General features: G+C 32.0%; 3 protein-coding genes across 3 annotated transcripts; 1 reads left to right on the top strand and 2 right to left on the bottom strand.

The window, feature by feature from the left end:
- Positions 1-21,831: 21,831 nt before the first annotated feature.
- Positions 21,832-23,095, top strand: LOC120090823 (F-box/kelch-repeat protein At2g44130-like). Its single transcript, XM_039048531.2, has one exon. The coding sequence runs from the start codon at positions 21,949-21,951 to the stop codon at positions 22,960-22,962; it is 1,014 nt and encodes a 337-aa protein (XP_038904459.1). The 5' UTR covers positions 21,832-21,948; the 3' UTR covers positions 22,963-23,095.
- Positions 23,096-32,302: 9,207 nt separating this feature from the next.
- Positions 32,303-36,825, bottom strand: LOC120091568 (serine/arginine-rich SC35-like splicing factor SCL30A). The gene is made up of 6 exons (XM_039049664.2): positions 36,693-36,825; positions 35,797-35,952; positions 35,497-35,574; positions 34,676-34,840; positions 32,786-32,911; positions 32,303-32,675 (listed from the first exon to the last, which is right to left on the bottom strand). Exons 2-6 carry the CDS (start codon positions 35,940-35,942, stop codon positions 32,591-32,593), a joined length of 600 nt encoding a protein of 199 aa, XP_038905592.1. The 5' UTR covers positions 35,943-35,952; positions 36,693-36,825; the 3' UTR covers positions 32,303-32,590.
- A 27,102-nt stretch (positions 36,826-63,927) lies between these two features.
- On the bottom strand, positions 63,928-65,972 carry LOC120091354 (strigolactone esterase D14-like). The gene is made up of 2 exons (XM_039049352.2): positions 65,473-65,972; positions 63,928-64,695 (listed from the first exon to the last, which is right to left on the bottom strand). The coding sequence occupies exons 1-2, from the start codon at positions 65,865-65,867 to the stop codon at positions 64,227-64,229; spliced, it is 864 nt and encodes a 287-aa protein (XP_038905280.1). The 5' UTR covers positions 65,868-65,972; the 3' UTR covers positions 63,928-64,226.
- Positions 65,973-72,089: the final 6,117 nt, after the last annotated feature.

Below are 72,089 nucleotides of genomic sequence, written 5' to 3'. Positions count from 1 at the left end.
AGGGATAGATCATATAAAAATCTTCTCATCTGTGGTGAAACCCGCTTCTATCCAATTACTCCTAGCTATTGTTGCTACTAAAGGTCTAGAACTTGAACATATGGATGTGAAAAAAAAAACTTTTCTACATGAAAAACTAGAGGAAGATATCTATATAAAGCATTCTGAAGGAAATGAAAAGTCTATGAATAAGGATCTTGTTTGTAAACTAAATAAATCCCTATATGGGCTTAAGCAATCTCCTAGGTATTGTTATAGGAGGTTTGATGAGTTCATCACTAGAATTAATTAAGAGAAGCAAATTTGATTCATGTGTCTACCTAAAGGAGACCTCAAATCAAGAAAAGATCTATCTCTTTCTGTATGTAGATGATATATCGTTAGCTGGAAAAGATGAAAGAGGGTCAAACAAGGTCAAGAAACTACTGTCTAAAGAATTTGAGAATGAAAAACCTAGGAGCAGCAAGTAAAATCCTAGGAATGGAGATTACTAGAAATAGAACTGTAGGAGAACTATATATTCATCAAAGTGAATATGCAAAGAAAATACTAAAGAAGTTTAATATGTTTGAAGTTAAAGTACTCTCCTAGCCCAACATTTTAAACTTTTAGTTTTGGATTCTCCTAAAAATAATGAAGAGGCCAAGAGAATGGAAAAAGTGTCATACTCTAATGCCACAAGGAGTCTCATGTATCTAATGGTGCGTACAATACCTGATCTTGCACACTGCTCTAGTCTAATTAATAGATGTATGTGAAGGAACTAGTATGAGGAGAACCTTGAGCGGAAGCAGATCGACCAAATTCCATTAATTATCGAATACAATATTTACAGTAAACATACAAACAGATATGCATTTAAATTAAATTACAACATGTTATTCAAGAAAAAAAAGAGTAGGTTTTCAAGAATTTCACCTTTGAAGACTTTTTTCTTCACGAATCCTCCCTCGAACGGTCACGAACAACTTGAAGACCTTCTTTAAGAATTTCTCAAACCAAAACCCAGACACAACCACAATGTTACCTTGGTATTCTCGGGGTGAGAACCCAGGAGTGGTGGGCTCTGACTATTTTGGTTAGAAGGGAAAAGTCTTAAGGTGGAGGAAGAAAATTGAGAGCTTTCTCATAAGACAAACTCACAGAACTTTTCTGTAACAACAGTCTCAATCGTTCAATAGCAATCGTATAGTAGAAGAGAAAGAAAAACTATTTTTCTTTTTATTCCTCTTGCCATAAAAAATATAACCACTCACTAAAGTGGGTGGAGAGAAAAGATGGAAAAGGGAGTTGTAACTCTCTTCCTTATTATTCAAATAATAATAATATAATATAAATAAATATGATAACTAACTTATCATATTATATTTATATTAAATTATATGTTATATCAAATATAACATACAATCTATAGCTTTAATATTGTATCACATACAATATAAACTATAGATTTTTTTTCTATTATATGGCATTTAATATAAATCATATTTATATTAAATTTAACAATTATGAATCACATTCATAGAATATATATCTGAATTTCATTCAAATATTTATTTCCTCCCATTAAGATACAATGTATCAAATGCATTATGACAATCATATCACATATAATTGAAACAATTTAATTATATCATATATAATTAAATTCCTCTATTAATTTGAACAATTCAAATTAATCTAAAAACTGATTCTTAACTAAATCCTTTTGAGCTACCAAGGGGACCTCATGGACCTATAGCTAGAAGCTCAAACAGTACATGAATAATTAATTAAACTCTTTAATTACATTATCTACCATCCGTTAACTCTCGGACACTTTACTAAAGACCGACAGCTACATTTTTCGTACTACAGATATATTTCTTTTTCCATTGGATATAACCAATCAACAATACGATGACCCTTCACAAGTTGCTCGTAAGTACAGCTAGACCAAATTACCGTTTTGTTCCTATAGTTACATTTAACTTCTTAAGTACCACTGATCCCTCTAATGAATAGTCCCACGATGACTAAACCCCTCTGAGGCCAGGAGAGGGTGTGGTGTCATATTGTTCAAGAACCAGAATCAGCCCTTAAAGGAGAAATTTATCTACTTACCCCTGCCTCGGGGAAGGAGTGAATTCCATCTTATATAGCTGTGTTCCCAGCTTCTCAATCAGATGAATCCTCAAAATAGTAGGCTTGTTGAGTCGGCGATCTGGCCACTCTTACCCATACAAATCAAATAACCACCCTCATAGGCAAGAGTTCACAACTCACTCAGGATTCAAGTCATGTTACCTATGGTCATCCTAGTGAAATGTAAGTCTCTATTATGAACGATGTTATATAATGAGACTGATCATTTTGTGGTCCGGTCTTATACAAATTCCTTTATATAGAATATCCTCGCTCGCATGTCTAACATATGAATGATCAAGATCAAATCATTTGTAGCACTTTACAACAATTGTAACACTTACAAAACGGGTCATACTCGTAGTGTCTCCAGGATAAGGTACCCAGTCTTATCCATATACTACAGACCATTTAGGTTATCACTTAAACATGATCCACCCTTATGTCTCCACATACATGTTTAAGTTATAAAGATAACTTTGGATGTTAGCGTATTGGTTTGTGGTTAATGCAACTAAAATATCACATATTTTATAAAAAATGAATAAAATATCACATATTTTATTAAATACAAAATGAGTTTACTCATACAATGTTTACAAACTATAGAATCCTACGAGATTTAGGGTATCACCCCTAACAGTATGAGTAATCCAGGAAAGAACCACTGGGGGCAACTAAATGGATTTTTTTTTATATTTAAATGGATCAAAAAACAAATGATTACTTTACAAACATCTTGTTGGGAATGTCTTAAAACTCACAGTTCATAAGTTTTAAACATATTCTATTGTGCAAAAAAAGTATTACTGAGACTTCATTCAGTAAAGGTGTTACTGAAATTGCATTTTGTTATAAAATCCAATAAATGAACCCATGACTATATTATGAATACTTAAACTTTATGTAGAGACATAAAAAATGATCAAGTTTTAGTATATAGCCAAAAAGGTTTATAAGTATATGGATGAGGTTGGACACCTCATCCTGGGGACACTATGGATGCAGCCCACTTTGTATAATTGATACAAACGATGTGATTCCAAAATCGTTCATGTGGAGACATGCGAGTGGAGACATCCTATGCAAAAGACATTTACATAAGACCAAACCACGAAATAGTCATTTTTCTTTATAACAATTGTTTACTGTTAAAACTGACTATTTCAAATCAATGACCCAATGTAACTCAATCTTAATCTTGAGATAACTATGAACTCCTGATTATTTGGGATTATCCTTTGATCTGCATAGGTGAGAGTGATTCAACATCACCACTCAATAAGCCTCCCACTTTGGGGATAAAACCAAATAGATAGCTAGGGACATAGTCCTGCAAGAAGAAATTCACTCCTACCTATCTTAAGGTTAGTAGATAGATCGTTCCCTTAAGTACTGATTCCTGAACTTGTACAAAGGGGCTCCGCCCTCTAATGACAGAGAGGGAAAAGGTTTATTGATTGGACTATAAACCAATTGTTCAATAGAGAATCAGTGGAGACTTAAGGAGGAAGATGTATTTACAAATGGTAAAATGGTCATTTTGACCTAGTTATAAATACAGGCGACCTGTGAAGAATCGACTTACTAATTATGGTTAAATCAAGTGGAAAGAAATATATCTATAGTGAGGAGAGTGCAACTACTGAGCTATAGTGGTATGTCTCGGTAGTTAACGAATATTGATTAATTCGATTTAAAGAGTTTAGCCAATTAATCTCAAATCGTTGGAGCTCATGATCGGTAGGTCCATAAGATCCCTCTACTAACTCGTAAAAGCTTAAACCTTAGATTAGAATATTGAGTGAATTTGAAATGTTCAAATTCAATTTAAGGTTTGGATAATTGTATTTGATATAATTAACGTTTAAATTTATTGAAATTAAACGTATTTGGAGAGTTTAATATATTTAAATAATTATTTAAACATTGATTACATGAATAGAATTCATAGGATTCATAGGATTCATGTTTGAATTAGGTATTTTATTAACTTAATATTTGATATTAAATTATTATTTAATTAATTAAATTAAATTAAATTCATTTTTAAAAGAAATTTAATTTTCTGAAATTGAACTTAAATTATATTTAATTTAGTTTTAAATTAAATGTAATTAAAATTGGAAAAATTGGATTAAGTGGATTTGTCCTAATTTTAGTTTAAGTGGATTTTTCCACAAATTAACACCTAGTCCACTTTGTTAGTGCCTTTTGAGGTGTCAATTGGTTGATTAATTAAGTGCTTGCATGTTTAAGTTGAATAAATATTTCTGATTTGATCAGATTTAAGTGGATGCAACTGGTTTTGAAAATTTATTCTGCTAAATTTTTTTTCCTCTCTCAAACCCTCTCCAAACCACTTCCAATTCCCTATCAATTAAGAGTTCTACCACTCAATCCAAGGCTGAGATTAGTAGAGAAGGCACTCTTGGTGGTCTACTTAAGAAATTAAAGGTCAATTTCGTGGAGCTTGCAAGGAAATAGTGGAAATCTACAAAGGTATTCAAACTGAAACCCTATTGTTTAAAAACGATGAGTTTACATGCTCATTACTTAAATTAATGTAATTAGAGTACTTAACGATTCGGTTAACTTTCGTGTATTGCATGTTTACTCTAACATATCCTAAGTTTAGTGATTTGGAGCTATATGGATATGTAGATTCTAATTATACTGGAGTTTTGGATAAAAGAAGATCTCTGACTGGTTATACTTTTGTGTTGGGGGAAATGTGATCTCCTGGAAATCTAATCTTCAAACAGTAGTGGAACTCTCAACTACAAAATCAAAATTCATAACTATGACCAAGACAATAAAAGAAGAGATTTGGCTTAGAGAAATCTTAGAAGAACGAGGGTTCATTCAACAAACAATCTATGTATTATACGACAATCAAAATACAATACATCTATCAAAGAATCAACAATTCCGTAAAAGGCCAAAACACATAGATGTGAAGTTACATTTTATCAAAGATATAATTGAAGAAGGAACAGTTAAAATAGTGAAAGTCAAGTCAGAAGATAATGCAGCAAAAATGTTAACTAAGGTCGTTACTCGAACTAAACTTGAGCATTGTCTAAAATTGCTTAAGGTTACTGATTTACAAAATGAGTAACAACAAAAACAAGGAACAGTCACAAGCAAGTCTAAATTCAAGGTGAAGAATTATTAAGAATCGATGGTCAATTTATACTTGAAATTCACAAGAGATTCTCTCTCTGTCAATGAAACCAAAGAGAGGTTTTCTCCTTGGTCAGCTTCAATTGAACACTTATGTTTATCTTAGTTTCTTTAGTTGATGATTTCAGTAGCCAAGTTTGCGACAGGTGCGTTATGTGCCCTTTCCCACGTAGCTAAAACTCTATTTTTGCAACATGAGTTTTATAACATATATGTATATAAAATATTGATAGATAAACTTATAGATCATGGAATTTTATATTTTTTCCAAATTTTTAATTAGGTGCCAAATACATTTCTAAATCTTTTAAATGTCAAATAGGTCGTAGCCTATATTAAAATTTTAAAAATTAATTAATCAATTAGATATAAAATTTATATTTATGTCTAATGAGACTCTAAATCTTCAATTTTGTGTCATGAATTTTGAAAAAAATTATCAATTAAGCAAACCTATTGGGTATAAAATTAAAAATATTGTCCAGTTCAAGGACCAAGTAGACACAAAATTCAAAACTAATTTGAACTTTGGATCTGCCATGTATCTATGTACGTATATTTATATATATAAGTCTAATGATTTGATTTTTCGAATTCTTTAATTAGGACCATTACTACAAACCTACAGCTTCAAAATTGAAAACAGTTAATCATTAAAGATTAAGAGTAAATATTTTTTAAATGAATGAACTTCACTAAAATAAAATAAAGCTTTATAATATGAAGTTTAGTTCTAGATTCTAAAATTTTGGTAAACATAAATAAATAAATGAATAAAATATTTAAATTTAAAATTATAAGACTCAACGATCCTCTTCTAAAAATTCAAAATTTCTTAAAACTGTAACACTGAGCGAAAGAATATTCACTAGTTGTAGGATGTATGTAATTGAGCACAAAACATGCTGAAAGGATCAATATTAGTTTGTGGGTCAACTTTCATTTCTAGAAGCATTTAAAACAAGTAAGGATGACATTATCAGATCGTAGAAGATGTAGTGGAATGTGGAGGCCATCAAATGTCAAATCTTGATAGGAAGCATTACAATGATTGTGTTACCATAGTTAACCTATTATAATAATTATTTTATAAAATATCTCAACTTCTAGAATAAAGAGAAAGTCAGATTGAAGACCATTTTGGAAAATTAGTAAATTGCAAGTTAGTGATTTCTACCGATTTGTGACTTATCTTTATTATAGTGTTTTTTGTCCATTGTAATTTTCATCTTTGTGGTGGAGTCCGCAAAAAATGTGACATGACTTAGGTTAATGGGTATAAATCATTATAATTTGTTTTTTTAATTATAATTTACTTTCTGTTTACTGTCCTTTTTCTATACAATTATTGTTTCACCTTCTATTGAAGATACATTCAGAATATTGCAAACCTTTAAATTTATCAATTTGTATCAACTTCATCACATTGCATTTGAAAATTAAACAATTGTTACAGCCTAATCCTTAACTATAAAATGTATTGCAATTTTAATCATTTGATAAATTTTGCTCCACATTTGATTTAAAAATTTCTCTGATGTGTTTGATGAATTATAAAACATAGGTATGATTATATGAAATTGATAAAAACTTCAAGAAAAATGTTTGAGTTTTTTTTTTTTTTTTTTTTTTGAAATTTATATATGTTGGTAAAGTTAAGAAGTGGTTAATTAGTGTATCGATCAAACTTATTTTTGTGTTCCAAAATGAACTTAGCTCAATATTGATCCACATTAGTTCAATATTAATGGTGGTTTTTTTTTTCTTTAAAGATAGAGGTTTGATCCCTTTCTTGTAATTGTTGTACTAAAAAAACTTCTTTTTTTAAAAAAAAATTGAGTTATTGAAGATTTTTTTTCATTATTTTCTATTAAATTAATGGGTAAATTAGTGAAATTTGAATTAAGGGTAAAAATTAAACATCTATTTAAATTTAGGGTTCAAGTTGATGAAATTAAAAGTTTTTTTTAACCTAAATTGATATTGTATATATGTATGTATATATATATTTGCAAAGACGATATATTGTTAAAAGAGAGAGAACCTCACAGCCTGAGGTCAAGACACAAATAAAACACTACCAAATATTAGATAATGAACGAAGGCAAAAACTAACCAAAATACCAAAAAAAACATACATAACTCAAGGAAAAAGGTCCTATGATTAATAGTTCGTTAACTCTTCACTTAGAACCATAAATAAAAAATTTATATATATTTAATTTCAAGGTCCATAAAATTTCAAAGTTTGTAAGAATTTAAATTTAATTGTTAAAATTTTAAGATTTATGTATATTTTGTTAAAGTATTGAGATTAAATTGTAAATCTTAAAATTTAAGAACTAAATTTAAATTATTACAAAATTAAAATTAGGTTAAATTATATGTTCAGCTTATAAATTGTGAGGTTTGTATCTATTTGGTCCATAAATTTTTAAAAATATCTGATGGATTCTCGAAATTTCGGTTTTGTATCTAATAGATTTACGAGTTAGATTTTTTTTTTTTTTTGACAAATTCAATTTTTTTAAAAATTAATTGATCTATTAGATTTAAATATAAATTTTATATCTAAATGAAATCTTAAACTTTTTAATTTTAGTTGAGTAGGTATGATAATTTTATAAAAATTATAAGCTAAACAATTAAATTTATAATTTAAAAAATTTATAATCTTTAAGGGGTGTTTGGGGTGCAGGTTCGGAATAAAAAATTGAGAAGTAAATCCTTGGAGCTTATTTAAGGGGGTTCTAAGTCTTGGAGTGCAGACATGGGTTCATGTAATTTGATTTTGTTTTTCTATTTCTTAGTGGTTATTTTATGAACAGTATAATCTTTAATGCATTTTTTTATTAGTTTTTATGATAATTTTGAAAGAAAGTTTTAATTCATCCATTTTAAAATTTAATTTATATTCGCGCTGTCATTTTAATCCTAAATTAATTCATTTGATCTATTAATTTTCATGACAATAATGCTGAAATGGCAATCGACATTCGTTGACGGTCATAATGATGGATCGATCGTCGAAGGTAACAATGGTCTGTCGATCTCTGACGGTCACGAAAATCAGCCGTTGAGGGTCACGACATTTATTCGTTGATCATCACTACAGTTAGTAATTGAACAACCACTATGATAGATCATTATCAGTCACGACGGTCAATTGTCGATGATTAAGATGGTTTTCTATTGACAATGAAGATGGTTGGTTGCCGACATTCAAGATGAGTGATCGCTAATGATCAATCATGAAAATTGACTGATGATTGTTGTCAATGATCATCAATGATAATTGATAAGAGGTAGAAAATAAAAGAGAAATTTTCTTAAACCTATGAAATTCATTAAAGGAAAAAAAAAAAACATATTCAACCCTATGAGTTTGATTTCTTAATTTGGAGAATTTTATTTCAATGGCCCAAATATAAATTTGACCTAGTCAGACCTCTTAATTTAACTTAAATGTTCTTTTTTTCCCCTTTCATAAAGAAATGATGTGAAAAAGAAGAGAGAAGATATATTGAATGTAAAGAAGAATCCAAAGAGAAGTCACTTTCATGGCCAAATGGGTGTAGTACAAGTGTACAACAAAAGTTATTGCCCACTCCCTCGAGGCCCCAAACACTACCATGTAATTAATATTTTGTAGATCTTTTCCTATGTATTTTCATTTTCATTTGTTTTTTTTAATACAACAAATGAATTATGGAAATTTGAATTTTAAACTTCTAAAATAAAACATATATCAATGAATATCAAATTATACTCATTTTGACTTTTATGAACAAACATGCTCATTAGTTCATGTATTTATTAGAGATAAATTAATTATAACAAAACGAATATGGTAAATATTATCCTTTAAAGATAAATACACGATTTAAAAATAGTTGAATTAGTAAAAAAGAAAAAGAAAAAACTATCCCCTATTATTTCATAAATTATATATAAAATATACCAAATATGTTACAAATGTAAAATGAATATAATGACGTTTAACTTTTGAAAAAAAATCTTTATATACTATTCTAAATATTTCATAAAATTATTTTGGACGATTATTTCATTAATATTCATATATATTGATATATATTTTGTGATATAGATATCTCAAAATTAGTATCGGTGTAAAGATAATTCAACTAACATAAAATATGTCAAAATTAACTTAAGTCAATCAATGTTAATTGACATGACTTTTTTTTTTAGAAGTCAGAAATTTGATCTCTCATCTACCATTATTATACTCGAGAAGAAAAAAAACAAAAAAACAAAATAAAATATTTACTTTTTAATTAGGAAATTTTCACTAAGAAAATTCTCTTTTTATTTAATATTATTTGAAGCCTAAAAAAGGGTCTCGAAATTAAGTAGAGCCGTATAAGGATTCTGACACGTGATGAGACAAACTGAGTAAGTGTGTGACTCTCCAGCTCAGCTTTATCCATTTTCGATCCAATCCTTTTGCTGACTCATCACCATTCATTTGTGGGACCCAATGGAGCCTTCATACGAATAATTATATCCTTATCCACTTAAACACTGTGAGTTGTGAGTGTGAGATAGGTTATCAAAATTTGATATTTTTTTTTTCCCTCACTTTTTTTTTAAAGGATTTATTTTTCTATTTATAGATTTAACTTTTTTTAAAAAAATATATTAAATTTTGAGTCTAGTATTTATTTTAATATCTAAATTTTAAAACGTTACACATTTATTTCTTTAAATTTTGAATTTGGTTTTAAGTTAGTTGATGTGTTTCATAATATTACAATTATATCCTCGAAATTTGAATTTTGTTTCAATTAAAGGTTTCTACAATTTAAGTTTTACACTTTTAATCTCGATTTTTCAATTAATATTTACATTATATTATATTTTGTCTTTAGCGTTATTTTTATTAATTAATTTAAAAGAATTAAAGGAATTGTAGTTGATTAATAAGTTTTAATATTTTTCATCATGATTAAAATTTTTATTTCATAATTATTTTAAATTAATTAATAGATTTTAACGCTAGTTATTAAAATGAGTATTTAAGGAAAAAAATTAAATTTAAAAGTGTAAATCTTGAATCTTCGAGATCAAATGAAAACAAAACTCAAATTTCAAAGGTAAAATTGCAAGATTTTTAAAAATAAGAACTGAATTGAAATCAAACTCAGAATTTAAAAATTAAATGCATAACATTTTAAAATTTAGGAACCAAATAAAAACTACACCTTTAAAATAGAAAAAAAAAAAGAAAAAAAGAAAAAAAAAATCCTTTTAACTTTAAAAAAATGACTCAATTAATTCATTGCATTTTCAAAATGCAAGAAACTTCTTTAATGCATCGTCCAACTGATTTACTTACAACATAAATCATGATAAATCACATTTCCAATTAATTTAATATATGAAGGAGGTAAACAATAGAGAGAAGCAGAGACTAAACGATCGTTGTCAAGAAACTAAACGACAGAGGCAAGAGTCTATACGACAGAGATGGGAGTGTAGATGATAGGGGTAGGAGACTACACGACAGGATTGAGCGTGTAAACGATAGAGGCAAGACGCTACATGATAGAGCCGAGAGTGTAAACGATAGCGTATATACGATAGGATGTAAATGATAGAGACAATATACGATCAGCCTTCAACGATAATGAGAGCCCGTTGTGTAGTAGCTATTTATTACCTATATATATATATTACCACATGGCGTAATAACAGTGGTTTAATATAACAACCATGAGAGAGAAAGAAGAAAATAACAATCAGATAGTGGAACATGAAATGTTGAAGAAAACTAGCAGAAAACGAAAGGAGAAATTTGTTGTAATTTAACAGACGTGAACACTCTTTTTATCAAATGATAGATTATGCCTACAATCAATTTAATGTACATTTTCAAATTATGATGATGCTTTATACTAATTTTTTAAAAAATATATTCTTAACTTCTTTAAATTTTGAAAATCTGAGGTTCTGTAAAATGTTCCATCCTTTCAAAAATTTGTAAACCAACCATATATTTCTAATAAATTTCAAATCTATTATATAATTATGGTAAGTTAGAAAAAAAACACTATTAGAAGGAAAAAAAGTCCTATTAAAAATGAACCTTGTCTTAGTATTGTTTTTTTCTGTTTGTTGATGATTGTAGGGACACTAAAGATTCCTTCAGCATCAATGTCTCTTTAATAGTCTTCCTAAAGCTATTTATATATATTAGCCTTTTTTTTCTCAATAAAGTACATTAGAAAATAGTTTCGACGAACCTATCTCAACTTATATCAACTATGTATGATAATTTTGAAGTTAGATGTTCGATTTTTCTATTTTATAATTTAAAAAAATAAATACAGTCTAAAATACAATTAAATTTTCTTTTAATTAATGTGAATATAAGTTGGATGTGTTGATAAAGTCTAAAAAGACAACTTTTTAATGAATTTTTTATATCATTAAAGATAGAGACTTAACTTAACTTAATAAAAAATTAAAAATAAAATTAAAAAAATAAATTTAAATACTATTTTGGTGTCTCTATTTTGAGTCATATTCTTTTTTAGACCTATATTTTTCATAAATCTAAAATAGTCCTTCAATTTTTTTTAATTCAAATTCATTAAATAATAATAATAATTTTTACATATATATATAAAAAAAAAAAAAGAAGTACATAAATTAGATTAAAAAAAGATTAAACCCATAGTATATAAGTCAAAAAAGTATTTAAATAAAGAAAAGATATGAAACTTTCATATTGAATAAAATTATATATTTATCCACATATTGACATCTCAAAGCATAATTTTAAAATTTTAAATAAAATAAATAATTGTCCAATCGACTATACTTCAATTAATGAAATAGAGGTTAGAGAATCAAATATTTACTCCAATTCAAATATAGAAGATCCTTCTAGCCAAAATTCAATGTATTGTTATCCTTATAAAAGAAAATTAAATCGTTCCTTTTAAAGATATATTTAAATTGACTTGAAAAAAATATTTTTTTAAAAGAATCATCTTTATTTAAATATTTTTTATAAAAATGATTAGAAATATACTTTAAAAATTATTTTGAATAGTTATTAAATATTTTAATTTTCTAAGATAAACCCTCGAAAATACATTTATATGGACCTTAAATCATCTTAAAAAATAATTTATTAAAGATATATGAAATAATGCTAAAGAAAAAACTTTGAGAAAAGAAAGAATAGTCAAAACCACTAATTTTTGTCACCCTAATCCTTATCCTTTCCACTTCTTTTCTTCCCTTTTTTTGACCCCTTGATTGGTATCAGCCAAAACCAGAATGTCATTATATAGACACAAATATAATAATGTTTAAACGTGATTTATTTTGCGAAAACGACACTTTTTTTTTAAAAAAAAAATAGATGATATTATTATACAACAATAAGGAGGATCCCACAGTCCGAACCAAGACAACAAAGCACAAGCAAAGACAGGACAACAAAACGCAAACAAAGTCAACAAGATAAAACCTGAACATAACTAAACATAAACGTAAAAAAACCCCAAGCACAAGGGAGAAAGTCAGAGAAGAGTTAAATTTTTAATATTTTATGAGATTCATTTGATACTAAATTGAATGCTTATATATTTATTACATATTATGAGTTAAATTTGAAAGTTTAGATACCTAAAAAAATGAAAATTTAGATATTTATTAATCATAATTTTCAAAACTAAGGATTAATGTAATTTTAAATACATTGATATGTTGCGTATTATGTCCTAAAACTCGTGGTTTGTAAATAATGAACATATTTTATTTTACAATAAAGTTGTTATTGAGGTTTATTTAGTAAAGAAGTTACTGAATATGTGAATTGCACTTAAAAACCCTAAATCTAATAAACTAAGAACCCTTGGCTATTACATGAATACTTGAACTATATGTGGAGACATAAAAGTTGATACCTTATCTAGGGACACTATGAATGCGGTCCACTTTGTATTTGATACAAACAATGCGATCTTGAATCGTTCATGTGGAGATGTGCGAGTGGGGGCATCCTATGCAATGAGTTTGCATAAGACCGGACCGCGAAATAGTCAATTTTACTTTATAACATCGTTTACTATTAAGACCGACTATTTAAATACGATGACCTAGATAACTCGATCTTAATTTTAAGCTAACTATGAACTTCTATTTATTCAGGATTATCTTTTAATCTGCATGGAGGAGAGTGGCACGAGTTCATTGACTTAATAAGCCCCTAATTTTAGGGATAAGATCGAGTAGATAGCTGGAGACATAGTCCTACAAGATGGAACTCACTCCTACCCGATTCTAGGGTTAGTAGATAGATTGTTCTCTCAAGTGCTAACTCTGGACCTTGAACAAGGGCCCCACCCTCTCATTGGTCTGAGAGGGACTTGGTTTGGTGGTTGGACCACAAACCAGTTGTTCAATTCATTAGAGAATTAGTAGGACTTAAGAAACAAAGAAGAGTGCAGCTATTGGGCTATAGTGGAGTGTCTCGGTAGTTAATGAATGTTTGTTAACTAGGTTAAAGAGTTTAGTCGATTAATCTCGAATCATTGAAGCTCATATGATGCATTGTAGTATGGTAAAATTAATTATTAATAATTTTACTATACTCCTAAACATAATTACTCGACTAGTTAGGTATGTAGTTTCCACCGAAGAAAATAGAAATTCGTATAGATATCTTCTATTTCATATGATGTTGAACTAGAATGAAATCACATGTGCATATAATAGGTGGTTTTCTTTGAGATGGACGATTTTTCTTTAAAATTAAAGCATTTAGATACAAGTCAATATTGAGAATATCTAATGTACGTTGTCGTGGGTAGTTGTCATTATCAATTTTCTTGTGTCATAATATTTAATTTATTTAAAAAATTAATAAATATTTATAAGGAAAATAAACTTTAAATATCTTAGTATGTAAACAAACAGACATTGGAATAATTACCTCATTTAGAAAAAAAAAATTATCATAGATGCATTGTAGTGCAAAATTCGAGCCATTTAAAAAAAGGAAAAAAAATATTAAGATAAACAGAATTAAATTTTTCTATTAAACAGTCCGTCGTAAGAAGGTTGAAGGGTCTGTTAAATTTGATAATTTAGAATATATTAATGTGATTTTATAAAATTTAAAATGTAACTTAATTACAGAAGTTTAAAAATAAAATTATACATAAGGAAGTTTGATTGAAAAGAATAACTTTGGATTAAATTTTAGTTTATAGGTAAATAATTAATTAATTATCACTGTAAATTAACTCTTAATAACTAAAATATATTATACTATTAAAGTAATATAAATACAACATTGCGAAAAGGACAAACCTAAACCTTCAAATTATTAACTTTTATTTTGATTACCTATTTAATTTAAAATTTTTATTTTATTTTATATCATTTGATTTGTTACTTAATTTCAAGCTTCAATTTAAACTAACTTAATATTTTAAAATATTTTATAAATTAATTATTTGATAATCAAACATTTCATTTTGTTCCCTAATTTACGTAAATATTTTAGACTTTCTCAAAATAATTTGTACATTGTGCTTGACCATGTTTCATCTTGTCCTCAAATTTATATAAATATAATGTATACACAAATGCCAATCTATAAATATTTACACCTACACGATAATTAATCTTTAATCATTTTTTTTATTTTTTTTTATGTGATTCTTATTTCAATCTTTCTTGAAGATGCCTAAGTGTACTTCAGTTTGTGTTTCCAAATTTGAATTTTAGGAAAATTTTTATCTATGTTTTCAAAATTAATATAGAATATTTTTTCCCAATTACATTTTTTTAAATAAAAATAATGCATTTTAAATACCAACAAAATCGGTTTTTTTATGATTTTAATATGTGTATTTTTGGGGATTTTTCTTATTGGAAAATATTTTTGTTTAGATACAATGCACGTCGAATACTAACAAAATCTAATTTTTTATGGTTTAAAAATATGAAATATTCGGAATTAAATTAGTTATGATTTGTGTATTTTAGTTATAGGTTAATTATTAATTATTTATGTCCAATAAAAAACAATGAGCGGCCCATGTGGTCGCAACCGCTGCTTTATAAGCACTTTTTTATCTTTAAATCAGTTTAATTTAATGTATATTATATTATATAATAGTGAGATTGTAGTCTTAGTTAGCCCGTCTATATCTATATTATTTTATTGTTAACCTGTCGGTGCAATTGTGTCAATTATCAACTCAAAGCTCAATCATTTGACCTATTAATCATCGTATTTAATAAAAATTGAGTTTTTGAAAGTTGTCCACATTGTTCCAGATAAGGGAAAGAAAAAGATCTTTCTAAAGGTTCCTGCTCTTATCCGTCTTGATATTTTGGTATGTTTCTAGAAACTTATCTTTAAAATGGGGAAAACAAAATTTATTTTGTGTTTCTTTGTATTTTTTTTTTCCTTCTTTTTACCATAGGAGAAAGAATATAAAGATTGGTATAAATTTTATGACTTCATATTTTTTTTTAAGTTCACGTTTATATTGTTTTATTCGGAATAATTTTACGATTAAATTATAAGTTTGTTCTCCACACTTTGAAGTTTTGTATTTGTTAGGGGTGATTTTAGACTAAAAAATATAATTGACATAAAATAGAGATAGAAGTGAGAAGAAGATTTAGGTCAAAAGTATAGTATACAAAGTGAACTTAGGGAGAGTTGGCTTGGGCCTAACAAAGCGAACTTAAGGAAGAGGGTTGGCTTAGGCCTTGACCCAAGTCAAGGCCGAGCCTAACAAAATGGCCAATGAGACACGACTCTCGTATTTTCCGACTCGAGGAGATAAAGGGTTATCCTAATATAGATCTAAAACTCTATGGAGAATATCTTAAGATAATTATTCCTATAAAAATATCATTGTAGAACTCCAACAAATTAAGTTCATTCTCCACTCACAAACTATTAGCTTACACTAATCTACTCTCTGACTTAAGCATTAGAACATGTGTGGCAAGCACCACATTGGTACTTAAATCTTCCTGTTTTGTAATTCACATTCTTTTCCTATCAAACAATTTTATTGTTGTTGTCATGTGAAAGTCATACTACTTTTATTATCCAAATTTAGCCTTAACAATTTCCTATTTGATTTATTTGCTTCTTCAAACGTGCTTAATAGATTCTTGAACTTTCAATTTTTTTTTAAAACCATTAAAATCTGTGTCTTATATTTTCATAAACTTTACAAATACCTAATTAGGGTCTCTAAACTTTCGATTTTGTTTCTAGTAGATCTACAATATTTGAAAATTTTAAAAATCAATTACTTCATAGATATAATCTAAACTTTATGTCTAATGGAATTCTAAAAATTCGACTTTATGTTTAAAAGATCCATAAATTTTAAAAATATTCAATAGATCAAAAGCATACTACACAAAGTTGTGCAAGTAAAGCTCATCAAGTCATGTACAATCACTTTAACCGAGTCTGAGAAATCTCACCTTGACTATAATACTTTTGGCCGAGGTTGATACGACCTCGACTCGGTCAACCTGATATGGAATAATCCACCTTCGGTGCTGAAAGCTGACCTAGAAATGACTTTGGTGCATATCATTAGAATCCCTCCCCAACCTGACGACACGTGTTTAATTTTAAAAATAAGTCGTTTTATAACAAAAAAAATTAAAGTACTTGACAATCACTCGAAATAGTTTTTGAAAAACTTTTAAAATATATTTAAAATATTTTTTTTTAAAAAAAAAGTTTAGATAAAAAAGATTTTTTGAAAAACACTTTTTTCTCTCGTCAGTTTAAACATGTCTCAAGTACATGGAATTACTAAACTTACAGTAAAATGGTCGCTTCAAGTTTCTTATAAATAGCAAAACTCTATTGAAGCATGTGATATTACTATCTTATTCAACTTAACAACAAAAACTTTTAATTAAGTACTAACTTAACTTCAAAATCAGAGTGTGTTGGGACAACATCATATATCGGTGTTAGACTTCTATATAGAGAATTTCACCTCATCCAATGATATTTAATAAAATATAAAACACAATAATTAAGATTCCGTTTGATCTAACATATAAGTTATAATAAATCAAACGTCTTATCTAATCCTAAGAGATCAAAGAAAAGCCACATATTTAAGGTGGTATATTTATGCTACCAACTGCTAAATTATTACACCATAGAATATGCTATAATCATATTTTCTTATGCTATAATCAGTTTACCAAATTGTAATATTAATTAATATATTTTATTAGGTATAAGAATTTTATATTATCTATTAATATTCGTAATTGCCTTGGTGATTAGATAAGAATATTCTTTCATAGACGTAGTTGTATACATTTGTTTGACTTTCATCCTTAATGAGCATTTATTTTGGTATGTTGAGTCCTCTATCTTCACTTTTTTTTACTACGATAATGTTAAAAAATCAATCTTCAACCTCTAAAATAAAAGGTCAAAGTCATATCAATTATTATAAACTATTCTCACTTTTACTTTATTTATTTAATTATTTATTTTTGTTGGTTTAATTACCTTAAGTTATTCTCTGTTTGGCTTCACTTTATTTTATTTGATTTTTTGTTAGTTTAATTGTGCCGTGTGTGCCTATCTTCAAAGAAAGAAAACTAAATTTTTTAAGGTTGCATTTGATAACTATTTGATCTTTTTATTTTAAAAAATTGTTGATGAGAGTAGGTCGCTTCACGTCCTTGTACACATATTTGAGTTTATTTGCAAAAGAACTCACCCCAATGTGATATCAAACCACATATTCTCTAATATTTAAATTACCACAAAGTACTCCAAATGACTAAGCACTAAAAATTACATACCTCGTTAGATGGTATAGGCATGCTATTTATAAATCTCATCATCTCTCACGCAAGGCTTGTGCACCTATAGCAGTGTTAGCTTGGAGGAATGTCGAGATTGTAATGTGAGGGATTAGTGTGCTCGACTCATCCATTTCTTTTTTCGTGAAATAGTAATGAGTTTAGCTCAATTTTCTCGATGATTACCCTCCTTTTTAAGAATCTGCAGGCCCTAGAGTTTCATTGAATTTGAGGATATTCTGTGGGTTTGGACTTGGATAAATACAACTCCTAACGAAAGTTATGCTTGTTTTCTAATAAATTTGATTTTCCTAACTAAACACTTGAATTCTCAACCAGATTTTAAAAGTAAAAATAACTTTTAAAATATTATTCTTTTTAATTTTTTTTTTTTTTAACTTTTATAACTTGACTTGGTTTTATGAAAATACTCTTAAAAGATAGGGAACAATTTAAACAAAACAATAGATGAAAAACGTTTTTTTTAATCTTTTTAAAAATAAAAAAATAGCTACCAAATGACATCTGATTATTTTTAGTTGAATTTCGAGATCTTAATATTTATAAACAACCATTCATCTTTGTGCAAGAATTTACCAGAGATTATTACCATGGAATTGGCCTCCAATTTTGTTTTTGGTGTTTAAGGGCTAAGCATAAATGCTTGTTTTATAATCTACTTTCTAAAATGTAATAAGAAATGAAGCTAATTTTTAAAACTTAAAAATGTAGTTTTGTTTTTTAAATTTGACAAAAAAAAATCAATATTTTGTAAAGAAATGTCAAACTTTATGAATGCCCCCATTTGATAACTCCCTACGATATTTGAGTGTCAAAAATCTCGTAGGATATTAAACCTTAAATAGATGGTAATTTTTTTTTCTACGAGTGAGAGAATTGATCCTCTGACTTTGACATTAATAGTTTAAGTTTTATGTTAATTGATCAATGCTCATTAGGGTTGGCAACAGGGTGGGGTGGGGTCAGGGATGCACTCCCCATCTCCGTCTCCGTGGGAATTTGTAATCTTCGTCCCCACTCCATTTTCCATTTTGGGAGACAAGGAATCCTTGTTCGGGGATTGGATCCGCTGGAGAAAAATTTCCCATTTATACTCATATTTTTAATTATTATTTATTTATTTAAATTAATAATTAAAAAAGTATTAAAGATTTTTTAGTTTAAAATTAGTTATATTATGCATTAGATGCAATTATATAAAAAAAATTAAAGAATCATAAAAATTAATAAAATAATAATTTATAGATATAAATATTAAAAAATAAAAAAAAATTTGAGTCGGGGTAAGGGAGGGGATAGGATGGGGATACCCTCCCTCCTTGTCCTATTCCCGAACAGAGACTCGTTTTGTGTTTCCAGTTTGATCCTATCTCGATCAAATCATGGATTTTCTGTCCCGATAAAGGTGAATACTCATAGGGATCCAACCCATGAGAATTTTTTGCCAACCCTAATGCTCATACTAATCAGAGTACTCGTTAATTTAAATTTTTACTAACTACACTTATTATGCATTAATATGCACAATAAACATACTCAAATACTGATTAAACACATAAGTTTTAACTCTTAGACTTCATACCAAACAAATGAAGTTGACTAAAATTGTGAGCCACACATTTCCGTTCATTAGCTTAGAAAAAAAAAGGAAAAATTATTAACCTCTCTCTAATGGAACTATATATAACATAGATTAAATAAATAGAAGTCTTTCAAATCCTAAAGAAGTTTTAGACTTGTTAAAATTGGGAGCTACAAATACCCTAACAATATAATTTAACCATTGATTTAATTATCATTTCTATTTTCTCCAACCATATATAGTTAATTAATTTAGGTATCCTATTTATTTTGGCCATCTAACTATTAAGGTTATATTTTCATGTAAAAAAAACTATTAATGTTATATTTTGATTCTTCAAATTTAAAATAATATAATTTTGTATTCTCAAATATATATCAAGCATACTATTTTGTATTTTCTAATATAAAGTATCTATAAGTCATTGGCTTATCATTTATGTGATAATTTATATCACTAGCTAACATATAATTTTTGCATATGAAGTATATAACTAATAAACCAATATAAAAAAATATATATCATCAATATACAATTTTTGTATCATATATAAATTATATTACTAACATAATATAATGTACATATAGATACTTACAATTGTGTGTTAATTTTAGAGTGCAACAACAAACCGAAAATCCGAAAATCCAAACCAATCTAAATCGATCCAATGATTTAGTTTGGTTTTTTTAAAAAAAAAAAAAAAAAAAAAATTGGACATCTTAGTTTGTATTTGGAGAAAACCAAAAAGTATTTGTTCGGATCGGTTCTTTATTAGAAAAATCAATCAAAATCGAACCAAAACAATGATTTATATATTCTTCATTAGGCATCTTTTAGTATTTTAATTATTATGGTGTAGGTATATTTGTTGTTTAGAAAAAGACCAATTATTATAGCGCGCGTATGTTTTTTATTTAAAAAAGTGCCAATAAAAAAATGTCAAATTTCAATTTATAAAAAAAAGAAATAGACCAAATTTTAATTTCAAATCAGCAAAAAAAAAAAAAAAAAAGATCAATTCAAATACAAAGTAGAAATAAAAATAAAAATTTGGAAGAAAAAATGTCAAAAATCGAGAACCAAATCAATAACAAACCGATCTAAGTAAATCCAATCCATTGGTTATATTCTTTGTTGGATATTGGTTTTGATCCATTCTTTGTAAAACCAATTGGTTTGGTTTGGTTCTTGGTTGATTCTAAAACCAACAAAACTGAATCAACTGTCACCAAATTTTTTATCCTTAAACATATCAAGTTGTATAGATCTCCACCGTAAATTTTCAATTTCATCAAATTTAACCCTAAACTTAGATAAGTCTAGCAATTTTTACTTCCTATTAATTTTTATTAATTTTCCAATTAAAAGAAATATACAAATCTCCATAAACACGTTATCTCAAACAAAATCAAACTTACACAAAATTAAGTTTCATTAATACATGACTTGGTCATTAAATAATTTTGCCAAAACTCACACATTTCAACGAAATGTAGTTATTAATGTCATTTCTCTATCAGATCCTATTAAATTTGTACCTTACTTGCATTTCATGATTTATTAAACACATCTAAAAATACATGGAATTCAAAATGATCTAATAAAAATTATTAATACTTTTTTGAAATCTAAGATTAAAATTGCACCACTTATTTAGATTTGAAGTGAATCTTGATGAAATTTAAAATCTATGATAAAAATTATACCCTAAATTTTTGGATTATATAAGTTAGAATTTTAAACTAATTACTATGTCAATTAAAATGTTAATTTTTTTTAAATGAATGAATTTAGAATCCAGAATTCCATTCTAATAATATTAATGCATAATTTTCATGTGTGTGTAAAACTACTTTAAATGCATAACTAAATTGATTCGTTTAAAAACTTCATTATTGGATTTATTTAATTTTTTTTATTCTAAATTTAATATGAAATTACTAATTTTAACAAAAGGAAGAGAAAGGGAAAATTATCCAATGGGTGGAATGAACATTCCAATTTTCACTTCCCGACAGTTGAAACAAAACGGCAGAAATTAGACATTTGAATAATTTTCAGAAAAAGAAAAAAAAAATGTCACTTTCTTTATTACTTTTTCTCTTTATAAATACCCAAAAAAAAATCAATTGAGAAACATCAAAACAGAGTGTTAGAAAGAATCAATTGTGGTTATGGCAGAAGAATTGATCCCCGGTTTACCCGAAGAAATCGCCCTTGAGTGCTTAACTCGCTCCCATTTCACAACTCACCGAGTTGCCGCCCGAGTTTCCCGTCGGTGGCGCCACCTATTTCTCAGCCGCGATTTCTATAATCTCAGAAAACTTTCCGGGCGAACCCACAAGGCGGTGTTCGCCGTCCAGTCACTTCCGGCGCCGGTTAGCGACGGAGCCAAATCCGCTGTTCCTGTCGCGTTTGGTGTGTCCGCCTTCGATCCGGCTACTGGAAATTGGACTCGGATCAAACCCATCGAAAAGTACCCAAACGGGCTGCCGCTGTTCTGCCGGCTGATCGGCGTCGATGGGAAATTAGTGGTGATCGGCGGGTGGGATCCGGCGAGTTTCCGGCCGGTGGAGGATGTGTTCGTATACGAATTCGCGGCGGAGAAGTGGAGGCAAGGGAAAGGGATGCCGGAGAAGAGGTCGTTTTTCGGCGCGGCAGAGTATGGAGGCGAAATTTTCGTCGCCGGCGGGCACGACGAGGGGAAGAACGCGGCGGCGACCGCGTGGGCTTATAACGTTAGAAATGACGAATGGAGGGAGCTGCCGGCGATGAGTGGCGGAAGAGACGAATGCGAGGCGGTGGCGATTGGGTCGGAGATATGGGTGGTGAGCGGATATGGGACTGAAATTCAGGGGAATTTCGAAACAACGGCGGAGGTTTTCGACACAAAGACGGGGGAGTGGCGGCGCGTGGACAGCGCGTGGTGTGGGGAGAGAAGTCCAAGAGGTGTGGTAGGAGTGGGGAGAGAAGGGGAATTATTCAGCTGGGCAGAGGTGATGGCGGCGACAACGACGGCAGTGACGGCGGAGGGAATTGTCGGAGTGAATATGATGGATAAGGCAATGGTGTTCGTGGGGAGGTACGGAATTTTTACGGCGGAAGGGCAAAATGGTAAATTTGAGAAAATAGAAGTGCCTGAGGAATTTTCTGGGTTTGTCCAATCCGCTTGTTACACCGAGATTTAAACTCTCTGTAAATATCTATCATTCTTTCTTCTTTCTTTTTTCTTTTTTTTTTTTTTTTGGGTATATTTCGTAATAGCAAATTGTTATTGCTATTTTCTTAAATATTATTTTTAAGAAAATGACTTTTCGAGGATTCGTACAGAGTTTTTTTTTCTTTTTTCTTTTTAAATGTTATTTAAAGCATTAGATTATTCAGCTTCGGTTTTTTTCTTTTTTCTATTTATCTAATTTTAGGCTTTAACTACAGTTTCACCATATCATTAAGAAAAATCATGAACACATATAGAGTAAGAAACAAATTGTCACTATAATAACAATTTTAACATTGTTTAAAATGTATAGAATATTTGTTTACTAATATAAATATTATTTAAAAACATTATATATCATTGATATCAGTATTTTATCCATATATTTTATTGATCATTATATCATTTTCATCGATATTGACATTTTAAACCTTGTCATTTAATTAATAAAAATCAGTGATGGTCATTCATTTTTGGCACAATCTAAATAAGATCGAATGTTATGATGTTAAAGTTCCAACATTAATCTATTCAAAATCTAGGTCAAAGTCGAACCTGAATGTTAAGATCACAAGTGTTTTTTTTTATATATATAAATAACTCTAAATTTTGGAGATATAAATTATTATTATTATTATTATTATTTCACATTTTATTTCACCATGGACGAGAGAAATTACGTGGAAAGATTTCAAGTCAAATAGCTCAAAGTTCATCCTCCCAACTAAAACATTCAATTATCGATAGAGACGGATTTAGATAATATAGTTTAGAGGTTAAATTTCGATGATATTATATCAATTAATAATTAACTTTACTTGACATATTATTTCAAACTTTAGGAACAATTAAAAATCAAATTCAAACTTCAATAACCAAATATGTTACCTGCTTTCAAAAAAAAAAAAAAAAAAAACCAAGCATGTTACATAAAGTATATGTTAGAACATAATATTACATACAAATAATAAAATATATAGTGCAGCACGTGACTTGTGTTGGATTTTTTGACAAAATATTAGAAGTACAGTTGTCCCACATAAAAAAGATTTAGGAAAGTCATGGGTTTGTCCTACATTAAAATGATTTAGGAAAATTATGGGTTTGTCCTACATTAAAAAGGTTTAGGAAAGTCATGGGCTCCAAGCACATAAAAGAAGTATATGCATTTGGTTTTTCGATCGTCCCAGTTAGAAACATTTTAAACTTGAGTGTGTTAATCTAGTTAAATTTCCTTCATGTATTCTCTAGTTTGAGAGTGGGAAAAGAGTGTGAGTAGTATAAAAATTTGAGAGAATGCTCTTGTAATTGGGATCGGGGGAGAGAATTGTACTGTGTGATTGTAATCATTTTTCGCATAGTGATTTTCTTTCTGGTGGATTGTGGTTTTTCTCCGAGTTTGGAGTTTTCCACGTAAATTCTTGTGTTTTCGATTTTATTGCTTTATTTTAATTTCTCTATTATTTTTCTGCTTATTCTTGCAGTAGAAGTGGGAGGTTTTTCTCAACAAGTGGTATCAAAGCTTTAGGTTTGGAGTTTCTTGAATTTTTTAATATGTTCTTTGGTTGCAACATTGTCTGAGCTTCCACATCAAAAAAGAATTCTTGAAATGGGTTGTGGTGTTTGTGAATAGTGTGGTTGTTCACTATTTGTTGTTTTGCTAGGAAAAAAAGCATATACGTCAAGCTTTATGAGTTCAGTAAAGTTTGATGTGAAGAAATTTGATGGAATGATCAACTTTGACTTATGGCAAATGCAAGCCAAGGATGTGTTGATACAAGCTAGGTTACACAAGACCTTGAAGGGAAGACCAGGAAGTGGTGTTTCTAAAGAGTGAAGCAGTGATGGTATAGTCCAGGAGAGTCTAGCAATGGTTCTAGTAAAGGTTCTAAGAAGTCCAGCATAAGCGATGAAGATTAGGAGGAAATGGGTCTGAGAGCTGTAAATGCATTCAGGCTAAATTTGGCTAAAAATGTTCTTTGCAAATGTGCATAGAATTTCGACAACCAAATAGCTTTGGGAGAAGTTTGAAGTAATGTATCATGTAAAGAGCATTTCAAATCGTTTTACCTGAAGGAGTAGTTACACACATTGTGAATGGTGGAAGGTACAAAAATCTCAGATCATTTGGGTATTCTCAATGGCATTGTTTTTGAGCTAGAGGTGATAGGAGTGAAAATAGAAGATGAAGATAAGGCATTCTAACTCATATGATCACTTCCTCCTTCTTATGAACACATGAAGCCAAACTTGATGTATGGGAAGGAAACTTTAGATTTTGCTGAGGTTACTAGTAAACTTTTATCTAATGAAGGAAGACTGAATAGTGAAGGGCATATTTTACAAGATGATTCAATACCATTAGCTAGCAAGTGAAAGAATAAGAAAGAATTCATGCAGAAAAGAGTTTGTTGGGAATGTGGACACATGAAAAAGGATTGTCCTAACAAAGCAAGTTCCTCAAAAAGTTCTTAGTGGGTTGCTAATGATATCTCCGTTAGCACAGAAGATGACAACCTCTTCCACTAAAGCATGACAATATTCATCCTTGTGATTTTTGGGGTTGATGCCCTAAAGTCTCGTGTTCTGTAGTTTGTAAACAGTTTGTTCAAACGCTTGTGTTGTTAATATATGATATTTACTTCATATCTTTTATTTTGCTCATTTACTTGTTTTATTTGCTTTACCACAAACCAATAAACATAAAATCCCTAGTTATCTGTATGTGACTCAAGCATATATGTGGTGACATACAAGTGGATCATGTCTTGAGTGATAACCAAAATAGTCTGTAGTATATGGATATAGGAGGGAAACCTTATCCTGGTAACGCTATGGATGCGACCCACTTTGTGGAATAGTCACAAGTGTTGTGACTTGTCATAAATGGTCTGATCCTGATCATTCGTGTTGGGGATATGCGAGCGGGGGCGTCCTATACAAAGAGTTTGTATAAGACCTGACCATGAAGTGTTAACATCTCGTTATATAATACCGTTCATGACAGAGACTTCACTTCACTAGAATGACCATAGGTAACATGACCTTAATCCTGAGTGAGTTGGGAACTCCTGCCATTGAGGGTGGTCCTTTGATTTGTATGGGTGCGAGTGGCCAGGTCGCCGATTCAAACCTACCATTTTGGGGATTCGTCTAATTTGGGAGCTGAGAACTCAGCTACACAAGATGAAATTCACTCCTTCCCCAAGGCAGGGGTAAGTAGATAGATGGCTCCCTTAAGGGCTGATTTCGGGACTTGAACGATGTGGCGCCACACACCTTCTCTTGGCCCGAGAGGTGTTCACACATAGTTGGACTATGTTATATTGTTCATTAGAGAAATTAGTGGTACTTAAGAAGTGAGATGTAACTACAGGGGCATAACGGTAATTTGGTCCAGTTGTACTTACAAGCATCTGTGAAGGTCATTATGCTCATGATTGGTTATATCCGATGGACACAGAAGTATATCTTGGTAAGAAGAGTTCAGCTGTTGGTCTTTAGTGGAATGTCTGACCGTTAACAGATGGTAGATCTCGTGGCTAAAGAGTTTAGTCAGTTATTCACGTACCGTTGGAGCTTCGAGCCACAAGTCCATTAGATCCTCTGGGTAGCTTGGATAAAGTCGAGAACCAGTATTTGGGTTAATTTGAAATGTTCAAATTGACAAGAGGAAGTTCGATTATATATGATATAATTGGACTGGTTAATTATATATGATATAATTGGCAAATGTATGAGATACATTATTTTGGAGGAAATTAAATATATGAATATGATTTATATTAAGTAGAAGAGAAAATACTATAATAGATATGTGATATCAAACTATAGGTTAAAAATATAATATGATTATATTAATTAATTAATTAATTGATTAATTATATGATAATTAATCCTAATTTCACGTTCGGACGTGGGTTAGTGGGCAACGTCGGTTATGGTAACCGATGAGTTAAAATGAAAAATGTTTTCATTTTTTAATCGTTCAATCAATCGTCCGTCATTCACCCAAAAGATTTCGGAGTGCGCATTGGTGAAAGTAAATGATTGCTCGAGAACCTATACGATAGTCGCTCTTCGTCTAGATGATCGTATATCTCACGCTAAACGATCGCACGCTATTTCCTACACGATCGAATAGCTTCTCTAGACGATCGTATAGTGTGCCGGTTTCACTAAACGATCGTGTACCTTTTCCTAAACGATCGTTCAGTAAATCCTACACGATCGTGTAGCTCCTCCTAAACGATAAGCATTTCTGCTATGCGATAGCATTTTCTTCCCTCCCACTTGCTTATCGCCTACACGATTCATGTTCCTCCTTCCTCTACCAAATTCACCAAAGCCCACCCTTTGGGTTTTCACTCCGAGAATACCCGAGGCTCATTAGTGGTGGTATCATCCCCGTTGCGGTTGTGAGTTCACGTTGATCGTGCTGTTGTAGTCAACGTTCCCACTGGGCGTTGGTAGATCGTGGAGGGTTTCCGCTGTGTTGGATTTCCGGAGTGTGAAGATTTTCTTCAACTGGTATGGAACTCTGTCCCTTTGTTAATTTTTTGTTCCTAGTATGCCGTTAATTAAGATTTGTTGGCACAACTGTATGTTGAATGTATATTGTATGTATTTCGATCATGGTGAGATCGGAGCGATCCGAATGCGCTCATGGAACTCAACGATATGAGATTCTTCAGTGATATGCCTATTTTACCATGATAGAGGATGTGATTTTAGCGGTTTCACAAGTTTGCACACGAGCATTGACTTGGTAGTTATGTAAGGTGTGTGGTGGAAGTTGTATCGATGGTTGAAGGACTTCCAGTTGAGCCAAGTAGGTAGAAGTTGCACAATAAATATGACTAAGGTTTAATGACATGTGATAGAAAAGGAAAATCTTAGGTGTATTCAAAGTGATCTATTTTTTTATAGTGAAGTAGGTTATAATTCTATGAGATGAAAATTATGATTGTCGGTGAAGACAATGAATGTTGTAAAACTTGTAGATTCTTCAAATATCTTGCCAAGTTGAAATTTGCCAAGTTCAAATATCTTGCCAAGTTGAAATTTGTTAGATTTTTTGGTAAAATATTAGAAGCGCAGTTGTCCTACATCAAAAAGATTTAAGAAAAGCCATGAGCTTGTCTTATATTAAAAATATTTAGGAAAGCCATGGGCTCCAGGCACTATTTATGCCTTTGATTTTTCAATCATCCCAATTAAAAACACTTTAACTTGAGTATGCTAACTCTAGTTAATTTCTTTTATGTATTTTCTAGTTTGAGAATGGGAAAAGAGCGTGAGTAATATAAAAGCTTAAAGATAATACTCCTGTAATTGGGATTGGAGAAGAGAATTGTTCTATGTGATTGTAACAATTTTTCACATAGTGGATTTCTTTCTGGTGGGTTGTAGTTTTTTTTCTAAGTTTGGAATTTTCCACGTAAATTCTCGTGTTTCTAATTTGATTGCTTTCTTTTAATTTTTCTGTTATTTTTCTGCTTATTTCTATGATAGAAGTGAGAGGTTTCTCCCAATACCTTATTGATTAGTCATCAATATATAATTTAACTAAGAATCCTTATCATTACAATCAACCTATATTGGATTCTGTTATTGACACAAAATTGAAGGGGTAGGAGATTAAAAGACACGATTTAATATTTACCTATATAACTCAAAAAGTTTAAAAATATTAATTGATATTTTGTTTCTAAAGAATAATTTAAGAAAGACTGAAAATTAACATTTTTAAATTACAAGAACTACCAAAAAAAAAAACAAGACTTAATCCTAAAATTGATTAAAAATCTAATTATGTGAATATTTCATTACTACCATTACTACGGCATGTTTTACAATTTTACATTTGTTATGAAAATTTCCATGAGAATGTTGGGAATGTTTATAAAAACCATGAAAATTGATCAAAATTATTGAATTGGTTAAAGAAACTATGATTATAGTTCAATTAGAATATAATTCACCATTTTAAATAGGGTGGTTATCAAATATAAAAAAATAATCAAAATATTTATAAAATATAACAAAATTTTAGAACTATCAATGATAGACGCCGGTAAACACTGATAGACTTCTATCAGCATGAATCAGTAATATTTAATAGAAGTCTATCAATATTTATTATTGATAGTTCTAAAATTTTGCTATATTTTATAAATATTTTCAACAGTTTTACCCTTTTGAATAATTTCTCTTTAAATAATCATATCTAATAATTGAAACAATAATATTTATAAGTAAATATATATTATCCTAAAAAGTGCCTAACTTCTATTTTTGGACGATATGTCCAAATACATTATGAAAGTGCCTAACTTCTATTTTTGGACGATATGTCCAAATACTAATTTCATAATTCCAAATATGTCCCCTAATTCAATTACTTATTATTATTTTTTTAAAATATACATATATATTAGTCATCTCCACCACCCCCACACACGTTAACTACATTATTATTTCATTAATTCATTTTGTATTAATTAGTTTTCATTTAATATATTTTTATTTCCACTCACCACTTTTCCCTAAAATATCTCTCAACCTCTCTTTCTCCATTTTCATTTATTCGGTGGTTACATCTTTATAATTCTCCACCATTTTCAATTCATCTTCATTCTCTATACTTATGCATTTATGATTATTTATTTGTTAGTTTTATTATTCCTCTAAGACAACTAGCCATCCACTTATCTTCTAATCGTTTTAATATCGGATAAGACTCTTTATTTCATTTTTTAAAATTTTCATTTAATTTGTTTTCTATATAAATAAACAAATTATTTTGTTCTTGAGAGTTTTTCTAATACTATGGAAGTATCATATTTTCTTTATTCACACAATAAATTTATCGTCATAAATATTTGTAGATCTATCCCACGCTAATGTTAGTAGATTCCCTCCTATTTTAAAAAACGTGTAGATATGACATACATTAAGTGAAGGTATTAGATAGTATAAAAAATTGTCTATAATACCATAGTATAGGCAATTTTCCCTTAATAAGTTCATTGCTAAATAAATCTTTTTCTTTTGTGTCAAATTGATTGATTCAAGGTATCTTTTTTTTCTTTTTCGTTTATTTCAACATTTAAATACTCTCCTTACTTTGTAAATTTTCTTTTTTACCTTTCTTTTTAGACCACAATTAGAATTATAATAGTTTGTTTTAAATACCATTTTAAATTTATATTGTTATATATTATTGTGAAAGTGTGGCCGTAATGAAAATTTGCTAATACGGCCTATGGGATCGGGAACTCTTTCAAAATAAATGGAGTTTTAAAGCCATTGTTATTTTTCAAAAGAAAAAATTTGTTGGAAAGTATAAACAAACGAGAACTTTTAGATGTGATGACACTCCTTGTTACGAATGAAGAAATAATTTTACATTTGTATTTTTTTCTAATATTAAGCCCAAAATTATAATTATCACTAATTTTTAATTTTTATTTTAAATTATTCTTAAAGGTTATTTGGATCACATATATCGTTTCATGAGTATACATATTAAATATCTGAAATTTAAATGTTTGGATTTTAAATATTTGGAATAACTAATTTATGTGTTTGGAAGCTAAATGAATGTGTTTGCTTTGTTTTATCAATTTTGTATATAGAAACCAAAACTAAATATTATTTAATCAAATGTTAGAGAACAAGTAATGCATACATAATTAAACTTAGTATTATTTAATACATTTTTATATTAATTAATTATTTAATCACTTAAAATATTAATAAATGAATATTTTAATTAAATATTAATTGAACTATTTTATTTAATTGATAAAAATAATCAAATAAATATAAATTAATTGATATATTAATAATTAATTAAAAAAAAACTTATATTAAATAGTTAAGATGTGTAAACATATTAGTTGAAATTTATGAAGTCTAAATAATATATTTATATTTAATAATTAATTAAAATTAGTAGTAATGACTAATTATTAATTTATTAATTAATCATGCTTTTTTCATCTCCAGGAGGTATAAAAATCTCACCATTATGGATAGTAATCATGTCAAATGGGTTATAAAGTTTATTGGATAATAATTTCATGAGTTTTAAAAAATAAAACTAAACAAATAAAGATATTAAATGTCTATTTAAAATCTCATAGAAATACCTATGAAACACAATAGGTGTAAATTTGCATGCATAATGTAGAAAGAATGGATTCAATGGGTGTAAATTTACATGCATTTGGTAGGTATTATTGAATATAAATCATACTAATTAATGTCCGAATTTGTTTATGTTAAAATTTTTATATAATCACCAAATACTTGGAAGACTCTACTTCATTAGTTCCTTGGGAAGGGGTTTTCTCAACCGTGTTTCTTATATAAAAAAATCTTTAGTTTGTAATATCATATAATATATAATATATAATATATATAATATATAAATTAATACGATTTTTATTATCTTTATCATTTTTAATAGAAAAATTTTCACAGATAAAAAAATATTATAAAAATAGTAAAAGAAAATATTAGTAGACACTACTAGACTTCTATCCGTTTATCACATAATATCAATGATAGATTTCTATTAATTATTAATTTTTATCAATATGATAGAATTATATCCACCTCTACCAATTATTAATTTTTATCAATATGATAGAATTATATCCACCTCTACCAACCTCTATCAAATGAGATTAACTTCTATTTTATATAAATAATTTTCCTTATTTTTCTATTTTTGAAAATTTCCTTTTCAATATAGTTTTGCATGTTAGAATTTTAAATCCAAAATCTAAATTCACTAAAACACAAAAGAGTTATTTTCTAAATCTACTTTGTTTGGATCATAAAATACGAAAAGAGATTCCAAAACATCTGGATCCCAAAATCCAAAAATACACAAGTCTGCTAAATTCAATAAATCTGAAAACTCAACTACCGAACAGGCCCTTAACCAATTTTTCATATGCTAATATTTCGTTGATCTGCCCAAACAACCCATCAAAATCAAACATTTTGAGGAAAAAAATGCATTTCAAATATTTTTGAAAAAATAAAGTTGTAATGTAATCCTTACCCATCCAATACGCGTTAATGTCATCTAGTTGCTAAAAATGTTGCCAACAAAGATTTTGAACAAAAAAAAAAATAATAAAAGTTGTGCACTGAAAATTACTGTGAAACCTTCAGCCAACTTGATTGGATTTATAATTAACCATTTTTGGTATATTATATCTAATATAGTTTTAGTAGTAACCTCACTCGAGATTCAAATAACATTTAAGGACCAGTCAAGGAGTAACACGACATTTGGATAGAAATGTTTGGAGTATCTTTTAGATGAAGTCTAAAAATCCAAAGTTTCTAACTACATGGAGAGAACAACCACAAAGTTCATAAATTTGTTCAATAAGAGCATAAAATCAGTTGGCTCTAAGCCAAGTATTTTCTAACTCATATACAAGCCTCCGAAATCCAAATTCCAAATATCTCTAACATCGTAGTTTCTGCGTCTTCAGAAAACTCGGCTGGCTTCTTAAAACTTCAAGTATTTTTACTCACCTAGAATAACTTCGGCTATAGCTACGACTCCTGCTTCAGCTATAACTGCGGCCCCTTGAATTATATGGTGACCTCGAGTAGGATTGCTCCCTGTACCTCCGGCCCCTTGGCGAGATTGACCTACATCACACAAATGAGAGATTAGAACAAACCACCCCTCCGCCCTCTCTCTCTAATTCATCAAAACAATCATCATAAATGGGAAAAAAATGCAAATTATAACCACCCACCTTGAGTATTGTCTGGACCGAGCAGGGGAATAATACTCTGGACTACGTGAATATTTTCGATCGTAGTGCGGGGATTGTGAATATCGCAATGGGGAGTGCCTGTGGCTGTAACTGTAGGACCGACCCCTGATAACAATTTTATGTAAGAACAATACTAATGTGTTGATATTTACAATTAATAAAGGATCTCTCAAAAGATGCACCATAGATTGATAAAAAAGAAAACTGTAAGGGAGCAGCAATTTCAACAGCCTGAAACTTTCACATAACAAAGCAGGAAACAGAAAAGAACAGGCCAAGGATAGAGTACCGCAGCAGAGGCAATTTTGAATCAAACATACAACTTCCTTTCCCCTAATTGGATACAAGATGATGGCTGATGGGTGTCGAATGACCACATTCAGTTTACTCAAGTGTTTGGATTCTCTGTTAATGAAATCAAACCTCCGTCTGGATTTTTCCTCCAAGAAATGGAAACTTAAGATTCCTACCTTTTATTTGGTCTTGTATTTCATGGTAAGTAATGCAATCGTATACAAAAGAAAATCCAGACACAACCTTAATCACCCATTTGTTGTTAGTGGAGCAGTAATATCTCTTCCATGTGTTAACTATATAGAATGCGGGCAAAAGATTTTGTTATCCTTCCAATATGCACTAGTTCACCCCTAGTAGCATCCACGATTTGCCATTAACGATGAATTTCTCTTTGGTCAAAAATTCAAAGGCAAGAAAGCTCTCTGGACCAATGCTGGTTTGTATCTCAGTCTCTAAAGAAACTTTAGAGTATAGGAGAAGTTTGAGGATGCTTCTAGCAGTGTTCTTGAGGCAACCCCAGGTGCTCGCCTAAGGCGAGAGGCGAGGCAATCTGGATTCAGTGCGCCCTCTTGGCACTCGCCCAGTGGCACCTTTGGGTGCCTTTTGCTGCCTTCACCATATAAAGGTGAGCGCCTTGCGAATATAGCATTGTTATTTATTTTTAAAAAAAAAATACTCAACACCCACGAAGCTTAATCGGCAAAGCCCATGAAGAAAGCCTACATTAAACCTTTTGGTGGTTGCTTTAACTTAGACCAATTCATCTTCTTCTATCTGTTCTTCCTCAACATCTGGGTCAACCGATCTTCTCTTCTCCTTCATGACTTCTGCTTCTTCAATGCTTCTCTTCTACGAACTTCTTTGGGTTCTTCGTGTGGGTTTTTGGGTTCTTCTTGAGGTGGGTTTGATTTTGATTTCTAAGTTTCTAAATAATAAAATTATGTTATAGTATTATATATTGCAAGTCAGTGGGTGATTGTGAATTCTTGAGAAAGTTCTTAAAATATAATATTATATTATAGTATTATGTTATATATATTATTTTATACAGATACAGTGGGTGGGATGAGATATTTCTCCAGTTTAGTTTCTAATTTCAGCATTATAATATTATTTGAAACATTATATTCAAACTTTTTACATGTTAATTCTTCGGCAGTAGCATCTAGGTGATTTTTTAAGGTTAGTACTTTAGTTTTTATTTTTTATATTATCTAGGTTATTTTTTATTTAGTTTCTAAGTTAGTTTTTGTTCCTCCTTCATTCTTGAGGACATCATCATTATCGGATGTTATTGACATTTAGATGTTTTTACTATTTAGTATTAATCTTTAAGGATTTAACAGTTTGTGTGACTATATTTATATAAATTTATATCATCTGTAAATATATTATTTATTTATTGTGCCTCGCTTCACTCAGACAATGCCTTTATGTCGCCTCTCGATTGAAGGCTTCTAAGAGAATTTCTAAAAGTCAAGAGTCATATTTTCATCACTACTAAGAGAATTTCTATCAAGAGTCTAGCTTCGCAATAAAAATTGGTTAAAAGAACAGATTCAAGAAAGCAACCTCGATGAGTCTCGTGCTCTCATCTCTTCAGGTCTCTTCCTGTTCTCCTCAGCAAACACGACAGTTATTTCACGACCCAGGAGAACTTGGCCATCCAATTCATACTTGGCATCAGCAGCATCAGCAGCATCAACGAATTGAACAAATCCAAAACCACGTGGTTCTCTGCACTCACAATCGTGATACCGTTCATAATACAATTTTTAACAAAGGATGTCAACTGATTCAAAAAAATTCAGAAAATGTCACTTAAACCAGTGGCATCATTGATCATTAATCCATCCAGAGATAAATTGCGAGTGACAGAAACATCAACATAGAGCTCTAACAAGATAATATTAACATCACCATGCTAACCTTCTGAGTGGCAAAGAAAAAATTGAGATGAAATTCTTCAAGACTTGAACTTCTTCTCAATGTACTCTAACCCAACTTCCACCGAATCTTCATGTACACATTAAGTCATCAGAACTTACTTGAATGTCTTCAACACAATAAACAAATTACTTGCTTCTTGTCTTCCACAAGATACTCTTATTACTTCATTGGTTGTCTTCAACACTTCCAATAAAAACAACCAAACTCCATAAACAGATTGTATGTTATTGGAAACCAAATAATTGAAAACAGAGGACCAATTCCACACCATTAAGCAATCAATAGAAGTAACCATCAAAAGACATATTCATAAATATGTAACATAGATCAGATGCACACAAAATTTATGGACCAAAATGAGTTAACATCCAAGAAAAACATCCATAGATGTATACACACCAAATGCATACAAATCAAAAGAACAATCTTCAAAAGTAGCCTACCCAGAATAATAATCTCGTGGCAAGTAAATGTCCTTAAGAGGACCAAACCGCCCAAATAATCCACGTAGGTCCTCTGGCCTGCAAAACACGTACGAATGGAGAGGTTTATCAACTCAATACAGAACAAACACAAAGACGATCTCCTTTTTCCCTTTTTATTGTCAACAACATACAGCATTCCCTAGCATTTTCCTTAGCATGCATGTAATAAATGTGACGAGAAACAAACTGACAAATGATTGCACGTATAAAAGACCCGACAAATGAAATAGCTATGAATTATAAAACGCAGTCACAAACCTGCAGTCGTGCCTTAAGTTCCTAACCAAAAGACTCGTTGGCAGATCCCTTCTACGACTTCCATGACCCCTTGGACTAGGACTACGATATCTCCTGCCATAACTTCTTGGTGGTGATGGACTGTAACTGTAACTTCTACCTCTCATCTTCTATTTCCTATAACAAGAAGAGGAAAATTAAAACAAATCACGATTTTAACAACAAACAGATGTGCAGAACATTAAGATGCAGATAAACCTAAATTCGCTAACACTAAGACATCAATCAGCAAGCTACCACCATACGACAGATTCATACCATGACTCAAAAGAAATAATCAGAGAGAGATATTTTTCTTTTTCCATCAATTGAACAAGGACAAACGTTCCATACCATCATCGGTAACAGACAATTATTTATTTAGAACGCAAACACGTATCAACTATATATATATATATATACACACACACACACAAACAACCAAAAACATCCTAAGAAATTTTATCAAAAGCAATACTAACTTTTCCTACGATCAACAGCGCCAATGCTTCTGCGGAAAAAAAGAGATCGATTTCTAATAAATCAAAATATTTCCATGCACAGCGAAACAAACGCTATGACTAAATATTCTCCCACAGAAATTCTTCTCAAAACAAACGAATGTCAAAAAAAGATCAATTATCATAGTACGATAATGAAAAATAGAAAAAATCGGCCATAATTGCAGCTTCTTTCACATCTCGAACGTGATCAAATCGATATCAAACACAATTCGGCATCAAAAAGAGAGAAAATAAGAAAAAAAATCGCATACTTAAATTACAACATCAGCAATTCTTGAATCAAAACTCGATCAAATCCAACTTCCCGTAGAGATAATATTGCGGGATAGAAAAAGAATAGAAGAAGAAGAAAACCTGAGAATCGGAGAACTGAGACAGCAAACGGAGCGTTTTCGTTCAATCAGGAAGAGCAAAATTCTCCGGTGTTCCTTCTTTTGCCTTCTATACCTCGAGGCTCGAAAGCCCATTTTATGTTCGAGAAACTTCCCTCGGCTTTGATTCTGTACTTCGCGGGTCTATTGTTTCTTGTGGGGACTGTTTTACGATCACATGTTAGATGGAGATCGACGGTTATGCTTTATCGACAATAACGGAATAAAATAAACGTGAAGTTTTATTTTAGTAAAAATAGTATATAGTTGCAACTTTGCTATTTTTAAATTTCTAATATTCTTACAGTTTATTAACCAAAAAAAATACAAAAAATACAAAAAAAAAATAATAATAATAAAAGGAGGAGTAAAGTAAACATACCTACACATCCTTTTGAGTCTAGTTTACCTTAGGTTATGTTTAGTCTAACTTTTGAGTTTAATTTCAATTTAATCCTTTAATATTATAATGTTATCATTGAATTCTATTGAAGATTTGGTTTGTTGGCTTTATAATTTTGTCTAAGGCAATGTGCAGATGTCTCAAATAAAGCCTTAACATCTAGTTGTAACATTAGAATATGTTTCTGCAAAATATTTTCTTTATTTGAAAATATTTGGCTGTGATATTTAGTTCGATATGTTCCTTTTTGAAGCACGACTTTTTATTCCAAATGAGGACTTGTTTTCTTTATTGGATTCTATTTTTTAAAAAGAGTTTTGTAGACCGTTGCATTTGTTTAATTGAGCAAAACGATTTTTGTACTTCGATGAAACTATTCTACATCGTGTTCTTGCTCGTTTGCTCACTATTTCGCTGTGTTAGTTCTTCATTTGTTGAGTGCAACACATCGAATATTTTCAAGGTCTTAGGGAGAGCCTAAGCCACAACTATTAGAGAAGGGATTCATTGACGTGAAGAAATATATTAAGCTTAGCTTTGGAGAAGGAATTCATCGTCTTAGGGAGATTCTAAGATTCATCAATAAAGGGAGTTCACTGACGTGAAGAAATATATCGTCTTGAGAGGAGTCTCACACACTGTCAGGTGTTGAAGTGTCAGACGCTAATATTAACATACTTAGGGAGAGCCTAAGTTCAGTTGAGAGGGAGTCTCACATCTAAGGGGAGCCTAGGTGACATGTGAGTTAAGCTCTACGTGAGTCACTGTAATAGTTGGTGTATACAGATAAGTACTACGTTACAAACTGCTTAACTCTTTAATTAGTGGACTATCTTTCTCGGGCACTCTATCCCTCAGACGTGGGTGTTTATCATCGAACTGGGTTACCAAATGTTGTGTGCCTTTACTTGTTTACCTGTTGTTGGTATTTTTGTTGTTACAATTGTTGACAATTCTTTCTGTTTAACATCCGCATATCGAGTGGCGAGTCATCCTATCATTTTTATGTTGATATCAGAAGGGGTCACTTTTATCTTAGGTGCTTCGATCATGAACAAAATCAAGGAAGGAGGCTTTACCACTTGTCCACTCATTCTTGATTGAACAAACTATTCGTACTAAGCTCGAATGGCTTCCTTTTTAAAGTTGATTGATAGCAAAACTTGGAAAGCTATTGTATTCGGATGGGCTCATCCTACCATCAAAACTGATGATGGAAAGGAAATCTTAAAGTTAGAGGCTCACTGGTCTGGAGATGAAGATGAAGGTTCTTTAGAATTCACGTGCCTTGAATGCCATATTCAATGGTGTTGATCGCAACATATTCAGATTAATTAATACTTGTGTTTCTGCTAAGGAGGCATGAGATATCTTGTCTGTTGCTCATAAGTGAACGTCTAAAGTAAAGATGTCTAGGCTGCAGTTGTTGACATCGAAGTTTGAGCATATTAAAATGCACAATAAAGAATCCATTGTTGAATTCAATGTACATTTTCTAGATATTGCAAATGAGTCGTTTGCTCTAGGAGAGAAGATTTTAAAAGAAAAACTTGTCCGAAAGTTGCTTAGATCTCTACCCAAGAGATTTGACATGAAAGTCACTGCCATTGAAGAAGCTCAAGACATAGCAAAGTTGAGAGTAAATGAATTATTTGGCTCCTTACTCACTTTTGAAATGTCTCTTAATGGGAAAATTGAAAAGAAGAATAAGAGAATTGTTCTCCAATCCGCTGTTAAAGAAAAGTTGATTGATGACGATAAAGTGTTAAAAATAAAAATAGGGAAGAGAATAACACAAGGTTACGTGGAAACCCTAGTACAGGGAGAAAAATCACGATATAAAGACTTTTTCTTATTCTTTTAAATCTGATACACTGAATACACAGAGATACACTGTATAAATAGACAGTAGAAAATCCTAAGGATCTACACAATTAAACGCCTCTAGGTTAATAACCCTATTTTCAACACTCCCCCTCAAGTTGGAGCATAAATATCAAGGAGGCCCAACTTGCTTACACAATAATCAAAGCTTTGTCTCAGTAACCCTTTTGTAAATACATCAGCAACTTGTTGATTTGAAGGAATATAAGAGATGCATATGTTTCCACTGTCCAACCTTTCCTTAATGAAGTATCTATCTATCTCTACATGTTTAGTTCTGTCGTATTGAACTGGGTTATTTGCAATACTGATGGTAGCTTTATTATCACAAAACAATTTCATCGGAAGCTTATTATCTTGCTAGAGATTTGATAATACTTTCTTCAACCAAATTTCTTCACAAATCCCTAGACTCATGGCCCGATACTCAGCCTTAGCACTACTTCTAGCAGCAACTTCTTGTTTCTTACTTCTCCAGGTGACTAGATTACCCCAGACAAACGTACAATACCCAAACTTTGATTTTCTATCAACAACAGGCCCTGCCCAGTCAGAATCAATGTAGGCTTCAATAGATCGTTTATTGGTTTTTCTGAACATTTGGCCTTTACCAGGAGTTCCTTTCAGATATCGAAGGATATGTTCAACTGCTGTCATATGATCCTCACAAGGAGCTTGCATAAACTAACTCACAATACTTACTGCATAAGAAATATTAGGTCTTGTGTGAGACAAGTATATCAACTTTCCGACTAACCGTTGATACCTTTCTTTATTAACAGGAACTCTATCATTCTTATCACTGAGCTTCACATTGTATTCTACTGGTGTGTCAACAAGTTTACACCCAGTCATACCTATTTCTTTTAGCAATTCCAGAGTATATTTTCGTTGAGAGACTGATATACCTTCTTTTGAGCGAGTCACTTCCATTCCCATAAAGTATCTTAGCTTCCCGAGATCTTTAATTTCAAACTCTCGAGCCATCTCTGAATTGAGCCTTATGATCTCTGCATTATCATCCTCAGATAAAACAATGACATCAACGTAGACAATAAGAACAATTATCTTCCCTGATGTCGATCTTTTTATAAAAAGAGTGTGATCAGAATGCCCCTTAACACTTTCATAAAAGTTGTGAACCTGTCAAACCAGGCCCTTAGAGACTGTTTTAATCCGTATAGTGACTTCCTCAATCTACACACCTTGTTTTTTAATTGACTTTCGAACCTAGGAAGGGGATTCATATAGACTTCCTCATCAAGTTCCCCATTCAAAAAAGCCTTTTTAACATCAAATTGGTGTAGAGGCCAATCTTTATTCACAGAGACTGATAATAGCACTCGGATAGTGTTAAGTTTAGCCATATGTGAAAAGGTTTTAGAATAATCTACTCCATAAGTTTAAGTAAAGCCTCTTGCAACGAGTCTAGCCTTGTATCGGTCAATTGTCCCATCTGACTTGTGTTTTATGTAAACACTCATTTACATCCAACTGTCTTATGTCCTTCAGGCAAAGCCACCGGTTCCCAAGTTCTATTCTTCTCGAGAGCTCTTATTTCTTCCATAACAGCAGACCGCCATTCTGGTTTTTTTATTGCAACACTTATGTCATTTGGAATAACCTTAGTGTCCAAACTAGTAGTGAATGCCTTGAACTCGGATGCCAGATTACTATACGTCATGTAACTATGTATAGGGTATTTAGTACATGAACGAGTGCTGTTCCTCAGAGCTATAGGAAGATTAAACGATGCATCACGTTCTTTCACCTCTTCAGGCTCCTCACCATGATCGACTATTTGTGTATCAGAAGCTTCAGTAGTATCCTCCATATCATCATTAGCAAGAATCATTTCATTCTCTGTAGTTTCCCCTTCTGTCACTCTTTCAGTATTACTGCTTCCTTCTCCCCTGTCTTACCTGTCTTCATCAGTCTCCATACATATATGAACATCATTAATTTCAGGAATATACGTACTTGGACCTGATGGCGGGTCTGACTCCTGCACTGGAGCCGGCAGTTCTGGTTCAACAGGTGACACTGCTTCCTTCTTGAGATTCTTCCTATAGTAAGTTTTCCAAGGAACTTGATTGGTAAAAAGAACCAGACCATCATGCTTAGAACTAGAGTTAGACAAGGTTTGAATAGACGCTGACTCTAAAGAAATAGCATAAGATGATCAGTTAGTCTCTTCATTTATGTTCTCCTCTTGAAGATGACTAATAGGGAAAAATGATTGATCTTTGAGAAAGGTGACATCCATGGAGACATAGTACTTACGAGACGACGGGTGATAGCACTTATATCTATGTTGATAGAGTGGATATCCAACAAAGACACACTTCTGAGCACGAGGAGTAAAGTTTGTGCGGTTTGGACCATGAGAGTGAATAAAAGCAACACAACCAAAAACCCGAAGAGGAACATCAGAGATCAATCGAGTAATTGGAAAGGACTCTTTAAACAATTCTAAAGGAGTATGAAGATTTAAAATACGAGAGAGCATCTAATTAATGAGGTGGGCAACAGTGAGAACTGCATCTCCCCAAAGGGATGATGGAAGAGTGGCAGATAACATAAGGGATCGGGCTACTTCAACCAGATGCTGATTTTTACGCTCAACTACTCCATTTTGTTGCGGAGTGTAAGTACACGACCTCTGGTGGACAATATCATTAGAAACAAGAAAATCCCTGAAGTAGGCATTGAAAAATTCTCACCCATTATCACTTCGTAAAATCCCAATCTTTGTTTTAAACTAAGTTTTGACAGTTGTATAAAATTGTTGGAAAACAGAAGACACTTTAGATTTGTCAGTAAGAAGGAAAACCCAGGTAAGGCGGACGTGATCATCTATAAATGTGACAAACCGCCATTTTCCAATGGAAGTAGTAACTGGTGAGGGACCTCATACATCACTGTGAATAAGGGAAAACTGACTCGAGGGTTTATAAGGCTGAGACCAAAAAGAAGCACGATGTTGCTTGGCACAAATATACACATCACAATTTAAAGAAGAAGTATTAACATTACGAAATAAATGCAGAAATAAATACTTCATATATTGAAAATTCGGATGTCCTAAACAGAAATGCCACAACATAACATCATGTTCAGACACAGAGAAATTTAAAGACATAAACCTAGTTTGATGATCATTTCTAGAGGAAGTTTCGTTAGAAAGGAAGTATAGTTCCTATCGTGCCGGGTAGTGCCAATCGTCATCCCCGATTTCAAATCCTGAAACAAAACAGAATCAGGTGAGAAAATTGCCTTACACTTCAAATCTCTTGTTATTTTACTGAAAAATAATAAATTATACGATATTTTAGGCATATGTAAGGTATCGCGTAGAATTAGATCGTAAACGGAGAAATATTGCCTTTCCCCGCAACAAGGACAAAAGACCCGTCTACAATGCGAATACGCTCATTACCAGTACTTGGGTTATATGACATAAACAATTATGAGAAACTCATAAGATGATATGTGGCCCCTGAATCCACAATCCATGGTTTTTTACCATTTATACTAATCAGGCCAAAAGAAGGGAAATTACCTGACTGTGCAATTACACTCACCCCAACCATACTCAAGTTGTGCTTACTATCAACGGAAGATTGCTTCTGAGTCTGTTCATCTACTGAGTCACTTACCAGGGCACGAGTAATATTAGATTTGTCATGGGACTGTCGTCGCCTGCTGTTTGGGGGCTTCTCGTGCAATTTCCAACACTGGTCCTTTGTATACCAAAGCTTCTTACAATGTTCACAAACAAGTGGAGGTTTTTTTTTATCACCATCAGCACTGGACGACTTTGCGACGAAAGAGGCTGCATCAGTAGTAGAAATGGGATTATTCATGGCACACGATCGATCCTCTTCCAGCCGTATTTCAAAGCAGACTTCTCTGAGTGAAGGAGTAGGCGCTGGCCCAATATCCGACTACGGACACCATCAAATTTAGGGTTTAATCCAGCCAAGAACACTTAAACACGGTCTACCTCATCAATCTTCAAGTATTGAGACCCATCTTATGCACAGTTCCAGACAATCTCTCTACATAGGTTCATCTCTTGCCACAACATTAATAGTTTGTTAAAATAAGAAGTAACATCCATGGACCCTTGTTTGTATTCATGGACCTGTTTGTGGAACGTATATAGCCGAGAGGCATTATGTCATTTTTAGTATAGATCTTGCGCTGCCTCCTAAATATCCTTGGTGGTTGCAACATATAGCAGTAGTCATACTATTTGGGGTTCCATACTATTCACCAAAATAGAATGTAACAACGAGTTTTCTTCTTTCCAGATTCGTTCTTGTGGATCACCTGGAGCCGACTTTGGAATTTTTCCTGTCAAGTACCCAAACTTATGATGCCCTTCAAGGCCATTCGAATTGATTAAGACTAGGAGAAATAATTTTGGCCATTTAATTTTCCCCTACAATAAATTCTGCAGAATTACCCATCGAACCAAATAAGTAGGAAACATTTGGCAAAACATGTAACGAGCTTACCGGATTTTCTGAATAAACTGGTTGAACTAGATGGGGATTTGCATCGAACATTGTATCCAAATCAGAAATCTGATGTTGCAGGTAAGCCAACCGTTGTCTCACATCGTCTAGGGTAATGGGTTGAACAACAAGTGGCTGGGAACAGTACCGTCACTATCGGCTGAAAGGATGCTGCCGACTAGAAGGAGGTCATCGATCGACTGGGCTGTTCGAGATAGCTGGCTCGTTCTCTGCCTAACATCACTCCTTGCAGAATAGAAAGGCTTGTCATGGAAGTATTGACCGGCGCAAAACCCACTGGAGCGGAAGTCTGCGAAAATCTGGAGCGAAAGTCGACGGGTTATGTCTTCGAGGATCTGCTCAGGTTCAGCATGTAATGACCCGATTTGCTCCAGATCGGTGTCGATTCTACCCATATTGGACCGATTTACCTGTTCTTCGCAGCTGAAGTGGCCGATTCTGCCTAGATCGGACCGACTTTCCTATTCGTGGTTCGTCTGTTCTTCACGGCTAACCACGATCACGACCGAACGATTCATCTGCTCTTCGCAGCCGAACCCAATCGCGACTGGACTTTCTTCGCGGGTTCGGCTAGTTTCTGCATGGAGAAGTCTGATTGGCGCAGTCTGGTGCGGTGGCTCCCACTGACGGCGACTCCCGATGACTGCAACTGGACGGCAGAAAGTAACTCTAGTAGAACTGCTTGAAAACACTCATTTACAGCTGCTCGAATAGCCGTTTTCATGTCAAAACTCGAAGATCCATCAATAGAAGAAGATTGGGGTTGATTCTTTTCCATAACGCCTAGGGTTTCGTTACCTAGCTCTGATACCATGTTAAAAATAAAAATAGGGAAGAGAATAACACAAGGTTACATGGAAACCCTAATATAGGAAGAAAAACCACGATATAAAGACTTTTTCTTATTCTTTTAAATCTGTACACTGAATACATAGGGACACTAGACAGTAGAAAACCCTAGGGGTCTATACAATTACATAAATACCCCTAGGTTAATAACCTTATTTTCAACATAAAGAATCAGAAAAATCTCTTACTGAATCAATTTCATTATTTTCAAAATAGTTTAACCGTATGCTCAAACGTTTCGGTAAGAGGTCTAGCTATTATAGTAACAATAAATTTAGAGGTTCTACTCCCCCCAATCAATTCAGATCTCATAATAGTTAGAAAGAACCTGACAAGTCAGGTAATATACTTTTTCACAAGAAAAAGAACTTAAAATGTAGAGAGTGTGGTAGATTTGATCATATTCAGGCTAATATCCCACTTTTCTGAAGAGACAGAGCAAAGGTTATGTTTTAACTTTGTCTGATATTGAATCTGAAGATAGCGGTGACTCAAAAGATGATGTTAAAGTGCTTGATAGTAACATCTCTCCTAACACCTCATCATGTGATATTTCTTAATATGATGTGTATACAAAAAATGATCATGATACTACAGGAGTTGAGTCTACAGATCCTTCTTATCAAGCTTTTTTTCTCAAATGGCAAGATGATCAGAAAGCCCTTGATGTGCAGAAAGTAAGAATTGAAACTTTGATAGCTCACAATTATAGATTTATGTCTACTATTGCATATTTGAAGCGTTAACTCTCTCAAGTTAAAGCACAAAAGAATTCAGTATGCAATAATGTCAGAATGTTAAACATTGGTACTGAATCTCTGGAGAAAATTTTGACAAAAGAAAAGTACTGGTAATAACTCTGGGCTTGGCTTTTCTAAAAGAGGAAGTTAGCATTATAATCAGTTAAAACTAAAAGGGAAGCAAAAGATTGAGTTTGTTAGAGTTGAAGATTTAGAGTCTTATGACTTTACAGGTACATCTACCGACAATATTGTATTGAAAGATAACCACTTGACTAAACCAAGATGGATTTGTCACTATTGTGGAAAGGTGGGGCACAAACATTGTAACCTCCAAAACTTCTCCCTAAGGACTCTTCGATGTAGAGTGACTCGTGAACATTGGTCGGAGTGTTTAGAAGCAAGGCTTATGTTGGCCTTTGAAGAGTTTGAGGAGGAAGGTTTGAGTTAGCTAAGTCGAGGATAGGTATACTCTAGGAGGTGGATACATACAAAGATACTTAGCATGGGAATAAATGGCTAAGTGTTTCCAAAAGGGGGCAACCATGCGTTGGAGGTAGTTAAATGGGAAAAGGTGCATTAAGTAGGCCATGTGTGGTAATGAATAAGGGAAAGACAAGATATGGTTGGCCAAGTTAATTAAAGGTAAGGAAAAGCCAACCATGCATTAAAATCATGGTCAAGAGGATGCTCAATGCATAGGTGGGGATCAAGAAGTTCGGGTGTAGAGAAGGCTATCTTCGAAGCATAGACAAGCATGAGATAACCATTTGGGAAGGAGGTACACCAAGAAACCCTAAAGAAGGCCAAGTGGATGCATATCCTAAGAAAAATAGCCTACTTGGACACATAGCATAATGAAAAACATAATAATTATGCTTTGAATTCAAGTAGGGAAAGCATGCTTTGAGGAAGAGTTTAAAAACTAAGGAAGGAGGAAAAGAGAGGAAGTTGAACGCATGGCAAGAGCTACCTGTTGGGGTTGATGCCTTAAATCTCATAGGGTCCTATAGTTTGTAAATCTTGTATGAACAAACTCTTATGTGATTGATAATATATGATATTTTATTCACTTGTCTATAAAATATGTGATATTTTAGTTGCATTAACCACAAACCAATAAACTAACATCCAAGGTTATCGTTGTAACTTGAACATGTATGTGGAGACATATAGGTAGATCATATTTAAGTGATAACCTAAATGGTCTGCAGTATATGGATAAGGTTGGGTACCTTATCCTGGTGACATTACGAGTATGGCCCGTTTTATGGTGTTACAAATGTTATAAAGTGTTACAAACGATCTGATCATGACCGATCATTCATGTATTAGACATGTGAGAGGGGATATTCTATACAAAGGAGTTTGTATAAGACCGGACCACGAAATACTTAGTCTCATTATATAATGTCGTTCATAATAGAGACTTTCATTTCACCAGGATGACCACAGATAACATGACCTTAATCCTGAGTGAGTTCTGAACTCCTGCCTATGAAGGCGGTCCTTTGATTTATATGGGTGAGAGTGGCCAGATTGCCTACTCAACAAGCCTACCATTTTGGGGATTCATCTGATTGAGGAGTTGGGAACACAACTACAAAAGATGAAATTCACTCATTCCCTAAAGTAGGGGTTAAGTAGATAAATTGTTCCCTTCAGGGCTGATTCCGCGTCTTGAACAATGTGGCACCACACCCTCTCTTGACCCGAGAGGGATTTTTTCATAGTAGGACTATGAGCTATTGTTCATTAGAGGGATCAGTGGTACTTAAGGAGTTAGAGGTAACTATAGGGGCAAAACGGTAGTTTGACCCAACTTTACTTACGAGCAATTTGTGAAGGGTCATCGTACTGTTGATTGGTTATATCCAATGGACACAAAAATATATCTATAGTGTGAAGAGTGCAACTGTTGGTCTTTATGGAGTGTTCGATAGTTAACGGATGGTGGATAATGTAATTAAAGAGTCTAATTAATTATTCACATACTGTTGGAGCTTCAAGCTACATATCCATAAGGTCTCCTTGGTAACTCAAAAGGATTTTGTTGAGAATCAGTTTTTGGGTTAATTTGAATTGTTCAAATTAATAAGAGAGAATTTAATTATATATGATTAATTAAATTGATTCAATTATATATGATATAATTATAATATATTTGATACATTATAGTTTAATTGGAGGAAATAAATATTTGAATGAGATTCAAATATATTTTCTATGAATCAGATTCATAGTTGTTAAATTTAATATAAATATGATTTATATTAAATGCAATAAAATAGAGAAAATGAACTATAGTTTATATTGTATATGATACAACATTAAAACTATAGGTTATGTGTTATATTTGATATAACATATAGTTTAATATAAGATATGATAAATTAATTATCATATTTATTTATATTATTTTTATTATTTTGGATAATATTTCCTAATTTCTCCCTAATCACCTCAGTGGGTGGTTAATTGGTTTTGTGGCAAAAAGGAATTAAAAGAAAAATTAGTTTTCTTCTTCTTCTAGAGAAACATCTACACGATCGAAGAATTAACTATACCATAGTGTGAACAGAAGAGATCTGTCTTCTTCAATCTTCATCTTCCTCTAAACTCAAAACAAACCCTCCAAACCAAAATAGTCAGAGCCCACCACTCCAAGATTCTCACCCTATGAATACCAAAGGCTCTCAGTGGTTGTGTCTCTTGTTGGTTCGAGAATTCTTGAAGAGGATCTTCAAGGTTTGCTGAGTTTGAGGTTTGTGACTGATCGAGGGATTTACAAGAAGAAGAGTTCTTTAAAAGTAGTATCTCTTGAACTCTATTTCTTTACAAAAGCATATTGTAATTTGTTTAGAATGCATATCTTGTATATTTATTGTAAATTTGTTTTTCAATCAAAATGGAATGTGGACAATCCGCTTCCACTCACTCAAGGATCTCTTTAATATGAGTTCCTTCACTACCATGCATCCAAAGAAGCCTTAGAAAGAGTAAAATTGATGCACCATGCATTGAGTAAAGGAACCTAAGGAGTAAGGCCAAGTAGAACATGCAAGACACCTTAAACAAGTCTCATACGTTGAGAATTATGCAACAATCATGCGTTGAAAGGAAAAGAATGGCCAATGAAATAAACTATGTAACAACCATACTTTGAAGGTTTTGGCTTGAGGAGAGGCAAACCGTGCGTTGGTTGGCTTGCCATAGAGGTTATATAGGCTTGGAGACACGTCATATATTGAGAAGCTTGAAACCTAGTGATGGGTTGGGAGCAAAGGAACGTCCATGCATTAAAGCAAGCTCCCATGTGTTGAAAGTAAAATGTTGGCTAGTCAAAGAAAAATATTATGGCTGAAGTAGGAGGTGGCATGATAACGGGAAGCCAGATAAGAGAAAATTGACAACTAGGGAGGCTACTTGGCAAAATTGAGGAAGTTGGAATTCATGCAGAATTCTCTATAAATATGGGTTGTGGAAAGAGGATCGGATTGGCCCTTTTTACTCAGCCAAAAGAGGTCATCTCTAAGGCATCTAAAAGCTGAATGAGTGAGGAAGAAAGTATGGCGCTTCTGAAAGAAAACTCCCACGAATTGGTGCTTAAAATAAAAGAAGATTTAAGGTAGTGCAGATTCTAAGTTCAATCGGGCAGCCCATGATTTTTGATGAATTCCGAGCGTTTCAAGAAGACATAAGAGCTCCAATTTTGTGGTAAGTTAGTTATAATAATATGTAAGAGTTTAATAGAAGGAACTTTTGGATTTTAATGAATATATTTTGAGTTATATGTTCTGAAATTTGAACCTAGGATTTAGAGCGGGAGCGGGAGTGGGAGCGAGAGCGAGAGTGAGAATCACGAGAGCCAAACCAGTGAGAAAGCTGGAGAGAGCGAGATTCTGAGAACAAAGAGAGCGAGATTTGGACAGAAGCATGGATTATGCGTTAAATTTGACCACGATCTTATAGATTATACATGGAGAAGCCTAAAATTGAATACAAACAAAGGTTGAAGACGTAAAGGAAAACGTTAGCCAAAATTAGGTGTCTTATTAAGAGAAATTCTTAAACCTAAATAATTTTAAAGAAGACATTTGTAGGATAAGTTGTCACATAGAGAAGAGCTAAAAACCACTATAAATAGGACCCTTTGCCTGAAGATTTAACCCATTCTCAAACAAATCTCAGTAACAAATAATCGTATGAAAGAGTAAGTGTGAGTGAGAAAGTTCTGTGAGGTTAGAAGAGATAAAGCTCGGGTGAGGTGCTACCCAAATTTCCTTTTAGTTTAAGAGGGAAAGCTCTACTGATCAAACCATAAGGAATAATAATGAATAACTAGGATCATAGTCAAGGTAAGTAGTTATCTCACCAGTGTTTCATGGTAGTGTACCTTTAATATGTTGCATAATTATGTTATTGTTATGTTGCATTACATATTTAAAATACGTTTATCAACAAGGGACCCCATGCATTATGTTTGTTCATAAGATTAAATTTTAATTAGATAAAGGTTATGCTTCTAGGGGTAGCAGGGCATGTATGGTTGCACCCCTCTAAACCCAATTCTATGTCAAGATTATTCTAGGGCTAGCAGAGCATATATGGTTGCACCCCTCTAGACCCAATTCTATGTCAAGTTTATCCTAGGGACTAACAGGGTATGTATGGTTGCACCCCTCTAGTCCAATCTTACATTTATATTAATGGTTGATGTTGGATGCGACTCTGGCCCTACTGACTGCATAACCCACTAATCATCAGATGGGCTAGTTTCCGCCTAAGTCCTCATCTTCCTATCAGGGCAGAGAAATTTACGTTAGTGATGTTGGATGCGACTCTGGCCCTACTGACTGCATGACCCAATAATCATCAGATGGGTTAGTTCCCCCCTAAGTCCTCATCTTCCTATCAGGGCGGAGAAATTTACTTTAGAAGCATAACTGAACACCACATGTTATTATATGTTTTCGATCCCAATCATATGTTTTCAGGACATGTTGCATGTGATTGTGCATTTGGTCACTACCTTATGTGAGAACTACTTACTGGGTATATTATATACTCATCCTATTTTTACAGACTTTGTAGGTAAGGACCCAGCATAGGTGGCAGAACTGGACGTCGCTCAAATAGCCAACCATTAAACTCACTATTATAGGCATATGCATTTTTGTATCACTACGCTAGTGTTTTATGGATCCTGGTGTTTTGTAAAATAAACTTTTTATATAGTTTTCTACCTAATTAATAAAATCTTAGATATGTTCTTTTGAAATTTTTACCAAAACTCATCCCATGATAGAAAAATCTAAGTATGCATGTCGTAGCGGTCGAATCATAATATGTAAGGATCCGGTCGTTACAATAATGCTGAAAGAACTGAAGGTAACCTAGGGAAAATCTCTACGTGTACGTAAAATTATTATCGACACTATTGGTGATGTAGAACTCCACCTCAGCTAAGATTTTCGACATTGGGAATGTTGAGCAAAAGGAGCTCCACCCAACTAAGGTTTAAAAGGGTATAAATATTTTATATGATGGTTTCATAAGATGCTTTCAGGGTTTTCAGAGTTCTTATTATTATAAGTTGATATTTTATTATTTGATGAGCCTAATGAAAAGCCTGTTTTAAACCCTGAGACTATGAGGATGTTTTCAGTTGATATTTGAATTATGAATCTTCCAGTTTAGCATATTATGTTCTAAGTCTGAAGATCTATGATTTAAGTGAACTCTGGTTTTCACTAAATTAGTTGAAAGTACGATGTTTTTATTTAATATATGTTTTAAAAGAGTTTTCTAAGTCAAAGCTAGAAGAACATGCTAATGATTTAGAGAGTTCTTTGGAAAATGGATTTTCCATAGTAAAAGCTTATGTTTTTAATTATGCCACTCACCGAGCTCCCTAGCTCAAGTTTTCCAATATTTTTGTTCCCCCCTCCCCCCAAGTAGTAGAAGAGTTCTAGGATTCTAAGATTTCGGGTTGCTTGACAAGGAAGGTCTAGCCTGCCACTGTCGTAAAGTGTTTGTTAATCAAGTATTGATATAGAAGTGGTCGATAATTTAATAGTCATTACAGATTTAAAGTCAGGGTTTGGACTGTAATAAGATATCTCATGAATGATGATGTTGTAATCAGATTATTGTTATGTTGAATTCTGTGACAATTATGATGTTTTACAGGTTCAAATGGCAGAAGATGTCATAAGAGAGTTTGCATCTGCTGTCTCACACCTCCTCTTAGGTTAAAAACATAATCTGGGAGGGGATGTGACAAATTTCCTTTTTGCTATCAATTACTAAATATTCTCTATAGACCCACCTATTCTAGATGTGCTCCCTACTTCTCATAGAACCTAAAAGCAGACAAGAGTCAAATAGGCACGGAGAGAGAAAAATGTTCAAAACAAATGTAATGTCGTTTTAACTTCGCTCATATTTTCTACTAAAGGTAACTAGTATTTTGATAGTGGAAGCTCTAGACACATGACTGATGAAAATAGTTATTTGTTCGATCTCAAATCTGTCAGTTTCAAAAAGGTCACATTTGGTGATGGTGCTTGTGAAAAAATCATTGGGAAAGGAAAACTGAATTATCTGGTTTCAAAAAGGTCATATATGTTCAAAAAGCTCTAGACACATGACTGATGAAAATAACAGAGTTTTCATACAACCAGAAACCTCGAGCACTATTTATGAAAAATAGAGAGGTAGAAAACTAAATTTGAAATACTTTCATATCTTCAAAAGTATATGTTACATTCTTGTTGATAGAGAAACTAGAAGAAAATGGAATACCAAGTCTGATGAAGGGATATTTCTTGGATATTCCACCAATAGTCGAGCTTGTTGTGTCTACAACAAACGAACTTATACTATAATGGAGTCTATTTGTTGGGGTTGATGCCCTAAATCTTATGGGTCCTGTAGTTTGTAATTGTATTGTACAAATAGTTTATTTATTTAATAAAATCTAAGGTATTTTATTTGACATTTAGTAGCATTAACCCACAAAACCAATAAACAAACATCCAAGATTATCTTTCGTAGCTTAAACATGTATGTGGAGACATACAGATGGATTTTATTTAAGTGATAACCTAAATGGTCTGTAGCAAATGGATAAGGCTGGATATCTTACTCTCGTGACACTATGAATACAACCCATTTTATAGATGGTACAATTGTTGTAAAGTTCTACAAATGATCTTATCCTAATTATTCATGTAGAGACATGTAAGCGGGGCTGTTCTATACAAAAAAGGATTGTATAAGATCGAACCATGAAATGAGTAGTCTCATTATATAACACCATTAATAGTAGAGACCTTTATTTCACCAAAATGACCATAGATGGCATGACCTAAATCCTGAGTGAGTACTATGAAGACAGTCCTTTGATATGCATGGGTGAGAGTGGCCAGTTCGCCGACTCAATATGCCTACCATTTTAGGTATTCGTTTAATTAATGATCTAGGAACATAGCTACACAAGATGGAACTCACAATCCCTAATATCGGGGTAAGTAGATAAATTGCTCCCTTAAGGGCTAATTCCAGGGCTTGAACAATGTGGCGCCACACCCTCTTTTGGCCCGAGTGGGATTTGGTCATAGTTGAACTATGACTTATTGTTCATTAGAAGGATTAGTGGTACTTAAGGAGTTAGATGTAACTACAAAAGCAAAACAATAATTTTGACCCAACTATACTTACGAGCAATTTATGAAAGGTCATTACTGTTGACTAGTTATATCCAATGGACACAAAATATATCTGTAGTGCGAAGAGTGCAACTATCGATCTTTAGTGGAGTGACTGACAGTTAATGGATGTTGGATAATTTAATTAAAATAATTTAATTAATTATTCAAGTACCATTGGAGCTTCAATCTATAAGTCCGTAAAGTCCCATCGGTAGCTCAACTGGGATAATTGAGTGTCAAATTAATTTTAGGTTAATTTGAATTGTTCAGATTAATTGAAGAAATTAATTATATGTGATATAATTAATCTAAATTAATTATATGTGATATAATTAGTATAATGTATTCGATACATTATTTTGAGAGGAAAAGAACAGTTGAATATGATTCAAATATTAATTATATGAATTAGTTTCATATAATTAAATTTGATATAAATTTGATTTATATTAAATACAACAAGTTATTAAGAGAAGTACAAATTATAGGTTATATTGTATTAAATATAATATAAACTATATGTTATATGTTATATTCGATATAACATAAGGTTAGTTATATTTATAAATATATATAAATATATAACTTTATAATATTTTTTAAAAAATTAGAATTGAGAGGGAGTTATGTAACTTCCTCCACAATTCTCTCTAAATCCCTACATGGGATGTAGGTGATTTTAATTTTTTTTTTTTAAAAAAAATCCTTGTTTAGATTTGTTACAGAAAGTTTTTTTTTTTAAATAGTGATCTCTCAAAATTGACTACTCTCTGCCAAGAAAATTCTCAGAGAAATTCTCTTAAAATTTTTCCTCTCAATCTCTCTCAAAATTAAGATCACAGAGCCCCACACATTCCTGTGATTCTGAACCCCTATGGAGAATATGGAGGTCTCACTTTTAGTGGCGTTCCAAATTGGAATTGAGTTTTGATCTTGATTCATAAGGAGGAAGATTTGTTCATGACCGATTGAGAGGAAATTTGTGATGAATTATTTGGCTTCAAAGGTAAGTGTGACTAACCTTAAATTTCTTCGATTCTCTATTTTTTTGAAGCATGTTATAACTTTTGTCTTGAGTGCATATTTTATATTTTCTGTACTTTACATTCTGTGAAAAACTAAAATTGGGACCAATCCCACTTCCGCTTCGGACTTCATAGTCCTTCACTATTAACGTTGTAATTCATGATGATGTTGCATTCCTCGGTTCTCCTTCTATTGAAGAAGAAAATCTCAACATCGCTCTAGTTGTTAATACTAATGTGCCTAACATCTTGTCTGACATGCTTTCAAACATGAACTTAGAAATTCCAGTGGAGATTACCCAGAATACCTCAAAGCAGGCAGAAGCTAGTAACAAACAACCTTCCAGTAGGGTTCGTAAAAATCATCCCTCTAGTAACATTATTAGGGACCTTGAAGAAGAAGTGACGACCAAAAGGAAGGATAAAATCAATTACCTTGACATGATAATCAATATTTGCTTCACTTCCCCTCTTGAACCAAAAAGTGTCAAAGAAGCTCTTGAAGATGAACGTTGGGTCAATATCATGCAAGAGGAGCTTGGACAATTTGTGAGGAATGACGTATGGACTCTTGTCCTCAGGCCTGAATATGTGAATGTTATTGGTAGAAAGTTGGTTTTCAAGAATAAGACTGATGAGAATTGAAATGTAACAAAAAAAAAAAAATAAAACCAGATTAATGGCTCAAGGATACACTCAAGTTGAAGGCATGGATTTTAATGAAACCTTCGCTTTTATTGCAAGATTAGATGCCATCAGACTCTTGCTCAACATTGCTTGTTTTTTTAAGTTTAAATTATATCAGATGGAAGTGAAGAGTGCCTTCTTGAATGGATTTCTAAATGAGGAAGTGTATGTTGCTCAACACAAAGAATTTGTAGATCCTTCTCACCCTGAGCCTGTGTATAAACTCAACAAAGCCCTCTATGCCCTTAAACAGGCTCCTAGAGTATGGTAAGAGCATTTAACTCAATTTCTTGTCAACAATGGGTATAGACGATGAGGAGTTGATAAAACACTCTTTGTGAAGAGATCTCATGAAAACGTTGTGATTTTTCAAATTTATGTAGATGACATTATTTTTGGAGAAATGTCTCAAGAGATGGTTGAGCTCTTTATGAAATAGATGCAGGATGAATTTGAGATGAGTATGGTAGGAGAATTGTCTTATTTTCTGGGATTTCAAATAAAACAACTAAATGAGAAAATTTTTATCTCTCACAACAAATATGTCAAGAATTTAGTGAAGAAATATGGCCTTGAAAGTGCCCGTGCTAAAAGAACACCAGCTCCAACTCATGTAAAAATGTCAAAAGACTCCGGGGGAACTAATATTGATGAAAGTCTCTATAGGAGTATCATTGGGAGTTTGCTTTATTTGACTACCAGTAGACTTGACATTGCCTTTGTCGTTGGTGTATGTGCTAGATATCAGTTCTGTCCTAAAAACAGTCATTTACTCAATGTAAAGAGAATCATCAAATACATAAATGGCATTAGCGAATATGGCTTGTTGTATACCCTTAATACTAGTAACTCTCTAGTTGGCTACTATGATGCTGATTGGGTAGGTAGCTTAAAGGATAGAAAGAGTACACCCGAAGGTTGCTTTTTCTTAAGGAAAAACTTGATTTCATGGTTTAGCAAGAAACAAAATTGTGTTTTCTTGTCTACAACTAAAGTAGAATATATTGCAGCAGGGAGCAGTTGTACTCAATTACTTTGGATAAAGCAGATGTTGATGGAGTATGATGTCTCACAAGATGCCATGACACTTTTCTGTGACAATATAAGTGCGACTAATATATCCAAAAACCCAATTCAACACAATCGTATTGAGCATATAGACATTAGACACCATTTTATTCGTGACCTTGTTGAAAGTAAATAGACTGTTTTAGAGCACGTTAACACAAAAAATCAAATAGATGACATTTTTACTAAGGCTCTTAATGTTGATTGTTTTGAGGCCCTGAGGGCAACCTTGGGCCTTTATGTTTTTAAAGCATAGAAATTAAAGTCATGGGTCATACAGCAGAAAATATGGCCCATTGAACGTGGAAGTCATAAAGTAGATCACCCAATTAACCACCTTAATTATGGTTGTTGAGAACTCAAGGAAGTCTAACAGATTTTATTTTCAAAGTATTGTTTGAAATTAAATTGCAGGAGATTCAAACGTGACAGGTTTCCTTATTGCATCGTGGGTTTCTTTCTCCCCCAACTGTCTCTATTCAAAAATTGTGTTTTTAATTATCTTACATAATCTTTTATAATAGTGAGTACTCGTCAAAGGGCTCACACTTCTGATAGAAAAATGGTGAGATATAAAGAAAAAGTCAAGTGCAAGATGCATGTTGTAGATAATGTTCCACCGACCTCTATAAACAAATACGGTGTTCGTGTGCGGGGTTTTCCTGTTGAAAATAAGGAAGTTGGAGTTCCACCTCCCTTAGCAAAAAGAAGACGATCAAGAGCTAGCCAACCATTTGAATCTAAAGAGAAAGAAAATAAACCTTAAGGAATTTGTTGAACTTTTTGTCAAAACTCACGTAGATGCTGAAGGAAATCAAATACGAGGATTTCCACGAGCAGCGGAAAGGATCTTTCCAAATTCCATTCTAATTAAACACAACAATTATAGTCTAAATGGAAACTAACGGGTCATGCAAAAAATGAAATTACAGCATGCTAAACGATGATACAAGGGATAGAGGATGCATACCTTTGAAGAACCATTCTTCAAGAATCCCTCGAACAATCTACAATGTGTCCAAAGACAATAACTCTCGAATGTAACAATCGGAACAACATGACCACGAACACAATGAACACAACCAATAGCTCCTCAACCCCAATCGAATCTAACTCGATCCACGAACTGAGTGAGAACATTACCACAATCGTTACCTTGGTATTCTCGGTGTGAGAATCCAAGAGTTGTGGGCTCTGTATGATCTTGGCTTGAGGAAGAGACTGAAGGTCTATGATCGAACAAGTAGAAGATAAGAAGCTGGTCTATCTTATAGACGACGTGCTCGATTGTTTAGTAAATAACAGCCTATCGTATAGACTTAGCCACTCGATCATGTATCAATGATCAACTAAATGACTATCGTATAGTCAAAGGTAAGCGATCGCTTAGCTGATCGTGTGGTCTCTCAATGCTATTGCTTAGTGAAACTTTTTCACTTGATAGTTTATCTCCGTGAGTACTTTCCGAACGAGGCAACCTCTAAAATTAGGAAAATAAATTACATTTTATCTCACGGTTACCATAAACTTTCAATAACCTCCCACTCAATTGGTTATTAGAGAAAAAGAATTTAATTATCATATAATTAATATATTATAAATAAATATGATAACCAACTTATCATATTATATTTATAACCTACAGTTTTAATATTTCATCTCATAAAACATATAAACCATAGTTCTTTTTCTATTTTATGGTACTTAATGTTAATCATATTTACATTAATTCCTCCACTTGATGTATCTTATACATCACACCAATTATATCATATCTAATTGAATTTTCTCTTGTTAATTTGAACACTTCAAATCAACCCCAAAATCTGATTCTCAACTTGAATCCATTGAGCTACCACGGAGACCTTATGGACCTGTAGCTTGAAGCTCCAGCGGTACGTGAAAAACTGGTTAAACTCTTTAGTCACGAGATCCACCATCCATTAACTGTCGGGCACTCCACTAAAGACCGATAACTGCACTTTTCTCACTACAGATATATTTCTGTGTCATATTAACCAATCAACAGTGCGATAACCCTTCATAGATCGCTCGTAAGTATAACTGGGCCAATTTACCGTTTTGCCTCTATAGTTACATCTAACTCCTTAAGTACCACAGATTTCTCTAATGAATAATAAGTCATGGTCCTACTAAAACTAGGTCCTCTCTTCCAAAAAGAAAGTGTGGCCACTATGCTCAAGACTCGAATTCAGCCCTTAAGAGAGCAGTCTATCTACTTACCCCTACTTCGGGGAAGGAGTAATTCCATCTTGTGGATTGAGTTCCCAACTCTCCAATCAGACAAATCCTCAAAAAGGTAGGCTTGTTGAGTTGACAATCTGGCCACTCTCACCCATACTAATCAAAGGACCGCCCTCATAAGCAGTGTTATACTGATCACCTATGATCGTTTTAATGAGATGTAAGTCTCAATTATCAACATATAAAAAAACGAATCATCTCATAATCCGGTCTTATATAAACTCTTTGTATAGGACACCCCTGCTCGCATGTCTCCACATGAATGGTCAGGATCGGACTATCTATAGTAGTTCACAACACTTGTAAACTTCTACAAAGCGAATCGTATCCGTAGTGTCACTAGGATAAGGTATCCCTCGTTTATCCTTATACTACAGACTTTTTAGGTTATTACTTAAGGCATGATCCACTTGTATATCTCATATACATGCTTAGTTTACATAAAATAACCACGGATCTTCATTTATTGGATATGAGTAAATGAAAATAAAATAACTCTTATTTTATTAATTACAATGTGTACAATGTTTACAAACTATGAGATTCTGGGAGAATTAAGACATCAATTCCAACAAATGCTAGGGTTTCCAAGGGTAGTTTAGTTGTTGCTGATAATCTTGAATCTGGTTCTGGTTTTGTTGATGCTTCTGTTCATACTTCTACCTCTGATTTGGGTTCTAATGTTACTATTCTGGGTTGTTATGAGTTTGAAAAAATGTTTGTTCTTACTTCAACTGTAATGTCAGTACTTGGTAATGTTGAGACTACTGTTGAGTTAGAAGGAATTGAAGGTATGAATGCTTCTTATGAAATTATTTTAAAGTCTATCGTTGAGAATATCGTTTTTACCTCCTTTGTTCTCAATGTTATTGATTCGTAATGTGCTCCTATGGTTTTGGCTATCATTGGTAATGGGCCTAGTGACGAGGCTCAAACTGTTGAAGAAAATGTCAAGACTCCGTATGAGTCTTCCACTTTACCAAATCAAAATCTTGATAATGCTGATTTGCTCTACGACTCCTGAGAATTTGAAAAATATTGTTGAATCTAAAGTTGCCACTGAATCTAACTATCCGAGTCATGAGAATTCTCTCCACTCCACTCATTCTAATGATGAAGACAATATCAATTGCTACTCTTTGATCTAAGAAAGCTGTTGTTGGTGCTGGTATTTCTAGCGTTGTTAATGTTAGTGTTGATACCTCCTCTGAGTCATCTAATAATGATACTGAGCAAACTGCTTCTGAGGAAGCCTTTGACTAGGGTTTCAAGAGTAGCTCAAACAATGAAGCTACAAGTTTTGCTCGAGTCACTAGGTTCACGACTCAGACCAAAAGAAAATAGCCACCCATGTCTAATGTTCCCTTTGTGCCTTTAGATGGGGTCTCTTTTCACACTGAAGAAAGTGCAAGCCTATGGAAGTATGTAGTTAAACAATATTGTGCATGAGAAAGAATTATCTGATTGTACTCAAAAGTGTGTTAAGTCTGTGGAGTTGATTCAAACTGCTAGTCTTGAAAGAACTGTTTTGAACTTAGGACCCTACTATCCCCCATTGGTGCGTGAATTCATTGTGAATCTTTTTTCAAATTTTTTTGATTCAGCTAGCCCAGATTTTTAGAGGGTACACATTAGGTGCCATTCGTTTGTTTTCTCTGCTACCGTGATCAACCAATTTCTTTGTCGAAATGTGCCTGAAAATGTGAGGAAACAACATCCTTCTCTAAGAGATTTGGTGTTTGAATTGATTGGAGAAGCTCGTTCCACTTGGCCACGAAGGGGTCAATTGCCTACAGCTTGTTTAAATGTTAAATATACTCTTCTGCATAGGATTGGGATTTATAGCTGGTGCCCTTCTTCGCATAAATCTAGTTTATCCATTGCTCTTGCTACTTTGATGTATCAAGTTGGGACTAGAGCACAGTTCAATTATGATGTATTTGTACTCAACCAGATTAAATGACACATGGATCCACAACTCTTGAATTGTCTATTTGTTTTCCTTGCCTTATATGTGGTATCCTATTATCTCAGAAGCCTGATCTTTTCACTGCTTTAGAAGTTATTGGACCATTTTCAAGTCTTTTCTCCATCGACCCTAAGCTCCTACAGGGCCACTATGTTCTTGATCTAAATACTACCATGATAACTTATCATCTTGATGGCTCAAGTCAAGTAATGGCTTCTTCGTTTAGTGGTCATATTCTCCAACTGCTTTCTGTTGAATCTCATGACCTTGAGTCTTTGGTGCACCAGCTTCAGAAGAGAAAAGCTGAAGTGGATAAGGTTTTATTGATTATGTGGTTTGTCTTGTCTAGGGATGTAGAAGCTTCCTCTTCTCAACCACGGAGTTAATGTTTTTGGTTTTTTTTACAGCTAGAAAGGGGGAATGGTTGGTCAGTTTCAATTATATCTGAATGTTGTTCTTAGTTGGTTATGGTTCTAAATTTTGTTCATGATTTTGGTTTGTTTTTTGTTTGCTCTGGGGACTGATATGTTTTGGCTTATTTTTTGTTTTACTATTGATGTTATTATTTTTGTCAGGATGCTTATTGTTGAATAGTAGTTTGTTTTGTCCTGCCTCTTTGTCCTGCCTATAAAAAGAATATAAGCCAAAGGGGGAGTTTGTTGGAGATATGGTTTATTGGCTTTATAATTTTCTCTAAGATAATGGTTCTGCAGATGTCTCACAAAAAGTCTTAAAATCTAGTTGTGACATCAGAATATTTTTCTTACCTGAAAATATCCGATTGTGATATTTAATCCGATATGTTCTTTTTTTGAAGCATGACTTTTTATTCCAAATGAGGACTCGTTTCCTTTATTTGGATTCCATATTTTAAAGAGAGTTTTGCATACTATTTAGAGTCGTCACATTTGTTTAATTAAGCAAGATGATTTCTATACTTCGGCCACACTATTCTACATCTTGTTCTTGTTCATTTGCTCACTATTCTGTTGTGCAAGTTGTTCATCCGTTGAGTGCAACACATCAAAGATTTTCAATGTCGTAGAGGGAGCCTAAGCCACAACTGCCATAGAAGGGATTCTCAGTTTTAGGGGGAGCTTAAGTCTCAGCTTCGGAGGAGGAGTTCTCCATCTTAGAGAGATCCTAAGATTCATCAGTGAAGGGAGTTCGCTAACGTGAGGAAAGATATCGTCGTGATTGGAGTCTCAGACACTGCCAAGTGCCAAAGTGTTTATCACCGAACTAGGTTACCAACTAATGTGTGCCTTTACTTGTTTACTTGTTGTTGGTATTTTTCTTGTTATAGTTATTGACAGTGCTTTCTGTTTAACATCCGCATATCGAGTGACGAGTCATCCTATCGTTTTTTCAAATTTTGATTCTATGTAATTTCTATGTTTTAAAATTTATATTTTTGACTACGATTTTGTTTTACATTTTCTATTTATAGTGTTAAAAAATTATAGTTAATTAAGTTTTTTACTATCTTTTATTTCTATTAAAATTAATTACAAAAATGTCATTCTATTATATATTTCAAAATGTATTATGGGAGTACCACTAGCCTGCTTTTACACCTACAACATGTTTCTCTTTTCTTACTATGTTTTCCCCACTATTACAATCTGTCTCGCGTTTATTAACAAAATCAGGTCGAGCATATTTGGAAGTGATTTTAAATGATTGTTATGTTAAAATGATTGTTATTATTCATTAACAAAATCAAGTCGATCATCTTTTATTTCTATCAAGTCGAGCTTGTTTATTATGTTGAAAATTACTTCAAAACACACTTTTAATCACTCAAAAATAATTTATTTTTAAATTTTATATTTTTAAATGATTAAAGTGATTTTAATCATTTCAGAGTTATCCCAAAATGCTATAATTTAATCTTTCCAAATTTATATGATCAAATCCACAAGAATAATTAGAAGTTTTGGGAGGAATTCCAAGAGATGAATATAAGGAAATGAGATGCTCTCCTGTAATAATTCAGTTCTTTGGAATAAAAATTACTTTAAATACTGACCAGTAAGGATTAGAAATGTCATCAACTCAAATGACTTGTTATTCAATCTCTTCTAATTAAATGGTAGGAAAAATTACCTTTTTGGACTCAGAATTTTAAATTATAAGTACATTTGATCCCTCATATTTCATATTGGTCATTTTTAGTGAAATTTCTTATCTTGAGAGAGAATAATGAAGGATTAAAAAATATAATTTTTTTGTTCAATGTGATCTTGCCACATCAGCTTGTGTAGTTAAATTTCTGATTAAGTGTAATAGTTTTATTAGTAGAATGACCTTCTTGAAAACTCATGCACTAAAATGACTAATTTAAAATATGAGAAAATAAATGTATCTATACTTTCAAAACTCAAAGACCAAAAAAGTAATGTTACCTAGATTATATATTCCTTAAAAACATTCAATTAAGCATCAAACTTACAAAGTGTTTCAACTTTTGATTGAGGACGAGTTCTCTCTATTCAAAGCTTTGACCATCAAGATTTAGTCCTTTCTTATTTTCCCTGAGTCGCTTCATGTCTACTATATAGGTGTAAAAAATTTTGTATGGATGACCCTTTTTTAGGATCCAAATAAAAAGGACGAACTAATTAGTTTTTTTTACCTTCTGCGTGTTTCACTATATGGTGAAATTATCGTATAACAACCCTGTGAAATATGTGTAGTGACCCTTGACACTCAATCTCGCTGCACTCTTACTCTCGTTGACTCGACACTTGCTTCCGCTATCGCACTCGTTACTCATTCTCGATTCTTGCTCTATATATTTTAAATTTGAACAGAAACATAACTTATTTACTCATCTGTACTCTATCTCTATAATGAAACAAGAATCGAAAACAAGTAAAAGAGATCGAGCGAGAGTAGAATCAAGTGTCGAGTTAATTAGAGTAATTTGCGAAAAGTGTCTATCAAGGGCCACCATTCGAAAGTTTGCTATAATTTCACCAACAATGACGCAAGTAGATGCTCATTCTAAAAAGAGAGTAATTTTTCATTTGGGCATTGATACCAAATTCCCATATGTGGGGAGGAGTTGTCATGTGTGTTCAAAAGGTGTTTGTTCTTACAAATGTTTTCCAAGTCATTTCTAGTACCAGAGCTTTTCTCAGTTTCTTTGATTTCATATCATTTGGGGTATATTAGAACTCTCTCAATGCCTTTAATTTCATATCATAAATTGATCTTATAGCATTTTTTTATAAATGCTTTTTATTATTTGCAACTTTTTTTTCTATTTGCAAATTTAAAATGAAACCTTGCTCTTTATCCTCCATAGTCTATTTTCCCATCTTGGCAACAATATCTCTCTTAGAATGCTTTCAATCTATTTATCTAGTGCTATGAACGATCAACTACAGATTTTAAGGGTGATATGCTCTTGGTGGGGTTGCTCTCCAAACCTAAGTTATTTTCGTATTTGGCATGTTTACATTATTTATGATTTTTACCATAGGGTCTAGAGAAACTCTCTAATCCTAGAGCAGCATATGTTCTGTAATCTGAATTATTCTTGTTACGAAAATCGACAATTAAAGAACACAAAAAAGAACGTAGAGATAGAGAAGATCGACACATAGATATACATAGTTCACTTACGGTATGTTAGCTACGTCCACGGGAAGGAGAACGGTATTATTAGAGAGAATGTTTTCAGAAAATTACATCAAAACGACGCCTTTAGGGTTAGAGAGTTTATATAGCGCACTATTCTAAACCTTGGGGTCATAATCATAAATAATTACAAATAAATAAATATGCTAAATACGAATTTTGAATAGGTTTGCTAAATACGGTCAGCGAGACCCCTGTACTTGGTTGTTCGAAGCACTAACAAACAAATTCAAGGCATTCCAACAATTCTCTTTAATAAAATTGTTAGTGACCAAATAAATTTGTGTGTCAATTATTCTTTATTGTTTTATATTTTATGTTTTTTTATTTGTCTATATTTTGAAACTCCATTTTGAAGTCATTTCTTTCATAGCATCAACTGTTTAATAACTCCCGGTGGTTGGTTGGTGTAGATCTAGAGTGATTTCAAATTATATTGACTAAAGCATTTTAAAATAATACATTCAATTCATCCCCTTTTTTAGACATCTCTTTTTGTAATAAATATATAGCTGAGAGTCCAAGAAAGCTATGGTCAAACATAATGATGTTTACATTACACAACCAACATGAAAATAAATTTAATGAAAAACCAAAGATAACTTGATCAATTTAATAATTCTCTTCAAACAACAAACACACATATGATAGAAATTCAACTGAATTTTCAAGTGAGATCCCCTGTTCGGTCGATTATTGATATCACGAACGATAACGAGCTCAATCCGTTGTCTCGTCTCGAGAATAATTCTTGTACTCCTTGAGTTTAAGAACTTTACTCAGAACTTTCAAAAGCTGAGGATAAGCTGTTAGTTGAGGGAAATGGCCTTCAGATTTCAATATTTTCACATTTGAATTGCCACCCATATTTGATTTCATGAAAAATGCAACTGATTTTGGGACAATATTGTCCTTTTCTGTAAGAATAATGGATGTGGGAGTCCTTACTTTTGGTAGAAGCTTTCTTAAGTCACTTAAAAACACCATTTTTGCAACATTAAGAGCAATTTTTGGGTTCATTCTTCCCAAAGAATGCTCAAACTCTGCCATTGCTTTAGAATCATTTACTCTCACTGCAAATGGAGCAAATTCTTTGACCCATTTTGTGAAGTTATTATCCATTTGTTTGAAAATTTCATCAACTTGTGGCCTTTTAAATCCCCCAAAATATCCTTCAGCATTGAGATACCTAAGGTAAAAAAAAAATGACAGTAGAATAATCAAAATCATAAAGATTAAAAATTGTTTTCAAATATAGGAAAATGAGTCAACTTATTTACAAAAAAAAAATATAACAAAATGTCACTGTTTATTCGTGATAGACACTAATTGATGTCATCACGGATAGATAGTAACATTTTACTATATTTAAAAATATTTTTAATAGTTTTACCATTTAAAACAATAACTCAAGATTTAAACCTCTTTAGATGTTTTATATTTTGGTATAAAATGGAAAATTTGATGATGAGAAGTTTGGCATACTTTTTATAGTGCTCATGGAGATTATTAAAATTGTTTTCCTTTTTCATCCAAAATTTTAATATTTGGTTAAAAGTTTTAGAAAGTGATTTTACCCATTAAAAGCAGTTTTTAATAAACAAAATTTTACAAATTTAAGAAAAATAAAAATGAAGTGCTTTTGAGGGAAATATTTTTCACTTAAAAACAAAATATCCAACAATGGAGAAGTAAAGAGGTCGAATAAGGAAAATTCGTACATCTTCTCATATTAAGTGAGAAGGAAAAATAAATTGTCTTAATATTTTATGATCTTGATTTCATTATCCAACAAAAATAGAAAAATTAAAGAGGATCAAACCAATACAAGACCTCCTTTAATCTTGATTCTTTATCCAACGAAACAAAGTAGCGAAAAAAAGATCCTTTAAGTACACCTTAATAACCACTTTAATTCTTTATCCAACAAAACAAAAACAAAATAAAGTTTTAGAGAGGTAATTACCTTGGTGAGGCATTCAACAATATAAGATGGTGAAAGAGTTGAGGCCTATAGGTTGCAGCAACACATCCAACCATAGCAGACATGGAATGTCCGACATAAATAGTTCTCTTAACATGGAGATGATCAAGAACACACACCAAATCTTTGGCATATCCATCAAAACTTGAGTACTTCCTCTCATCATAAAGCTCAAGCTTCACATTTGGAGAAAAAACCAAGTCAAAAACCACCACTTTGAAGAAGCAAGCAAGATAGGGAATCATGTAGTGCCAAGCGCTTTGATCCGAGCCAAACCCGTGCGCCAACACGAGCGTCTCGGTGCCATTGCCATACACATTGACCTTAAGAGCTTCAGCAAAGGCTGATCCAGCTCCACAGTTGAATCCACCATACATTTTGATTTTGTCTTTTGTCTTTTGCTTTTTCAAGGAGAATATGTTTGAGGAAATGGAGATTGAATGGAATGTAGATATAAAGCTTTAGAGTTGGATGTACTAGTTGTATTAGTTATGTATTTATATTATAGTAGAAAAAGGGTTTACTCGAGATATTTTTGTATCATATTTTTAATTGAGTTTGTTGTTAAAAGAAGGCAAATCTTGGAAATTTTAAATAAATTGATTTTTTAGGTTGTTTTTAAGGGGAAAAAAATCATTTGGATCTCCAACCTAGCATTTAAAACTTATTTAGATTAGTCCTTGATAACAATTTTTTAATCCCTAGGTATAATTTGTACATTTCATAAATGAATGGACCGAATTAAGTTCAATAATCTTTATAATTATAAATTGTGTCTTTAGTTTGTACATTTTCATCAATAAATAGTGGTTAGATATCAAAGTAAACTTAACTCAACGATAATTGACATGATCTTTCACTCTACAAGTTGGAAGTTCGATCTCTCACCTCTATAATTATACTAAAAAAATTTTTGGTAGATACCTTCATGGCCCTTAAAGTTGAACCACACACGCTACAATTGTAATTATGATGAAAAGCTTAAAATGAGAATAAAAACAAATCTAAAAAATAGGCATTGATCTATATTGTTCTCTCTAACTCAAGAACACAAAGCATGACATTAGAAACGTGTCATTAATTACACATCAACTTGTTATAAACTCGAACCTTACATTCATTTCCCATCAAAATGGGGAATCACTTTACTCACATAAGAAAACAGAAAACAATGGACAAGAGTATTTGGAACCACAAAAAGGGTTAAACTTGTTTTTTTTTGCTTGTGAGTTGTGTTTTTATGTAATTTTGTATTTAGTTTTGTTCCTCAAGGGAAGATACATTCTTATTGGACTGGTCCGGTTTGGTTAAAGACAGAAAGTGCAAATAACATCATAAATACAGTCCAACAAAGTTGCCCATCTATTTACTAAAGTTTATTGCAATCCACTTTTTGAATTTAATGCTTATTGGCCCATTGATAGTGAAAGAAAGCTGTTTCAACTTCTCTACTTATCCTTCCCTGCTGTGCTCATTTAATGCTTCTCTTGAGGCAAATGAAATTTACACAATTACAGTTGAATCAACATGTAGTATGTATTAACCATTGAGATATTATAGAAGAGACTGATCTCTATTCAATTTCTTTCGAAGTGAATTTCAACCAAACCATTCGAAATAGTGATGTGGACATCAATACCATTGTTCGTGATAAGGATGATGATGTTATATACTTGTTTTGGAGAATCACTTTTCTATGACGGGTCCTGGATGGAGCTCATTAAGGTCATTATCATATTTAATGGTCTTTCTAGAGTGCTTGAAGCTGACATTTTCCCGCTTTGGATAGAAACTGATTCTAAAATACTTTAGAACCTTCTGGTTGGGAATACTAGACAAGCGAATGATATTTAGATTTTCGCTAATGCTATTCGAGATATCTATTTTCGTGGCTCTATTCCTAATTTTCTTTGGGTAAATCGTAGAGTAATGTAGCTCTTGATTTAGCTTCTTATGCTTGTAGATTTCAACATTTGGTTATGTGGCTTGATGATTGCCCTCTATGGGCGATTACATTTGTCTTTAAGCTCTATTGTTCTTTGTTGTTATACTTAGGGAAAAAAATCTCTATGGTATTAAAAGAATTATGAATTTAGCCTATAATGGGATACTAATTTTTTAATTTTGTATCAAATAGGTCTTTATTATATTTTAAGAAAGTGACTAATAGATTTACAAATTTTCAACTTTAAGTCTATTAAGTTTCTAAACTTTAAAAAATATGATAGATGCTAAAACTTCTAATTTTAACCAATAGGCTTCTAATATTTTTCAATTTTGTATCGATATATTCTTAACGTACTCTTTTTTGAATTCACATGTCTATAAATACATAAATTTGAAATTCTAAGGTTTCATTACGCATAAAATTCATGTTGTACCAAATAGATCAATTATCAATTACTTTGAATATATTAATTGAAAGCTTAGAACATACTAGACACAAAATATAAGGTTCAAAAACCATTAAACACTTTTGAAAGTCTACAAACTAAATAAATAAATTTTCAAAGATCAAACTTGGTTAATTGCAATAAATTGATTTGAGTTAATATGGTCTTTACTCAATTTAGTTTAGAGATTAAGGTGGCTCAATGAGCTATGTCAATAAATTGAAGATCTTCTAGAGACCGTACGTGCTACAATTGAAAGCCTGGATGAGAATATTATAATTAGGGGTGTTCAAATAAACTCAATTACCTGAAAAAATCGATCAATCCAACCCAACTCATTCAGTTTGGGTTGGGTTGGATTCAAATAAATGAAAATTTTATGGGTTGGGTTGGTTCATGAGTCACCTAAAATAACTCAAACCAACCCGAACTTATTATTAACTTTAAAATGTAATTTATTTTTTTTTGTTTATGTACAATTAGATATACATATATTTATTTTAGTTTTTTTTTTTAATTTTATCAGTTTTTTGGATAATTTATTTTTCAACAACTCTTAAAAATATATATTTTTTTTTTTTGCACTTTGAAAAAAGATTATACATTGTATAAATTTAAATTAAGTTGTTAATCTTAATTCATATATGAAAATAGTTAAATCGAACTTTTACATATTAACCTTTCACTTATTTTTATAAAACCAACCCAACCCAAATATATTTCATGATTATGATTGGGTTGGGTTGGGTTCATTTTTTAACGAGTATTATTTAGGTTGAAAAAAATTTACAATCGAACAATTAGGTCAGATCTAAAAAGTCATTCAATCCAACCCACGAATACCCCTAATTGCAAGAATTTGTACATCAAACCAATGGAAAGGGTTACTGATATTTTGATCAACACGCTTAATAATTTAATATCATGCTTAACTTTCACAAATCAAGTAAAAATTTCTCAATCCATGAGAAGCCTTATTTGGATAATTTGATTACTACATTTTATTTATTTATTACTTGCAGTATCTAAAAGCAACTCTTCAGCCATGAACCATTCAATTTCTGCCACATTTCTTTTTACTATTGAGGGAGGGTCCATGTATTAACTCCAGAAAGTCGATGCTTTTTGTTTCTTATTGCGGATTCTATTGCTCGGATTCTGTTTTATGTTTTCAAATTCATTAAATTTGATAAATATGTATTTGACAGATAATCTAGATTTCGTTTTTAAAACTGTATGTGAATTCTAGATCCAAATAGTAAAAAAAAAATCTACAAACAACATTTTTATGTTTTTTATCGTATTCAGATTTGGAATTTTAAATTTTAAAACATAAAATTACATTAAATAAAGATAAAAACATTTAGAAATACAAAATATCAAGTTATAAACTCAATTCATTTTTTAAAAAATATAATATGTATCGTGTAAATTATTATAAATTATATAATATTACAAAATAATAATTATATAATTTTTTTAACATAGATCATATTCATAAATAAATTAATAATAGTTTATTGCCAACTAAATATTATTGGATAACTACAACTAATTTTATGATTTATAAATGTATAATATCAAACACATTTTAAACCATTGTTTAAATTATAATCAAATTTATTTACCATATCCATTCATTGCTTTTCTAACTTGACCTCCATGGCTATGAATTTCTAAATACCATTGTTTTTGTTCTTACGATTAAAGATATGTTTAAGAATGATTCTAAAATTGTTAAAATCGTTATACAACATATATTTTTAATTATTCAAAATCAATTTTGATGAAATGAATTATATTTAAAAGTGTAAAATTAAATATTAAATTAATTTCAATTTTTGAATTATTTAGAAATATTACGAAATAATTTTGAATACGAAGAAAGTGATGTGCACTCAAATTTAAAGATTTTTTTAAATTATACTCTGGCCCTGAAAGTCAAATATTCATCCCCACCCTTACGTGATAGAGATTGTCTCATCATCCAATTCCATGCCGTTACGTTTCTCGTTAATACAAGAAGATTTCTTCCCAGCAGAATTAAGAGAATTTTCTAATGGTATAAATTTAATGAACTGGAAAATCTAACCCTGATATTAGACAGAAATATGAACAAAGTTTCTTCTTTACAATACCCGTAGTACAATCTTAGAAGACATCTAAAACTTGATCGCAAATCGGGTTTAAACTTCAAAACATCTTACACCATATTTGGTTACCATTTGATTTTTGTTGTTTTTTAAAATGAAGCTTATAGACACTACTTCCACCTTCAAATTTCTTTTTGTTATTTATTTTTTATCAATGGTTTAAAAAACCAAGCCAAATTTTGAAAACTAAAAAAATAGTTTTTAGGATTTTTTTTTTAAAAAAAATTAACTAAGCATTCAACCATCGTACTTAAAAAGATGCAACTTATTGTAAGAAATAAAGAGGAAATATGTTAGCATAAATATTTAAATCTATGTTGAATAGATTTAACCCTAGGATCATTCATGACAAATTGTCAAGAATAATAACATATCGGGTCTTCCCAACCAAAACTCCGAATGCCTTTAGTGGATTAAAAAAAGACTGACGGCTAATTATTTTGGTATGTTGGGGACCATAGCCCTAAAGTCTCTTTATATACTAGTTCAATTAGGATCCCATTAAACCCTAATTAACTAGGAATAGACTTCTACCCATTAAGCCCATACTCAATTAGAAATCGAGTGCCTTAATTAATTAGATCACATAATAGGGCTCAATCTAATAAAATAACCCAATGTGATAAATTATTGATCAACATATATAGCCCATACTTTAATTAAATATATTATTATTTAAATATGTCTAACAATCTCCCACTTGGACTACGTCTATGTACCTGGTATAATTAAATCACATAAACCTTAAGCGAGCATAAACAGGTTATTTCTATAATAGAATTCCCCTTTAGTTCAATCGGATCGGAATCAAGGCGGCTTTCGTCACTACCCTTGTAACTAAACCTTCCTTGATCACCAATTCTAATACATTCAATGACATAAATCAAGTATGAATGGATAACATGGAAACTACATGCAAAGTGATCTAGATCATGCCTGTTTCCAACTAGTCCAAATTCCTTAATGAGATCATTCTCAAAAACTTTATGCTAAACTACATGCATGATAAACGAGTTCTGATAATAAAACATAAATCATTAACTTTATTCTATCTAGAAAATAAACAAAATAAGGTCAAAGAACATCTTCAATAACAAACTCCCACTAAACCATGGAATCAGAAAAATGACTAACACCCATGTGAGCAACATACTCATGAAAAACTTTAGGTGGTAAACCTTTAGTCAATGGATCTGCCACCATAGAGTTTGTTCCTATGTGTTCTATCAAAATTTGACCATTCTGAACTCTTTCTTTAATAACCAAAAACTTTACATCTACATACTTTGACTTCGTATTGCTTCTGTTGTTGTTGGAATACATCACTACCTACTTATTGTCACAAAATAATTTTAGTGGTCTTTCTATGCCAACCACTATCCACAGCCCAGTGATAAAGTTTTGCAACCATATTCCATGATTGGATGCCTCATAACATGCTATAAACTCTACTGTCATGGTAGAAGAAGCCATAAGTGTTTGTTTAACACTTTTCCATGATACAGCTCCCCCAGCCAATATGAAGATATAGCCTGGAGTGGATCGCAAAGTGTCTTGACATCCAGCATAATCAGAATCAGAGTACTCAATGATCTCCAAAACTTCTGATCTTCGATAAGTGAGCATATAATCTTTTGTTCTCTGTAAATACCTCATAACCCATTTTGCTGCTTTCCAATGATCCATCCCTGGGTTACTCAAATATCTGCCTAATACTCCAACTATGAATGCAATATTTGGACGCGTGCATACTTGAGTATACATCAGACTTCTAAGAGTCGATGCATAGGAAACCTTCTGCAACGCCTTGGTTTCGAGTATGATCTTGGGACATTGACCTAAATGAAATTTATCACCTTTAGCTATCGAGGTATCTCCTGGTGCATAATCTTTCATGCCAAATCTACTCAAAATCTTTTCAATGTAGTTTTATTGTGACAATCTCAAAATACCTTGAGAACGATCTCGTAGTATTTCAATTCCTAATACAAAAGAAGCATCACCAAGATCCTTCATCTCAAAATTCTTTTTCAGAAATCTCTTAGTGTCATGC

The sequence above is a fragment of the Benincasa hispida genome, chromosome 11 (assembly GCF_027475165.1).
Source record: "Benincasa hispida cultivar pf3 chromosome 11, pf3_genome.v1.1, whole genome shotgun sequence".
NCBI classification, from domain to species: domain Eukaryota; kingdom Viridiplantae; phylum Streptophyta; class Magnoliopsida; order Cucurbitales; family Cucurbitaceae; genus Benincasa; species Benincasa hispida.
This window is presented reverse-complemented; position numbering and strand designations above follow the sequence as displayed.

Coding starts and splice junctions, on each gene's coding strand:
- LOC120090823 (XM_039048531.2), top strand. CDS start 21,949: ATGGCAGAAGAATTGATCCCCGGTTTACCCGAAGAAATCGCCCTTGAG.
- LOC120091568 (XM_039049664.2), bottom strand. CDS start 35,942: ATGAGAGGTAGAAGTTACAGTTACAGTCCATCACCACCAAGAAGTTAT. Junction 34,841..35,496: donor CCACGAGATTATTATTCTGG/GTAGGCTACTTT, acceptor TTGTGAGTGCAG/AGAACCACGTGGTTTTGGAT. Junction 32,676..32,785: donor CGGTCCAGACAATACTCAAG/GTGGGTGGTTAT, acceptor TGTGTGATGTAG/GTCAATCTCGCCAAGGGGCC.
- LOC120091354 (XM_039049352.2), bottom strand. CDS start 65,867: ATGTATGGTGGATTCAACTGTGGAGCTGGATCAGCCTTTGCTGAAGCT. Junction 64,696..65,472: donor TTGTTGAATGCCTCACCAAG/GTAATTACCTCT, acceptor TTTTTACCTTAG/GTATCTCAATGCTGAAGGAT.